The following is a 72,089-nucleotide window of genomic DNA, read 5'->3' on the forward strand; positions in this document are numbered from 1 at the left end:
CTTGTCCATTTCTTCTTTCAGGTCCTGTATACTTTTCCTCGTTTCATCATGATGTGTAGCTGAGTTTTCTTGTATCTCATTCAGTTTCCTTAGAATTATCACTCGAAATTCCTTGTCAGTCATTTCAAGGGCTTCTTGTTCTATAGGATCTAGAGCTTGAGAGTTATTACCCGTTGGTGGTTTACTTTCTTGATTTTTTGTATTTCTTGTATCTTTTCTTTGATGTTTATTCATTGCGGCAGGGGGTTTTACAGTCCACAGGTTTGACACTATTGTCTGACTAAGATGTTGCTGTGGTTGCCAATTTGGTATGGCTACCTCAGTGACTGCTCAGTTGGCCACTAGTGCCTTGCGTGTGTGGTTGCCTTGGGTCTTGGGCCTCTCCGGAGAGCCACCTCTCTGGTCAGCTTGGACTCGTCCGGGCTGCTGGTTCACGGGGCGGTACCGCAGGGTGTGTACTCTCTGCTGAGCTTCCACCTCCCTTGCTTAGTTTCGGAGCCTCAGGCCACGGCTCCTAGTCCTCCATCTCCGCGTGGTTGCCAGGTTTGACAGGATCACCAGGGTCCCAAAGTGAGCACTGCCTTAAGAGGATCTCATGCTGCTTGAGCCTCCACCTCCACCACAACCCGAGCAGCCGCAGCCACCATGGTCCTAGCCATTTTCCCCTCAGCTGGCTGTCTCTGCGGAAAACTTCTGCCGACTCTTATGGTCTCAGTTCTGATCACATCTTTGGGTCTTTGTTTTTCCTATGAAGGTCCCCATGTGTACGTAAAAAATACGAAATAAAATTTAAATGCTTCTTTTCTGTTAATCTATTTTAGGACAGTTTAATTCTCAGTCCCAGTCACAGAACCTAAGAAGATAGAGGTAGTTTTTTCTCTCCTATATCTATTTGAGATTTTAGTTTGCTATTTGCTCATTACCAATAAAATTGACCTTTTATCACACATGGTCTTTTATCTTTGTGAAACATTTTGATTGTTTTCCCTTATTTTCATTCATTTGGCTCTTCAGTTTCACTCTGCAATGATCAGTCTTTTTGTATTTGAATGTGTTGCAAATATTGTTCTCCATCTGTTATTTCCATATTCACTATATATTTAAAAGCCTTAATGTCTGTTAGACTAAAAATCTCTCTACCTTGTTCTGTAGTTCTGTAAAAAATTGTAGCTATAGACATTTTTCTTCCATTTCAGTTTTTAGTGTGAATTTAGTGGAAAACTGTAAATATATTTATGGGTTTTATTTGTCTTTTTTTGGGGCAGCTGGCTAATGCAGGGATCGACCTCTGGGCCTTGGTGTTATCAGCACCATGCTCTGACCAACTGAGCTAAGTCGCCAGCCCTCTAGATATATTTGGAAGAGATGACATTATGGTGACATTGAATCTCCTTTCTAAGAACATGAACTATTTTCCCACTTATTTCATTATACTTTAATGCCAGCAACTTTTGTAATATTTTTATTATAGTTTCTTATGGCACTCATCAGATATATTTTAGAACTTAAATTTCCAACTGTTTGTTGCTAATGATTCAAAATACACGGAGATTTATTTTTATGCTTTTTATTAAAACGTATTGTACATTATGGGGTACAGAGTTATATTTCAAGCTGTGTGATGATCTAATCAGGGTAATTAGCATATTCATCATTGCAAAACCTAATCATTTCTTTGTGATGTGAACATTTGATGTCCTCTCTTCTAGTTGTTCAATAACATGCAGTAAATCATTGTTAATTATAGATTTCTGGGTCGACTGTACACCAGTAGAACTTGTTTTTTTCTATATAGCTGTAATTTTGTGTCCATTAACCAGCCTCTCACTATTCCCCATCTCCCTTTATTTTAATGTTGAGTTTGCATTGTGGAAACTCACTAAAAATCTGATTCCATGATTATCTTCATGTTCTTTGTAGGTCTTACGTACATAATACTTTGAGCTATGAATAGAAACAAGTTTTTTCCTCTATTATAATTCTTACATATTTTCCCCCTCTAGTGGTTCTGAATGGGATCTCTAGGATAATGCTAACTAGGAGTGAGGTAATGAAGATTCTTGTTTTCTTCTAATTTTATTAGGTTTCTTTCTTTCTTTTTTGGTTGCACATTGCATTAATTTTATTGGGCTGCACATTACATCATTTATGTGTTCTTTTGTAAACATCACTTCGCAATATGGCTTTTCATGTAGGTTCCCACCCGTTTGTAAATTGCTAAGATTTTTTTTATGTGGATGCATGCTGAATAGTATAAGCAGCTTTTTCTGTATCTTTTGAGATGTTCTGACATATTTTCCTTTAATATGGTATCATGATAAATTATATTGATTGAATAGTATTTTATTGTAAAATATAACATATGCAGAAAATGCACCAATCAATGGAAACACTCTAATGTGGACATCCTGTAATGACAACCAGGTCACATCTTGGAAGAAACCTTTCCACCAGACACCCCACTTCAAATGATGCACATGGCAGTCCAGTCTCTCCAAATGAGGCCAATATCCTGAATTATAAGGAGATAATTTTGTGGCTCTTCTTCATAGTTTTATTACGCATGTGTCCCTAAGTCAACATATTTTTGCATGCTTATTTTGTGTGCAAAAGGCATCATACTGTGAGTACTGCTGTATATTAGTTTTTTTTTCACAGTTACATTACTTTTGCAGGGAATGGTAGTTCATTCACTTTTCTTGCTCTGTACTGCTCCCTTGTGAGACTATGCCTTTTTCATGTATTGATTCTATGGCCAGTGACCACCTGGGTGGCTTCAGTGCTTCCGAAAACATTGTTGTGAGGTATCGCCTGCATATGGATGTCTTAGCATCATTTTAGAATTACCAAGACTGAACTCCCATTCCTCCCCCCACAAAGCATTTTCCATGTATGTCCTTTTGTTTTACGGTTTACCTTGAAGGGTGGTATCAAATCCCCCATCGGTTTTGATTTCAAGACTGATAATGCCACACACACCAAGAAGATAAGAAAATACTTAGGTAATGGGACTTTCTGGGCAGAACAGGGCAGGTGTAGGCTGGTCCAGGCGGCTTGAGGGAATCAGAGACAATGGGTTGGGCTTGTATAATGGCTACAAGCTGGAGCGAAGGGTTTCACCTTTTCTTCTGCCAGCATCACAGAAAGAGTGGCACTCATGGGCCTCCTTACTTGGTTATTTGGTTAACTTATAATGTGGAGCAGGCAGGGAAGAGGGGTGGGAATCTTTCAGTGGTCAAACATCAAAAACCAAGTTGGCCTCTTTATTACAATTTACCCCCAATGTTTGATTGGTGACTGAAATGTGCCATGTTTCATTTGAATATGAATTTGAATTTGAGCGTGAATTTTATTTAATATTTTGGTGGTTGGCCAGAATGGGGGTCTGAATCCTTGACCTTGAGTGTGAATTTTAAAAGCCACTTGCCCAAACAACATAGTGTAATTAAGACAAGCAGGTCTTGAAAGGGCATTTGGATCCATTCATCCCAGGGCATTGGAAAGAGACAGAAAAGTGTGTCAGCAGTGTTCCATGGCATTTTTTCAAATATTTCAGTAATATTATTGATTATTTTAATCCATTGTCTCATTTGTTATTTGTGAAACCTTGCAGTGCTGTTGACCCACATGCAGTGAGCTGCCCCTTTAAGGGAACATAACTCTCCCTGGCTGGCCAATATGTAGTCCCAAGCCAAGCTGTCATCAGCTGTTGTGGCTGCCAGGGAGCACTGTCCTTCCTGTAATGCATCTAAAGCATTGGCTGTTTGCTGCATGTGGTTAGTGTGTTTTGGGAATTTCTTGATGGTGTCATGATTCGAGTTTGAAGGATGACATCATGTGTGCCCAGGGAAGTGCCTGTGATCCCAGGACTGTGAGCAAAGTGTGTCCAATTGGCAGGAAAGTAGCACACCTGTGTCAAGAGACACTAGAGGAGGTTTGGGGATGGGTGCCCAAGATAAAATATTGGCCACCGGGGCACATAGAATATGGTTGATATTTGAAGGAAGTTCTGGGAAAGGGACATAAGAGTGGTGGTCAGTGGAGCACTGCTACAATCAACCAAACCAACGGGAGTGGCCCTTTTGAAAGAAGCATCTGGTATGAGTCACGCTCTATTTATAAGGCACCAGTAAGGTGGAGGATCAGGACGAAGTAATGGGCCCTAAAGACTAGGGTGGAGTCTAAGTAAGGCTGCTTACTGGAGAAGAGATCCATTTAGAAAACCATATATTGTGTGTAATGTTTGCAAGGTTTGTTTGAGCCATTTGTTCTAGGAGACCTACAGCCCTAGGTTGTAAGACAGGAGAAGGTTGCACTGAATGTGTTATTGAAGAGCCAGGGGTTGTGTAGTTTGAGACATGCATTGAGTGTCTTGGTCACTGACTATAATATCTGAAACCCTGACAGGTAAGGAGTGTCTTGGTGAAGACTTGAACTTGGCTTCAGTAGGACCATTTCTGGTGGGATCTGTAAGTAATATGCTTATTTGTCTACCATGATCAGAATATGGGGGAGAGCTTCCTCAGAGGTGGGCAGGGACCCTATAAAAAAAAGTCTATTTGCCATTGGCAGTAGGGACAGGTCCCCAGGGAGTGTGCTCTCTTGATCATAGTTTGCTATGTGTCCCTGTAATTCAAGCCATTTTATCTGCCTGCATGTTGAACTGAGCCTCTGGAGTTTGACCTTTAGTAGTTACGGAGATATGAGTGGCCTTGATTTGTATTTGGGTAGCTGTGGCGCAAGATATCCCCAGTGTTCTTTACCCCAAAGAGTTGAGCTAGGGAAAGGAGTTGTTGCGTTGTTATAGCTGGGACCAGATGGCTAGGCCATTGTTAATGGTTCAAGAGTTCAGATAAGGCGGATAGTTGGCTGGGGCATCCTCTAGTGCTAGGGAGTTCAGGCAATTGTGTTGACTCTAGTTAGGGGGTGGAGAAACGTTCCCTGACCACTCACTTGATCCCAAGGGTCTCACCAGGTGGCTACTGGTCAGCAGAGGAGGGACCTCCTCCGGCGCCATTACGTCTGGCCAAACAGTGGACAGAGGAAGCTGCTTCCTCCCATAGCTGGCATATGCCAGAGGGCCCAGGTTTGCCTTTATGCTGTAGGTACCATTTTCAGATCAGGAAGGAGACTTCTGCAGATGTGCGAGGCCAGAGGATGGTACTGACATGACCCAAGGCATGACAACTGTCCCATCAGGGACACAGGGCAGTGCCTAGAGAACTGTCCAATCAGGACAGCTTGGGTGGGGCCAATTGAACAGTCCAATCAGGGCAATGGAGGCGGGCGAGCCCTGTCCAATCAGGGCTGCAGGGGCGGAGCATTGCTGGCCTCCCCCTTCTCTCCCCGCTCCAGACCTCCAGGTCCCCGAAGCTCGCACCTGCACCTGCTGAGGCTTGTGGGGTGCCCTGGAGAGCCGGAGCTGCCAGGAAGTGGTGAGTGCACAGGGTCGACAGCCCAGTCTGGGGAGGGGGCGGTTGAAGGGGCCGAAGCCAGCTGGAACCAGATGCGCATGGGGGTCAGCATCTCAGAGCTGCCCCAGGTGTTCCAGGAAGGCCACAGCTGCCATGTCCCCAGAGTCTAGGGACCATCAGCCTCGGGTCATTGCCTCCCACAGGACAGCCTGCGGGTTGGACGTGGGCACTCCCAGGGGAGCCGCTGGGGACCCCCTCCTGTGGCCCGTGTCCCTGACTAAACCCCTGGCGAGGTGGAGAATTTCTTCCCCCAACTAGTTTTCATTCCCCGGATGGACATTAGTTTGTATTCAGGGAAAGGGACAGAAATGATTCCTGTCTTCTGGGTTCTCACAGGCAGGTGAGGGTGGAAAACTGACCTAAAGGACAAGGAAATTCCTTGTCAGTTATTATTTTCCTTTGGTGGTGTAGGAGAATGAAACCAGACCCGTACCTCCGACCATATACCAAAATCAACTCAAAATGGATTAAAGAATTAAATATACACCCCGAAACAATAAAACTCCTTAAAGAAAACATAGGAGAAACATTCCAGGAGATAGGAGTGGGTACAGACTTCATGAATATGACACCAAAAGCACAGGCAATCAAAGGAAAAATAAACAAATTAGATTATGTCAAACTAATAAGCTTCTGCACAGCAAAAGAAACAATCGACAGAGTGAAAAGACAACCAACAGAGTGGGAGAAAATATTTGCAAAATATACATCTGACAAAGGATTAATATCCAGAATATACAAGGAACTCAAACAACTTTACAGCAATAAAACAAATAACCCAATTAAAAAATGGGCAACGTGCTGAATAGGCATTTCTCAAAGGAAGATATGCGATTGGCCAACAGACATGTGAAAAAATGCCCAACATCACTCAGCATTTGGTAAATGCAAATCAAAACCACACTGAGATACCATCTCACTCCAGTTAGGATGGCTAAAATCCAAAAGACTGTGAATGATAAATTCTGGTGAGGTTGCAGAGAAAAAGGAACTCTCATACATTGTTGGTGGGACTGCAAAATGGTGCAGCCTTTATGGAAAATGGTATGGAGGTTCCTCTAACAATTGCAGATAGATCTACCATATGACCCAGCTATCCCACTGCTGGGAATATACGCAGAAGAATGGAAATCATCATGTTGAAGGGATACCTGTACTCCAATGTTTATTGCAGCACTCTTTACAATAGCTAAGAGTTGGAACCAGCCCAAATGTCCATCGTCAGATGAGTGGATAAGGAAACTGTGGTATATCTACACAATGGAATACTACTCTGCTATAAGAAAGAATGACATACTACTGTTCGCAACGACATGGATGGACTTAGAAAAAGTTATATTAAGCAAAACAAGTCAGGCAGAGAAAGAGAAATACCACAAGTTCTCACTTATTTGTGGGAGTTAAAAATCAATCAATCAATAAATATACAAACAAATAAAGGGTGGGGGGAAGAAGACACAACAATCACAATTCCTTGAACTTGTTAAATCAAGTGAACAGATATGATGTAGTGTGGGGGGAGGGGAGAGAGGGAGGGGAGAAAGAGGAATGGGTAAAGGGACACAAAAATAAACTATAATGTGTATTGAGAAGTTAAAACAAAAAAAAAAAGAAAAAAAAAAAGAAAAAGAAAAATTTGTTAAGAGGATAAAAAGAAAAGGACAAGGAAAACTCACCCTGGTGGTGCAACAACCTGCGAAGCAAAATGCTCTTTGGGCCAACAGCAGGGACACAGATGATGTCCTTCAGGAGGGTCTCCAGGGAGGCCACAGTGAACAGGTGGTGGGGGTGGATGACCCGCATGGTAGGATGGCCCCCCTTGACCCATGAGTCAGAGATGTCTTTGTTCCAGTTCAGTGCTGCCCCTCCCTGAATTTATCACCTTCAAATATTTATTTGGTTACTTGAATCTCGGATTATTTTCAGTAAGTGTAACATACAATTAATGAATAGAGTTTGACAGATAATGTGAACTATTTCCAAAGAGGCAAGAAAGAGGGGAATTTCAGACAAAAATAAAGTTTTAATCTTATATTTCATTTGTAAAAAATTCTTCTGTGTTTTTCCTTTTTTGCGTGTATAGTTAAGCTTCTAACATCTGTGGTTTTCTTGTCCTGATGACAAGTGGCATTCCACGACTTAGCCTTGAGAATGCTCCCAGGGAAACGAATCTTGGAGAAATAGAGAAAATCTCCCTCCCGTTATGACCCCAGAAAATGAATACATTTCCATAAGAAAAAATGTTTGTTATATAAATTGGTGAATTACAAAAATTCGCTAAAATTTCAGTTATTATCCTCTTGCAGGATGGGAAATTTGTGACAGTGATTAATTTTGTTCTGTTTTTCATTATCTGGACTTCAGAGATGAATGCTAAATCCTACAACATGAAGCTCACAGCACCTAGAAGTGCTGAAATCTGGTGAATTGTTTAAAAATATTTTGTTATCATGGAAATCATTGAGTGATATCTGTATTTTATGAAAGGAATAGATACAATGGTACTTCAAAAAGTTCATGGCAAACTAGAATTAGAAGGCAATGTGAATCTTTCCATCAACTTTTTGAAGTACCCTCCTACTTGTAGGCTTTCTTCTTGAGCTATAAAAAGTACTCAAAGTTTCTCTCCCCTCTTTTGTACATAAACACTGGGTTTCAGTGATTTGCTGGATTCCTCAAGCACCCGGTTGATCTCATTTAAATTATTCATAGGGGTCCCACAGGAGTGAATATCCTGGGTTGGGGAGCTGTGGTCTGGGGCCAGTAGCTCCAAGTTAAGACCAATCTCGAGCTTCCCCCACCGCAGGTGTCCCAGCCTGCTCATACCATCTGCAGAAGGAGCAGATTATATGGAGAGAAGCTACAGAGTGCTTAAAAACTGGGTGTCTGCATACAGATCCGGGGGGGGGGGGGAGGTGGTGATGCCCCTACTGAGGTTGTAATTGCTCTTTTCTTGGGGCTGTTTGGTTTTGGCATCCAGAGTTGATGGGGTTTGAGTGTAATTTGTGCAAACTAAGAAGGTCAGACTTAGAGAAAGACTCCTTCATGTTCTGTCCCTTGGAAAAAGAATTTATGAATTTGAGAGTTTTTGGGATCAGAAAGTTAAACTGGCTATGGCTGAGGGTTCCCACATTTGTGGGAATGGAAGTCCTGGAGGATGGAGCATTTCTACATTGTGAGAAGGAGGGTGTGTGGAGCTCCCAAGTTCATTCCTGTGGGGCTCAGATCCCTTCACCCTTGAACACTGGGCACTGGCCCCTCCTAGGGGCTATGTTTATGCAGTGAGTGTCTGGATCTCAAGCTTGGGAATGTGTTTCAGCTTCCAAATGTGTGTTTTCCTTGCAAACTGTGGGTGGAGCCAGTTGCTTCATCTGAGCTGATGGAAATGTTCTGTTTTCATCCCTTTTGATTCCTTTATCAAATATTGCCACCAACTCCAGTTTCCCTAAATGTTTGGTAATTTTATTTCCTTGTCTGAGTGTGTAAGATTTTTATTTTCTCGCATGAAAATCTAAGTGGATCAAGAGATAAAATGTAAGACAGGAGAATTCTGGAAGCATACAGAATTTTTCTTCTTTTTGGTGAGAGAACCTCTAGATATGAGATGGGCGTATTTAAATTCTCAGGCTCATTTTTCACTTTTTACGTGATTTTTTACATCAATGATTGTCCCTAGAGAATTTTGCAATTTATTTTTTATTTTTTATTTTTATTTTTATTTTTTTTGTTTTTTGTTTTTTTTATTATTTTTTATTTTTTTTTTATTTTTTTTATTTTTTTTTAAATTTTATTTTGTCGATATACATTGTAGCTGATTATTGCTCCCCATCACCAAAACCTCCCTCCCTTCTCCCTCCCCCCCTCCCCCCCAACCATGTCCTTTCTGTTTGTTTGTTGTATCAACTTCAAATAATTGCGGTTGTTATATCTTCTTCCCCCCCCCCGGTTTGTGTGTGTATGTGTGTATGTGTGTGTGAATTTATATATTAATTTTTAGCTCCCTCCAATAAGTGAGAACATGTGGTATTTCTCTTTCTGTGCCTGACTTGTTTCACTTAATATAATTCTCTCGAGGTCCATCCATGTTGTTGCAAATGGCAGTATTTCATTCGTTTTTATAGCTGAGTAGTATTCCATTGTGTAGATGTACCACATTTTCCGTATCCACTCATCTGATGATGGGCATTTGGGCTGGTTCCAACTCTTGGCTATTGTAAAGAGTGCTGCGATGAACATTGGGGAACAGGTATACCTTCGACTTGATGATTTCCATTCCTCTGGGTATATTCCCAACAGTGGGATGGCTGGGTCGTATGGTAGATCTATTTGCAATTGTTTAAGGAACCTCCATACCATTTTCCATAGAGGCTGCACCATTTTGCAGTCCCACCAACAATGTATGAGAGTTCCTTTTTCTCCGCAGCCTCGCCAGCATTTATCGTTCATAGTCTTTTGGATTTTAGCCATCCTAACTGGGGTTAGATGGTATCTCAATGTGGTTTTTATTTGCATTTCCCAGATGCTGAGTGATGTTGAGCATTTTTTCATATGTCTGTTGGCCATTTGTATATCTTCCTTAGAGAAATGCCTACTTAGCTCTTTTGCCCATTTTTTAATTGGGTTGCTTGTTTTCTTCTTGTAAAGTTGTTTGAGTTCCTTATATATTCTGGATATTAATCCTTTGTCAGATGTATATTTTGCAAATATTTTCTCCCACTCTGTTGGTTGTCTTTTAACTCTTTTAATTGTTTCTTTTGCTGTGCAGAAGCTTTTTAGTTTGATATAATCCCATTTGTTTATTTTTCCTTTGGTTGCCCGTGCTTTTGGGGTCATATTCATGAAGTCTGTGCCCAGTCCTATTTCCTGAAGTGTTTCCCCTATGTTTTCTTTAAGAAGTTTTATTGTCTCAGGGTGTATATTTAAATCCTTAATCCATTTTGAGTTGATTTTAGTATACGGTGAGAGGTATGGATCTAGTTTCATTCTCCTGCATATCGATATCCAGTTATCGCAGCACCACTTGCTGAAGAGGCAGTCCCTTCCCCAGTGAATAGGCTTGGTGCCTTTGTCAAAGATCAGATGGCAGTAAGGGTGTGGGTTGATTTCTGGATTCTCTATTCTATTCCATTGGTCAGTGTGTCTGTTTTTATGCCAGTACCATACTGTTTTGGTTATTATAGCTTTGTAGTATAGCTTAAAGTCAGGTAGTGTTATGCCTCCAGCTTTATTTTTTTTGCTGAGCATTGCTTTGGCTATCCGTGGTCTTTTATTGTTCCATATAAATGTCTGAATAGTTTTTTCCATTTCTGAGAAAAATGTCTTTGGAATTTTGATGGGGATTGCATTGAATTTGTATATCACTTTGGGTAGTATGGACATTTTCACTATGTTGATTCTTCCAATCCAAGAGTATGGAATATCTTTCCATCTTCTTGTATCCTCTCTAATTTCTCTCAGCAGTGGTCTGTAGTTCTCATTATAGAGATTTTTCACCTCCTTGGTTAACTCAATTCCTAAGTATTTTATTTTTTTGGTGGCTATTGTAAATGGGCAGGCTTTCTTGATTTCTCCTTCTGCATGTTCACTATTGGAGAAAAGAAATGCTACTGATTTTTGTGTGTTGATTTTGTATCCTGCTACTGTGCTGAAATCATTTATCAATTCCAACAGTTTTTTTTTTTTTTTTTTTTTTAGGATTTAACATAATTTTATTATACTTTAGTTTTTTGAGTCGTGGTACCATTCTGAAAAAGTACTGAGTCCGTCTACTTCCTGCCTCAAACTAGAACACATGAAGTACCCAGACACAACAAAGGAATTAGCTGTATCTGAATTGACCTGTTAACTTCCCAGTGGTGTCTAATTTAACTTACAAATTTTTAACAAAGCTTTTTCTTTTTTTTTTTTTTTTTTTAAAATTTTATTTTGTCGATATACATTGTAGCTGATTAATGCTCCCCATCACCAAAACCTCCCTCCCTTCTCCCTCCCCCCCTCCCCCCCAACCATGTCCTTTCTGTTTGTTTGTTGTATCAACTTCAAATAATTGTGGTTGTTATATCTTCTTCCCCCCCCCCCGGTTTGTGTGTGTATGTGTGTATGTGTGTGTGTGAATTTATATATTAATTTTTAGCTCCCACCAATAAGTGAGAACATGTGGTATTTCTCTTTCTGTGCCTGACTTGTTTCACTTAATATAATTCTCTCGAGGTCCATCCATGTTGTTGCAAATGGCAGTATTTCATTCGTTTTTATAGCTGAGTAGTATTCCATTGTGTAGATGTACCACATTTTCCGTATCCACTCATCTGATGATGGGCATTTGGGCTGGTTCCAACTCTTGGCTATTGTAAAGAGTGCTGCGATGAACATTGGGGAACAGGTATACCTTCGACTTGATGATTTCCATTCCTCTGGGTATATTCCCAACAGTGGGATGGCTGGGTCGTATGGTAGATCTATTTGCAATTGTTTAAGGAACCTCCATACCATTTTCCATAGAGGCTGCACCATTTTGCAGTCCCACCAACAATGTATGAGAGTTCCTTTTTCTCCGCAGCCTCGCCAGCATTTATTGTTCATAGTCTTTTGGATTTTAGCCATCCTAACTGGGGTTAGATGGTATCTCAATGTGGTTTTGATTTGCATTTCCCGGATGCTGAGTGATGTTGAGCATTTTTTCATATGTCTGTTGGCCATTTGGATATCTTCCTTAGAGAAATGCCTACTTAGCTCTTTTGCCCATTTTTTAATTGGGTTGCTTGTTTTCTTCTTGTAAAGTTGTTTGAGTTCCTTATATATTCTGGATATTAATCCTTTGTCAGATGTATATTTTGCAAATATTTTCTCCCACTCTGTTGGTTGTCTTTTAACTCTTTTAATTGTTTCTTTTGCTGTGCAGAAGCTTTTTAGTTTGATATAATCCCATTTGTTTATTTTTCCTTTGGTTGCCCGTGCTTTTGGGGTCGTATTCATGAAGTCTGTGCCCAGTCCTATTTCCTGAAGTGTTTCCCCTATGTTTTCTTTAAGAAGTTTTATTGTCTCAGGGTGTATATTTAAATCCTTAATCCATTTTGAGTTGATTTTAGTATACGGTGAGAGGTATGGATCTAGTTTCATTCTCCTGCATGTCGATATCCAGTTATCCCAGCACCACTTGCTGAAGAGGCAGTCCCTTCCCCAGTGAATAGGCTTGGTGCCTTTGTCAAAGATCAGATGGCAGTAAGTGTGAGGGTTGATTTCTGGATTCTCTATTCTATTCCATTGGTCAGTGTGTCTGTTTTTATGCCAGTACCATACTGTTTTGGTTATTATAGCTTTGTAGTATAGCTTAAAGTCAGGTAGTGTTATGCCTCCAGCTTTATTTTTTTTGCTGAGCATTGCTTTGGCTATTCGTGGTCTTTTATTGTTCCATATAAATGTCTGAATAGTTTTTTCCATTTCTGAGAAAAATGTCTTTGGAATTTTGATGGGGATTGCATTGAATTTGTATATCACTTTGGGTAGTATGGACATTTTCACTATGTTGATTCTTCCAATCCAAGAGCATGGAATATCTTTCCATCTTCTTGTATCCTCTCTAATTTCTCTCAGCAGTGGTTTGTAGTTCTCATTATAGAGATTTTTCACCTCCTTGGTTAACTCAATTCCTAAGTATTTTATTTTTTTGGTGGCTATTGTAAATGGGCAGGCTTTCTTGATTTCTCCTTCTGCATGTTCACTATTGGAGAAAAGAAATGCTACTGATTTTTGTGTGTTGATTTTGTATCCTGCTACTGTGCTGAAATCATTTATCAATTCCAACAGTTTTTTTGTAGAGGTTTTAGGCTGTTCAATATATAGGATCATGTCATCTGCAAACAGGGACAGTTTGACTTCATCTTTTCCAATCTGGATGCCCTTTATTTCCTTCTCTTCTCTGATTGCTCTGGCTAGTACTTCCAACACTATGTTGAATAGGAGTGGTGAGAGTGGGCATCCTTGTCTAGTGCCTGTTCTTAAAGGAAAAGCTTTCAGCTTTTCCCCATTCAGGATGATATTGGCAGTGGGTTTGGCATATATGGCTTTAATTATGTTGAGATACTTTCCCTCTATACCTAACTTATAGAGGGTCTTTGTCATGAATGAGTGCTGAACTTTATCAAATGCTTTTTCAGCATCTATAGAGATGATCATATGGTCCTTGTGTTTGAGTTTATTAATATGGTGTATCACATTTATTGATTTGCATATGTTTTTTTTTTAAAATTTTATTTTGTCGATATACATTGTAGCTGATTATTGCTCCCCATCACCAAAACCTCCCTCCCTTCTCCCTCCCCCCCCAACAATGTCCTTTCTGTTTGCTTGTTGTATCAACTTCAAATAATCGTGGTTGTTATATCTTCTCCCCCCCCCCCCGGTTTGTGTGTGTGTGTGTGTGTATGTGTGTGTGTGAATTTATATATTAATTTTTAGCTCCCTCCAATAAGTGAGAACATGTGGTATTTCTCTTTCTGTGCCTGACTTGTTTCACTTAATATAATTCTCTCCAGGTCCATCCATGTTGTTGCAAATGGCAGTATTTCATTCGTTTTTATAGCTGAGTAGTATTCCATTGTGTAGATGTACCACATTTTCCGTATCCACTCATCTGATGATGGGCATTTGGGCTGGTTCCAACTATTGGCTATTGTAAAGAGTGCTGCGATGAACATTGGGGAACAGGTATACCTTCGACTTGATGATTTCCATTCCTCTGGGTATATTCCCAACAGTGGGATGGCTAGGTCGTATGGTAGATCTATTTGCAATTGTTTGAGGAACCTCCATACCATTTTCCATAGAGGCTGCACCATTTTGCAGTCCCACCAACAATGTATGAGAGTTCCTTTTTCTCCGCAGCCTCGCCAGCATTTATCGTTCATAGTCTTTTGGATTTTAGCCATCCTAACTGGGGTTAGATGGTATCTCAATGTGGTTTTGATTTGCATTTCCCGGATGCTGAGTGATGTTGAGCATTTTTTCATATGTCTGTTGGCCATTTGTATATCTTCCTTAGAGAAATGCCTACTTAGCTCTTTTGCCCATTTTTTAATTGGGTTGCTTGTTTTCTTCTTGTAAAGTTGTTTGAGTTCCTTATATATTCTGGATATTAATCCTTTGTCAGGTGTATATTTTGCAAATATTTTCTCCCACTCTGTTGGTTGTCTTTTAACTCTTTTAATTGTTTCTTTTGCTGTGCAGAAGCTTTTTAGTTTGATATAATCCCATTTGTTTATTTTTCCTTTGGTTGCCCGTGCTTTTGGGGTCGTATTCATGAAGTATGTGCCCAGTCCTATTTCCTGAAGTGTTTCTCCTATGTTTTCTTTAAGAAGTTTTATTGTTTCAGGGTGTATATTTAAATCCTTAATCCATTTTGAGTTGATTTTAGTATACGGTGAGAGGTATGGATCTAGTTTCATTCTCCTGCATATCGATATCCAGTTATCCCAGCACCACTTGCTGAAGAGGCAGTCCCTTCCCCAGTGAATAGGCTTGGTGCCTTTGTCAAAGATCAGATGGCAGTAAGGGTGTGGGTTGATTTCTGGATTCTCTATTCTATTCCATTGGTCAGTGTGTCTGTTTTTATGCCAGTACCATACTGTTTTGGTTATTATAGCTTTGTAGTATAGCTTAAAGTCAGGTAGTGTTATGCCTCCAGCTTTATTTTTTTTGCTGAGCATTGCTTTGGCTATTCGTGGTCTTTTATTGTTCCATATAAATGTCTGAATAGTTTTTTCCATTTCTGAGAAAAATGTCTTTGGAATTTTGATGGGGATTGCATTGAATTTGTGTATCACTTTGGGTAGTATGGACATTTTCACTATGTTGATTCTTCCAATCCAAGAGCATGGAATATCTTTCCATCTTCTTGTATCCTCTCTAATTTCTCTCAGCAGTGGTTTGTAGTTCTCATTATAGAGATTTTTCACCTCCTTGGTTAACTCAATTCCTAAGTATTTTATTTTTTTGGTGGCTATTGTAAATGGGCAGGCTTTCTTGATTTCTCCTTCTGCATGTTCACTATTGGAGAAAAGAAATGCTACTGATTTTTGTGTGTTGATTTTGTACCCTGCTACTGTGCTGAAATCATTTATCAATTCCAACAGTTTTTTTGTAGAGGTTTTAGGCTGTTCGATATATAGGATCATGTCATCTGCAAACAGGGACAGTTTGACTTCATCTTTTCCAATCTGGATGCCCTTTATTTCCTTCTCTTCTCTGATTGCTCTGGCTAGTACTTCCAACACTATGTTGAATAGGAGTGGTGAGAGTGGGCATCCTTGTCTAGTGCCTGTTCTTAAAGGAAAAGCTTTCAGCTTTTCCCCATTCAGGATGATATTGGCAGTGGGTTTGTCATATATGGCTTTAATTATGTTGAGATACTTTCCCTCTATACCTAACTTATAGAGGGTCTTCATCAAGAATGAGTGCTGAACTTTATCAAATGCTTTTTCAGCATCTATAGAGATGATCATATGGTCCTTGTGTTTGAGTTTATTAATATGGTTTATCACATTTATTGATTTGCGTATGTTGAACCAACCTTGCATCCCTGGGATGAATCCCACTTGATCGTGATGAATAATTTTTCGTATGTGTTGCTGTATTCTGTTTGCTAGTATTTTAGTGAGGATTTTTGCATCTATATTCATCAAGGATATCGGCCTGTAGTTTTCTTTTTTGGTTATATCTTTACCTGGTTTTGGTATCAGGATGATGTTTGCTTCATAGAATGAGTTTGGGAGATTTGCGTCCGTTTCAATCTTTTGGAATAGTTTGTAAAGAATCGGTGTCAATTCCTCTTTGAATGTTTGATAAAATTCTGCTGTGAATCCATCTGGTCCTGGGCTTTTCTTTGTTGGGAGCCTTCTGATAACAGCTTCAATCTCCTTTATTGTTATTGGTCTGTTCAAATTTTCTACGTCTTCACGGTTCAGTTTTGGGAGCTTGTGTGTGTCCAGAAATTTATCCATTTCCTCCAGATTTTCAAATTTGTTGGCGTATAGTTGTTTGTAGTAGTCTCGAATGATTCCTTGTATTTCAGATGAATCAGTTGTAATATCGCCTTTTTCATTTCTAATTTTTGTTATTTGAGTCTTCTCTCTTCTTTTTTTTGTTAGCCATGCTAATGGTTTGTCAATTTTATTTATCTTTTCAAAAAACCAACTTTTTGATTCGTTGATCTTTTGAATTGTTTTTTGGTTTTCAATTTCATTCAGTTCTGCTCTGATCTTAATGATTTCTTTCCGTCTGCTAACTTTAGGTTTGGATTGTTCTTGTTTTTCTAGTTCTTTAAGGTGAAGTGTTAGGTTGTTCACTTGCCATCTTTCCATTTTTCTGAAGTGAGCATTTAATGCAATAAATTTTCCCCTCAATACTGCTTTGGCAGTATCCCACAGGTTTTGGTATGATGTATCATTGTTTTCATTAGTTTCAATAAACTTTTTGATTTCCTGCTTGATTTCTTCTTGGACCCATATGTCATTAAGTAGAATGCTGTTTAATTTCCATGTGTTTGTATAGTTTCCAGAGTTTTGTTTGTTATTAATTTCTAGTTTTAATCCATTGTGGTCTGAGAAGATACATGGGATAATTCCAATTTTTTTGAATTTATTGAGACTTGATTTGTGACCTAATATGTGATCTATCCTGGAGAATGATCCATGTGCTGCTGAGAAGAATGAATATTCTGAGGTTGTTGGGTGGAATGTTCTGTAGATATCTGCCAATTCCAATTGGTCTAGAGTCTTGTTTAGATCTTGTGTTTCTCTACTGATTCTTTGCCTAGATGATCTGTCTAATATTGACAGTGGAGTGTTCAGGTCCCCTGCTATTATGGTATTAGTGTCTATTTCCTTCTTTAGGTCTAATAGAGTTTGTTTTATAAATCTGGCTGCTCCAACATTGGGTGCGTACATATTTATGATTGTTATGTCTTCTTGATGGATCAGTCCTTTTATCATTAAGTAGTGTCCCTCATTGTCTCTTTTTATGGTTTTTAGTTTAAAGTCTATTTTGTCAGATATAAGAATAGCCACTCCAGCTCGTTTTTCTTTTCTGTTTGCATGGTAAATCTTTTTCCATCCTTTCACTCTTAGTCTGTGTGAATCTTTATGGGTGAGGTGGGTCTCTTGTAGGCAGCATATAGTTGGGTCCTGCTTTTTGATCCAGTCAGCCAGTCTGTGTCTTTTAATTGGGGAATTTAAGCCTTTAACATTAAGAGTTGTTATTGAAAGGTGTTGATTTATTCCTAGCATTTTATTGGTTGTTTGGTTGTCTTAGGTGTCTTTTGTTCCTTGCTTTCTGATTTACTGTTTGGTTTCTTTGTTTGTTGGTTCCTTAGGTTGTAGATAGTGTTTTTGTTAGCTTGTTTTCTCTTCATGAATGCCATTTTTATTGTACTAGCGGGTTTAGATTTTTCTTAGGTTTTTATGGCAGTGGTAGTTATTTTTCAGGAACCAAACCCAGTACTCCCTTGAGGATTTCTTGTAAGGGTGGTCTTGTGGTAGTGAACTCCCGCAGTTTTTGTTTGTCTGAGAAATATACTATTTGCCCCTCATTTCGGAAGGATAGCCTTGCAGGGTAGAGTATTCTTGGCTGGCAATCTTTGTCTTTTAGTATTTTGAAAATATCATCCCATTCCTTTCTAGCTTTTAGGGTTTGTGATGAGAAGTCTGATGTTAACCTGATTGGGGCTCCCTTATAGGTGATTTGACGCTTCTCTCTTGCAGCTTTTAAGATTCTCTCTTTGTCTCTGAGTTTTGCCAATTTGACTATGACATGTCTTGGAGAAGGCCTTTTTGGGTTGAATACGTTTGGAGATCGTTGAGCTTCCTGGATCTGAAGATTTGTGATTTTTCCTATACCTGGGAAGTTTTCTGCCACTATTTTGTTGAATATGTTTTCAATGGAATCTCCATTTTCCTCCCCTTCTGGAATACCCATGACTCGGATATTTGAGCGCTTGAGGTTGTCTGATATCTCTCTCAGATTTTCTTCCATGTCCTTGATTCTTTTTTCTTTCTTTTTGTCTGCTTGTGTTATTTCAAACAGCCCATCTTCAAGTTCAGAGGTTCTCTCTTCAACTTCGACAAGCCTGCTGGTTAAACTCTCCGTTGTGTTTTTTATTTCGCTGAATAACTTCTTCAGTTCAGCAAGTTCCGCTACATTTTTTTTCAGGACATTGATTTCCTTGTATATTTCCTCTTTCAGATCCTGTATACTTTTCCTCATTTCATCATGATGTCTAGCTGAGTTTTCTTGTATCTCATTCAGTTTCCTTAGAATTATCACTCGAAATTCCTTGTCAGTTATTTCAAGGGCTTCTTGTTCTATAGGATCTAGAGTATGAGATTTATTAACTTTTGGTGGTGTACTTTCTTGATTTTTTGTATTTCTGGTGTCTTTTTTTTGGTGTTTATTCATTGTGGCAGGGGGTTTCACAGTCCACCGGTTTAAGACTAATGACTAACTAGGATGTTGCTGTGGTTGCCAATTTGGTATGGCTCCCGCCGTGACTGCTCAGTTGGCCTCTAGTGTCTTGTGTGTGTGGTTGCCTCGGGTCTTGGGCTTCTCCGGGGATCCACCTTTCTAGTCAGCTTGTACTCTGCTGGGCTGGTGGATCACGTACCACAGGGTGTGTGATCTCTGTTGAGCTTTCACTTTCTGTACAGGACTTCTCCCCGTTCCGTGTGCTCTGGCCCAGGCTGTTAGATCGTGCAGTGGCGACCCCACCGGGTGTGTGGTTTCTGTCGAGTCTCCGCCTCCCTGGCCGCACGTCTCCCCCCTCTGTGCACACTGTGCTGGGCTGGGGCGTATCTTCTGCACCCCTCGTCTATCAGCTGGGCCTTCAAGACCCTGCTCAGCACCGCCTCGCCCAGGAAGTCTACCAGGTTTCTGCTAGGCACAGACGACCGGTCTCTCTGGGTGCCTTTGTAGCACTGTGTAGATCTTTCTTGGGTCTTGTTCACCTTTGTATCCCCCCGGTATAAACCGCGTCTAGTGCCCGCCTGCAGCCTGCTCTCCGGCAGGTTCAAGTGGACCTGGGAACTCTCCTACCACACTATTCCCAACCAGAAATTCGTTAGGCTTTTTTCCAAACTGGTGGTCGCAGAGATGGTATCTGCCTCCCAGTAACAGGAAGTTTACCGGGCCGGAGTCCAGGGTGTGGTGGAGTGACAGTCGGCCCGCCCGTACTTCCTAGCCCTCCCAAAACTGGTCGGGACGCCCCACACCCCCAGCCCTGCCAGAGAACCGCGGAGGGAGTGGGAGAGGAGGTCGGCCCGCAGGGTCCGGAAAGCCCCGCGCCAGGCCAAACAAATGGGCTCAGTGATGGCCGCGCAGGGCGGAGCTGCCTGCACCTGGGAAAATGGAGGCAGCACCGTGGCAGTGAGTGGCCTGGTGGTGCAGGCGGGAGCCGCGTGGGCATCCACCCCCCGAACAGAGCTGTGCCAGGGATCACTCACAGTGCTGTGCCAGGTCGGGCGCTCGCTCTGTCTCTGGTTTGTTGCCTTCCGTGTTCTCAGCGCTGCCGCCTCGGGCTGTTCAGTCGCGGCGCCGCTCGGGCGCTCCCAGGAATCTTCTTTAATGACGGCCTGAAACCTCGAATCCTGAATAGGGCAGCTGGCCGCCTTCAGTGCGGCCCCAGCCTCCGGGATCCTGGCTGCATCCACAGCAGCCCTGGCGCCGTGTTCCCTGTTTCAAGACTCACTTTTGCAGCTAAGAATCAGTTCTTTTTCTGCTCCACACTTCAAAGCTGTTGCCTGTAAATGAGGCAGCCTCTCCTGCCGGGGGCAAAGTGGCGTTGAGCCCCCATGACCGGCCAGCAGCAGCAGTCCTCCCTTAAGAGATGGCCAGAGGAAGGTCCACAAGTTTCCCGGCTGCCTGAGGCCCAGTGGCCACCTTTTCCACCTCAGCTACTCCGCGCCAGCCGCCGCAGCCGCCGCCATCTTGAAACTTCCCGAATTTTGCAATTTAAAAGGCTGTCCTATTCCTAAGACATTTCCAATTTCTATTGTAGTGCATTTAACAGGTTAGTCCCAAACCCCTAACGTCACTGTGTGAGGAGCTGGCATGATCCTAATAATGGCTGACAGCTATGGAAAACTCACTATGTCCTTATTGTGAGTGGTAGATTAACTTATTGTCCATTACCTACTCCCTTCCCTTCAATCTCCAGTCCCCAGGCTAGTGAGTGACGAGTAAGTGCCTGTTGTATAATACTGAGATTTTGTGGTCGTTACGCAGCAATAGCTAACCAATACAGTAATTGGAATCTGAAGTAGAATGCTCCCATAACAAAAACCTGAAATATGTGGCATTGGCTTAGAGACTGGGTGGCAGGTGGTGAGGAAAGTGTTATAGGAAGCTGGTAAGATGGCACTCATGTTATGCAATGGGAAAACATTTGGTAAAACTGTCACTTGCAATAACCTGGGAGGCAGAAAATGTGCCTGAAGCATTTGTCAAGTTGGATAAAGAGATTTTGAGGCAGGATGTTAAAAGTATGAACTGGCTACTGATAATTGAATTTGAAAGAGATAAGCTCAAGAAGGAATTGGCCAGTTTGCAAGCAGAATTTCAAGGGATTATAGAGAGCCCGGAAACTGCAGGGTGGAAAAACAAAACAATTTCTCACCAAACCAAAGGTGTGGCCACTACAACAGAGCCTTGGGGATAAAATTTAGAGCTTTGTCTGTCAGATTTGGTGGGTTGTTTCACAGAACTAGCTGACAGATGATACTCTACCCGTTTGCATGCATTATCTAATTTAATCTTGATAATAATCCCAGAGGTAGGTGCTATTATTTCCATTTACAAATGAGGCTTTGAGAAGTTTGGAAAAATGCCCAGGGTCACACAGTGTATGAGCAGAGCAAGGGTTGGAACTTGATGGTGGATCTGACTCCAAAACCCATACTCTAACCAGAAAGCTGTCCTGCCTCTCATCCCATAATTGTCTCTGTCCACTTTACCGTGAGTGTATGCGAGTGCCATAGGCAGAATAACGTACTCCCAAAGATATCCACATCCTAATCCTGGGAAATGGCAAGGGGGAATTAGAGTTGCAGATGGAATTAAGGTTGCTACTGAGCTGACCTTCAGATGGGAAGAGTATCCAGGTGGGCCCAATGTCATCACATGGGTCCTTTTAAATAGAAAAGGAAGGAAAAAGAGTTAGAGTCAGCGGGACATTTGAATTGCTATGCTCTAGCTTTGAAGATGGAGGAAGGGGTCTGGTTTTAAGGAATACAGTCAGCTTTTAGAAGCTGGAAAAGGCAAGGAAACAAATTCTCCCCCAGAGCTTCCAGAAGGAACACCCTCCTGCCGACTCCTTGATTTCAGCTCAGTAGACCCATTTTGGAGTTATGACCTCCAGAACCATGTGATAATACATTTGTGTTGTTTTAAGCTACAAAGTTTGTGGTAATTTTTTATAATAACAACAGGAAACCAATACAATGCATAGCCCTAGATGTGTGCTTTATATGCATGTACGTACGTGGTTTTCTAGGTGTGTATATGTGTATATCTTCTTAAAAGTCTAAATGTCTTTGAGTGAGGGAAGCTCCTTTGGTACCACAAAGGTGTGAAGAAGCTAACAGATTCCTGGGAAGGCTGCAAACTTTCCATCTGTTCCTTTATTAGTTGATCACAACCCAACACAACTCCGTAATTTCAACAAGCATGATGTGCCAGAGGATCTACAGATAAGTGTCTATGTGAGTAGGTGGGTGGGTGCAGGAATCTATGTTCAAGTTCTCACATGTGGGAAGATACATGTCATATCTGCACATGCATGCATGTAGACAGATGTGCTTATGTTCATGTATGTGTATGAATATGCATATGCATGGGTGCATGTGGGTGTGCATGTACAAAGCACATGAGAAAACATGTACACCTCTATATGCTGTGCATGTATGTGCATACGTGTGCACCCTGAATTCACTCGAGGATTTCAGGCCTGAGATCAGAACGCTTCTTCCTGACTGGCACCTTCCTGAGCCAGGCCCTGGGCAAAGAGGTAGCACAGGAGCCCTGACAAGAATCATTGATTTGCTCTTTCCTCCTTGGGGCTGGAGTACAATGAAGCTTATTTTCCATTTCTACACAATGAGAAGAAATGTATCGATTTTTCCTCACTTTTGATTGTTCACATTAGAGGTTTGTTTCTAAAATAATGGACGCCAGGATCATTCATTTTATTGCACAAACATATTTTATGGGTCGCTTTTTCCTTTGAGACATCGTCCTGGGTGGATCTGAAACGAGTCCGTTTTGTAGATCAGTGTTTTGTGTGGAGCACATCCCTGAAAGAGCAAGTTCAGCTGCCCTGGTGGACCCCTTTCAAGTGCTCATTTGCCCACCCATTAATTTGCCCCCACAATTGTATTGAGCACCAGTGATGTGCAGACAGAACCGAGGGGGTGGGTGTGGACCGTGGTCGAGGGGCCCAGCAGGTCCTTGCTCGCTGAGCCTGTCAGTCTGGACTGATGTGTTAGCCTCAGACGAAGCCTCTGCCCATGCTCCTTAGGAAGCTGTAAAAAAATTCAAGAGCTGAGGGAAGAGGAGGAGGAGGAGGGAGAGGAAGGGACAAAGAGTCAAAGCCCCGTCCAGCAAGGTCCCTCCTCCTAGCTTTGCTCACGACACACCGACATCTCAAAGGGTGCTGCCCTGCCTTCCACTTGCCATCATTGTCATCCTTAAAATAACAACTCAAACCTCTCTCAGGCTTCCCTAAGGCCCCAAACTGGGAGGATGGCTCCTTTCTCTGGCTACCTCCCTCCAGGTGAGGTCTGATTCTCTTTCCTCACATTCTGACTTGGATTTCAATTCAACACGAGTTCCATGTGGTGTTGTCTCTTTGAGGTCAGAAGCCACCCCTGACTCACCATCTCCACTTCCCCAAGAGGGGTTTCTAAAGCTACCACTTGTGCGCTCAGATCACCCTCATTCCCTGGATTTACAGGAGAGAGAGAGAGAGAGAGAGAGAGAGAGAGAGAGAGAGAGAGAGAGAGAGAGAGAGAGAGAGAGAGAGAGATGTAAAATAGTGACCGCCACTCCCAGCTGACACTAACTTCTCTGGACACCTAGCACTGACCCACCCCCACTCCAGATTGAGAAGGTCTCCCTGAGACCTTTGTAGTTGGATTCAAGGCTAATTTTCCTTTTCCAAGCTGGTGCTAAGAGCAGCGGGTTCTTTTCCTTGTGTGAGCAGCCTTTCCATGGAGTGCTCAGGTTTCCAAGCTTCTGTGCCAACTCCTGCCACCCCCACATCCCCAGTGAGGGGGAGAGAGGAAGATCCAGGCCAAAAGGGCTATAGCTTCCCACCCTCCCCACACAGGACAGGCTTCTTTCTGGCAGCCTGTGGTCCCCTGAGCAACTGGGTCTGCCTTGCCTGCTCAATGGAGGGCCGGCCATTCTTCCAGGAGGCCGCAGCCGGTGCAATAGCAGTGGCCGGTATTGGGGGGACCTCACTCCTGACTCGATGTGGAAAATTTATCCATCTTGGTTTGGCATCTCACTTGGATGTCTGAAATCTATGCTGTGATGTCCAAAATGGTAGCCATTAGCCATGGTGACTACTGAATTTAAATTAATTAAAATGAAACAAAATAAAAAAAAATTCAGTTCCTTAGTTGCACTAGCCACATTTTAAGTGCTCAGTAGTCATAGGTAGCTAGTTTCTACCATATGGGGCAGTGCAGATATAGAACATTTACATCACTGAAGAAAATTCTATTAGACAGTGTTGATCTATAGCCAGAGGTTCCAACTGAAACTTGCATTTTAGCATCGCTACATAGATTTATACACACATGCATACATTAATCACTTCTTTTTTAAAAAATCATTTAATTTGTTTATATATTTTTCAATTGGGGCATACTTTATACATAGTAAAATGCACAAACCTTAAGTGTACAAGTCAATGAATTTTTAATATGCGTATTCCAGTGTGACTACCACTCAGATCAATGTAAGGGACATTTTCATCACTCCAGGAAGTTCCCTTGTATCCCTTTCCAGTCAATATTTTGTCCCCCCTTTTCCTCCTCCCCCCGGTAACCACTGCTCTGAAATCTATCACCATATATTATTCCTGCCCGTCTTTGAACCCAAATGGGATCATACAGTATGTATCTTTTGTATCTGGTTCTTTCTCTCAGCATAATGCTGTTGCGATCCATTCCCGCTGTGCATGTGTTGTGCAGGTTGTGTTTGTATTATTTTATTGCTGAGTCGTGTTCCATTGTATAAATATACCACACTTTGTTTATCCATTCTCCTGTTGATGGGCATTTGGGTTGTTTCCAGTTCTCGCTTATGATGAATAAAGATGCTGTGAACATTTGTTTTCAAGTTTTTTGTGGTACGTCTCTCTCTCTCTTTAAGATGATCTTTAGGGACTGACCGCTCCAGAAAGAGTGATCGCTTCTCCTTTCTCTGGGCTCCCTTGATCCCCAGGCTTCCCTCTGGCCTCTCCCTGACCACACTGCCTTGTCCCTGTGTGTTTATCATCTTTCTCCACCACTGGACGAAGGCAGCAACCATGGGGTATCTTCTGAAAAACTAAGGTTGAACTTGTTATGGAGCAAGGGTCCCCAGACTACTTTGAGTGTTCAGTTTGGTCTTGCTCTGTTGTGAAGGAGACAAAGGTTCTGCCCCATGGAGGTCACAGTTTGGGGGAAGCCCTTCACTGACATGAAGACCACTGACCCCAAATTACAGGCTAGTCAGGAATTCAGTCATGTGGGTGGGGTGAAGGGTGGCTGGGGGTCAAGAAGGCCCACAAGGTTCTAGAGCAATGCCCAGCTTGCCACTGTGCAAAGGCCCTGGGTGTTTCTTGGACACTGTGAAATGAGCCATTCCAAGGAGATGTGGAACCTCTGGGATGGGGCTGGTCACTCCCCTTATGGGTATTCTCATAGCCTAAAAGAGGGGGTGTCCACTCGATCTGTTTTTAGGTTTCCCACATCCTGGGATATAGGCATGACTTTTCATCTGAGGAAGGTCCCACACCACCGGCTCTGCTCCCAGCCTATATCTCAGACCCTGCTGCTGCTCCTTCTCCTTCCCTGTACCAGTCACGATTCCAACAGAGGAACAGAGAACAGCAGGATGCATAGACTTATGTGTATGTGCATGTATTTTTGTGTGTGTATATGGAATTGGGTTATGCATTTGGGGAGTAGGGGGTGCTGGCTAGACAGCCCATAAGGGAGGGCAGGCTGGAATTCCCAGGCAGCACTGCAGCTTGTGTCCACAGGTAGAATTTAAGCATCAGCTCTGATCTTAAGGCCTTTCACCTGATTGAATCAGGCCCACCCAGAGTATCGAGGATAATCTGCTTTACTTAAATTCAAGTGATTATAAATGTTAATAATATCTACAAAATGACCCCATAGCAACACCTAGATTAGTATTTGATTGAATAACTGGGGATATGGCCTAGCCAAGTGGGCACATAAAACTACTATATTTGTTACACTTTTCTGTGGAACGGAGATGCAAAAGGATTACTCAAAGCAACATCAATGCATTGAGAAGCCCAGAAGGTCTGTATCCCACAGAAAATGGGAACAGCCCCCATTCAAAGTTAGCTTCTGTTTTTTTTTTTTTCTTTTTTTAATTTTATTTTGTTGATATACATTGTAGCTGATTATTGCTCCCCAGTTAGCTAACTGTTTTTTATTGTAAAGACAAGGAAGTTTCACAAGAAAATTCAGTTGATTAAATCATTACAAAGGACACAAGGACATGGGCAGTTTTACAAAAGTTATCTAAAATCTAGCTTAAGCAATGGAAACAGGTGACATCAGTAAAATTAACAATGTGATGTTCCAAAGTACAATTAGTGAAAAGCTAAGTTGGTCAAACTGGCTCATAATCTAAAGTAGAACCTCTCCTTAAGCAAAAGTTACATTCTTATGATGAAATCTAAGTACAATAGTAGTCTCTAATGATTCCTTGTATTTCAGAGGTATCAGTTGTAATATCACCTTTTTCATTTCTAATTTTTGTTATTTGGGTCTTCTCCTTTTTTTGGTTAGCCGTGCTAAAGGTTTGTCAATTTTATTTATCTTTTCAAAAAACCAACTTTTCAATTCATTGATCTTTTGTATCATTTTTTTTGGGTTTCAATTTCATTAAGTTCTGCTCTGATCTTAATGATTTCTTTCTGTCTGCTACCTTTGGGTTTGGATTGTTCTTGTTTTTCTAGTTCTTTAAGCTGAAGTATTAGGTTGTTCACTTGCCATCTTTCCATTCTTCTGAAGTAAGCACTTAATGTGATAAATTTCTCCCTTAATACTGCTTTTGCAGTATCCTACAGGTTTTGGTATGATGTATCATTTTTTTCATTAGTTTCAAGAATTTTTTTGATTTCCTGTTTGATTTCTTCTTGGACCCATATGTCATTAAGTAGAATGCTGTTTAATTTCCATGTGTTTGTATAGTTTCCAGAATTTTGTTTGTTATTGATACCCTGTGTCCCCACCCAATTGTCCCTCAACCACCCTTCCCTTTCCCCTCTCCCCCCACTCTGCTTTGCAGCCCTAGGAATGTTTCCTCCCTCTGTAAGACCACCACACTACTGTGGTCTTTCTTTCCTTCCTTCCTTTCTCTCTTAGTTCTCACATATGAGTGAGCACATGTGTTATTTATCCCTCTGTGCTTTGCTTATTTCACTCAACATAAATTTCTCAAGTTTCATCCATGTTGTTGCAAATGGGAGTATTTCATTCTTTTTTATGGCAGAGTAGTATTCCATGGCTTATATATACCATACTTTCCTTATCCAATCATCCATTGATGGACATTTAGGTTTGTTCCATACCTTGGCTATTGTAAATAGAGCTGTGATAATCATGGGAGTGCAGGTATCTCTTTGACATCATGATTTCCATTCCTCTGGGTTTATACCCAGAAGAGGGATTGCTGGATCATATGGAAGATCTGTCTGTAGTTGTTTGAGAAACCTCCATACTGTTTTCCATAGTGGTTGTACTAATTTACAGTTCCACCAACAGTGCAGTAGTGTTCCCTTCTCTCCACACCTTCGCCAGCATTTGTTATTCACCATCTTTTTGATTTTAGCTAGTCTAACTGGGGTGAAGTGGTATCCCAACATAGTTTTAATTTGCATTTCCCTGATGACTAGTAATGTTAAGCATTTTTTCATGTATCTGTTGGCCATTTGTATGTCTTCCTTTGAGAAATGTCTATTTAGCTCCTTTGCCCATTTTTTAATTGGGTAATTAGTCTTTTTTTTTTAACTGTATGATTGATTAAGTTCTATGTTTATTCTGGATATTAATCCCTTGTCGGGTGCATAGTTAGCAAAAATTTTCTCCCACTCTGTAGGTTGTTGTTTTGCTCTGTTGATTGTTTCCTTTGCTGTGCAGAAGCTTTTTAGTTTGATATAGTCCCATTTGTTTATTTTTTCTTTTGCTGCTTGTGCTTTCAGGCTCATGTTCATAAAGCTTGTGCCCAGACCTAATTGTTGAAGTGTTTCACCTGTGTTTTCCCTTAGTAACTTTAGTTTCAAGTCTTATACTTAAGTCTTTAATCCATTTTGATTTGATTTTAATGTATGGTTAGTGATGCATATCTAGTTTCATTCTTCTGCATATGGATATCCGAGCACCACTTGTTGAAGAGGCAGTCTTTTCCCCAATGTAGATTTTTGTTGCCTTTGTCCAATATCAGATGGCTGTAAGTCTGAGGGGTGAGATCTGGGTTCTCAATTCTATTCCACTAGTCTGAATGTCTATTTTTATACCAGTACCATGCTGTTTTGGTTACAATAGCTTTGTAGTAAAATTTGAAGTCAGGTAGCATTATGCCTCTGGCTTTATATTTTTGCTCAGGATTGCTTTGGCTATTCGGGGTCTTTTATTTTTCCATATGAAAGGTAAGGTTGTTTTTTCCATTTCTGTGAAGAATGTCATTGGTATTTTGATGGGGATTGCATTGAATCTGTAGATCGCTTTGGGTAGTATAGACATTTTTCAAAATGTTAATTCTTCCAATCCAGGAGTGTGGAATATCTTTCCATCTTTTTGTGTCTTCTTTAATCTCTTTCAGAATGGTTTGTAGTTCTCATTGTAGAGGTCTTTCACCTCCTTGGTTAAATTGGTCCCTAGATATCTTATTTTTTTTGTGGCAATTATAAATGGGCTTACTTTATTTATTTCTGTTTCTGTTAATTCATTATTTGAGTATATAAATGGTACTGATTTGGGGGCATTTATTTTGTATCCTGCAACATTACTGAAGTTATTAACTAGCTCTAGGAGTTTTTTGATAGAGTCCTTAGGTTTTTCTATATGTATTATCATGTCACCTGCAAATAGAGAAAGTTTGACTTCATCTTTTCCAATCTGGATTCCCTTTATTTCTTTCTCTTGCCTGATTGCTCTGGCTAGTACCTCTAGTACTATGTTAAATAGAAGTGGTGAGAGTGGGCATCCTTGTCTTGTTCCTGTTCTTAAGGGAAAGGCCTTCAATTTTTCCCCATTCAGAATGATACTGGTGGTGAGCTTGTCATAAATGGTTTTTATTGTGTTGAGATATTTTCCTTCTATACGTAATTTGTTGAGAGTCTTTATCAAGAAGTGATGTTGAATTTGATCAAATGCTTTTTCAGCATCTATTGAGATAATCATATGGTCTTTGGCCTTGAGTTTGTTAATGTGGTGTGTCACATTTACTGACTTGTGTATGTTGGACCATCCTTGCATCCCTGAGTTGAATCCCACTTGATCATGGTGTATAATTTTTTAAATATGTTGCTATATACTGATTGCTAATATTTTGTTGAGGATTTCAGCATCTAGGTTCATCAAGGATACTGGCGTATAATTTTCTTTTTTTGTTATGTCTTTATCTGGTTTTGGTATCAGAGTTATGTTGGCCTCATAGAATGGGGTTACTCAGTTCTTACTACAGTAACATGCTGCATGATGATGTTTTGGTCAATGATGAACTGCATGTATGACAGCAGTCCCATAAGATTATAATACTGTGTTATTATTATACCCTTTCTATGTTTAGATATACAAATACCATGGCTTTACAATTGTGTACAGTATTCATACAGTGATGTGCTATACAGGTTTGTATCCTAGAAGCGATAGGCTATATCCCATCTAGGTGTGTGTAAGTACACTCTATGATGTTTGCACAAGGATGAAATCATGTGATGGTGCATTTCTCAGACATGTTAAGTGATGCAGGACTGTGTTTCCTTGATAATTCTTGCTTTCCATGGCGGAGTTGAGTTAATCTGGGGCCAAAGAATGGAGAATGAGTCCTTGGCTCCTCACATGGGGTTAGGCCTGACACCCTAGGCTTTGTCGCCCCACATCATTGCAGCCTGAAATCTTTGCCTGAGCTGCTTCTCTTACGGGGCGGCCTTCCTACTGTCTTTCCACCAGTCTGTGCTCACTGCTTCCCTTTATTTCCAACCTCAGCTTCAACTCTCCTAGGAAGGCTCTGTGGGCAACCCTGTCCAGAGTTCCCTAAACTCCCTCAGGACTGACATATAGGGGTTATATTTGGTCATCACAGATTTGTTCCCATCTTTCCTTTATCTCCAAATTGTCCTACACACCACTTCCAGACTTCTTCCTAAAACAGCTCAGACCTTATCATTATTAGATGCAAAGGTTCCAGTGGTTCCCTGTTGGCTGCAAGGATCACTGGTTGATTATTCTTCCTTCCTTGATACACTTTTCCCTCTTGATTTTCAGGATACATTCTCTCCTAGGTATCCTCTGATCTCACCAACTGCTCTTTCTCAGTCTCCTTTGATGGCTCATCTTTATCTCCCAACTTTGAAATATCGGGGTGCCCTAGGGAACAGTCCCTGGACTTCTTTTATTCACTAGCTGTGCTTTTGCCCTTGGTGATCTCATAGTGTCTCATGTCCTAGAAGAGCATCTACTTGCTGAGGACTTTCAAATTTATACTTCTAACTCAGTCCTCTTCTTTAGTTCTAGACTTATTTACTCACCTTTGGGGGTGAAAAAACAAGTTGAGAGAATGCAGTCTGTTGTATTATTATTTGCAAAGGCAAATGTAGCAGATTGTGTTTTCCAAGGATGGCTGCAACAATATCTCTCACCCCTCATGATCTTCTTATGATGTGTCCTTGATGCTCCTGCAATGTGGGAGCTATGTTCTTTCCCTTTGAAGCTGGGAAGACCTTTGTGACACTCTTGACCAGCAGAGTGTGGCTAAAATGATCCTCTGTGATTTCCAAGGCTTGATCATAAATATACCACACACTCTGTCCTGCTCTCTTAGATGCTTGCTCTTGGAATCCAGCCACCATACTGCAAGGAAGCCAAAACAAGGCCACGTGGAAATACCGCATGGAGAGGCCACATGTACGTATTCTAGCCAACAGCCCAGTGAGGTCCAGCTGACAACCAGCTTCAACCACTGGACATGTGAGTAAAGATGGCTCCAGATGATTCCAGCCCCTAGTCATTGAGTTATCCCCAGCCGATAGGTCTTCTCAGCCGAGGCCCCAGAAATTGAGAAAAGAGAGAGATTGTCTGCACTGTGCCCTGTCTAAACTCTTGACCTACAGAGTCCATGAGCAGAAGAAAAAGGTTGCTTTAATGCCACTAAGTTTTAGGGATTTGTTATGTAGCAGTAATAGCTGGAGTCCTAGATCTGCCTTGGGTCCCTGACTACCAAGTTGCAGACCTGGTGAGGCCTTTCCCCCACTCTGCAGCTCTTCTTGGGTTTACTTCAGACAAAATTTCCCTTATTGTGTATTCTATTCTATTCTATTTATTTATTTTTCAGCATAATTAGTATATTCAACATTATACAATGTAATCATTTTTTGTAGCCCTTTACCAATTTCTCACTAATCCTACCACTCCCTTCCCACATCTAGTAGTCTCAGTTGTGTTCTCTCCTTTTGAGAGTTCAGTGAATTGTTGTGATTATTATATCTTTCTTTTTTCTTTCTTTTTTTTAGCTCCCAATTATGAGTGAGGACATGCAGCATTTCTCTTTCTGTGCCTGACCTACCATAATTTTCCTAAGTTCATTCATGTTGCTGTGAATGGCAGAATTTCATTCTTTTTTATGGCAGAGTAATATTCCATCGTGTATTATATAACACATATCATCTCACCCCACTTAGACTGGCTATCATCAAAGAGATAGTAGGGCTGTCTGGTTAGCTCAGCTGGTTAGAGTACAGTCTTGGAACACCAAGGTAAATGGTTTAGTTCCCTATACTGGCCAGCTGCCAATAAAAAAAAAAAAAAAAGAGATACCGAGAATAACAAATGCTGGCTAGGATGTGGAGAAAGGGGAAAACTTCTACACTGTTCGTGGGACTGTAAACTAGTGCAGCCATTATGAAAAACAGTATGGAGTTTCCTCAACTACAGATATAACTGCTGCATGATCCAGAAATTCCACCGTTGTATATATACCCAAAGATATGGAAATCATCACGTTGAAGGGATACCTGTACTCTCATGTTTATCGCAGCTCTATTTACAATAGCCAAGAGCTGGAACCAACCTAAATGTCCATTGACAGATGACTGTATAAGGAAAATGTGGCATATTTACTCAGTGGAATACTACTCTGCCTTATTGTGTGTTCTTATACTGACCTACCTCTCTCACCCCAATTACCTTACTTAGGCCAACCAGAGGAGCCAGGCTGACCCCATGGTCCCATGACCCCACACTGAGCCTAGATGCAAATATTCTGTGCTATTTTGTGTCCATGTGCCTTTGCATGTGTAGCCCTCTTTGTCTGGCCAGTTTTTCTCTTCTCCTCACCTCTTAATCTCCCACCCTGCAGAATTCCTATGCACCCTTCAATGGCTAATCTAAAAGTTCTTGTAAAGAAGACTCCAGAAGGCTCCAGACTCAAATGCCCATGAGGTGAAGTCAGAGCTGGGGTTTGGTGGGTGTTGGAGACCCCGTGTTCATCTATGGTGGCAGGTATTACCTGGCCCCAGATAATTTTTCCCCCTTGGATTGTGAACTCAGTGTGGCTAGACCTTCTGAGTTTTCAAGTCTGAGATTTTATGTATAGTCTTCTGATTTTACAATCTTTAAGCAGGCTAGTCAAGCTAGTTGCCTCTGGCCTGAAGCCACCAGTTTGCCATCCCTGCCCTAACTGATTAGCCACCTCTCACCAGGGCACCATTCACACAGCATTTCTAGAGAGCTTTCCAGACTATATAGAAATGATTTTACAATAATGGCCATGTAGCTGGCCTAGGCCAAGGCTGACCTTTGTGCTCGCCATCTCTGTGACTCGAGTGCTTAGCTCAGGGCTGGATGAAAAGTGGGCTGAGGAGGCTATTGGTTCTGTCAGTACCATGGTCTCCACAGCTCTGCTGTCTGACATGAAAGTTCAGACACTGCTCTCCACTGTCTTTCCCACAGTGTCAGCCCAAACTGGCTCTGAGCCCTGCCTCCTCTCTGTGATGCTGCCCCTCTACTTTCTTCTCCAGGCTGCACTCCTCTGAAGCAGCTCCCCACACTCAGAAAGCTCCCCCTTTTCCGCCAATCCTTCCACACTCCTGTTTGGAGCCTGAGATTGTCAAAAGCCCTTCTGGCTCCCATGTGTAAATCTACTCTGAGATGGGTGCCTCTCCAAGCCTGTTGTCTCAGCTGAAGCAGGACACTTCCAGCTGATTATCGCATTACTGCCACGCTGATGTGCAGCATGGATCTGCAAGTTAGATTGCACAACACTGAGAAAATTAGCGCTTCAGAAGAAGTTGTCTGCAGCATTATGGATGCTCCATCATCAACAGAATTCTCTCCAGAGGAGCTAGCGATGCTCACAAAATACATTGAGCTGCTGTTCACTTCCACACATCCAGATAAAAAGTGGCACGTCTTGATGCAAGGCACATCATTTGGTGATGGCAAAACACTATCTTTTCTTTATGAATAATAGAAAACATTTGGCTGGCTCATAATCTTTTAAAAACTGTAGTCATAGTAACATGTGTCTTGCCCATTAATACGAGATTTTTTTTCCCCTTTCTTGAAGACAACAGCCTATTTCACAACATGTTCTTATCCCCCCAACAGAGCAATATTAGATTTGCAACTCAACAAAAGTCAGATATAGGAAAAAACATTGTCTTTGCTACTGGTGAAATTATTGGATATTACCCCTGTGGGGTAACACAGAGCTAATTTTTTTTTTTTGCCAAAAATTGTAGTTTAGAACATAGGAACATAAGAGAAAAGATTCTGATGAAAAGAATCATCAGTGATTGTACACAACTTGGGGGGTGGTCTGCCTACACACACCATTTCCCAAAGGAAAGAACTCAGGTTTCAGGAGAAGTAACCAAAATGGGAGAGAGATTCCAGGTGTCCAAGCCCACGTTGTCCTTACCTCTGACATGAAAGTGGCCCTGCTGCGTGCTTGTGGTGGGAGGAAAGGGGTGTTAAATAAACATGGGGCATATTTCCTCTTTTTGTAACTGACAACCTTCAGTAGGTGTGTGGAGAATTTGCCATCACTAATGTGAAGTTATGGATGCTCGATATCAGAATAGTTGAAGGAAGTGGGGTCGATTAGCTTAGGGAGGGCACAGGTAGCTTTCAGGAGATGTGATGGACATTTTCAGATCTCTGATAGGTTACATGGGGGTGGAGGGATTCGTCTTGTTTTGTGTGGCCCTGAGGGACAGACCTGGTAGCCATGAAAAGGAAGACCCCACAGAGAGGCATATTTCAGGTCAGTCTGAGGAAGAATTTCTCCTTGTCGTTACTACCCAGATAAGTAGCTATGGCACCTTTGCTTGGGTTCTCCGGCACATGACTCTGAGATGGATATCTAAATGCATGAAGTTTATTGGGGAGTGCCTTCGTGATCAATATCTGGTAAAGAAAGCATGACCAGGCAGAGGGAGGAGTTGGGCTGTGATGAAGCTGCAGTAGAGCCTCAGCTGACCCCACAGGGAGCCCTGGGGTGGGGATGGCCCTCCAGTACCATCCTGAATTGAGGCAAGGGAGTCGGATCTTTGGAATCTCACACTGACCTGTCACTGGATGCAGCTGTCTCCTGTGGAGAGGGATGACCTTGGACAAGGCTGCTGTCTTCATCTAAGTGCAACCCCAGAAGGGCAACTCAGCTGAGTTATCAGCTGCGAAGGTTCTTGGGAGCTGGGGGACTGAGTGCCTTGGTCCTGGAGGGAGATCTGGAGGGTGCACTGCAGCATCCACTGCTGCTTGATGGAGATGCTCTGACCCCTCCATTGTGTGATTTCTCAAGATCCTTCTAGTGTCCACATTCTAGTGTTCACATTCTATAATAAAATAGTATATGGTGAATAGAAGATCCCATTCATTGACCATTTCCCCCTGCGGCCTCCAGCATGGGGTCCTGGATGGAGTCAGAGGCATGGTTTGCTCGGCTTCTAGCTTGGCTCTTGGGCAGCACCTGACTGATACTCCTTGGCTCCAGAAAAAAGAATTCATCAATTCAAATGTCATTCAAATAATATGAATTGAGTACCTTCCTTTAGGAGCTAGAAACACAGACGAGGAAGAAGAAAAACAAGTCCCACTCCTGATGGGGCTCATATTCTAGTGGGAGAGATAGAAAACAATAAACAAATAAAATAATCCTGGTAAGGAGATGTAGAATGATCACACACACACATGTGTGTGTATGTGTGTGTGTGCAATCTGTGTGTTAAAATTCAGGGAGATCCTCTTTTAGGAGTGCCATTGCAGCAGATCTGAGTGATGTGAAGGAGCCGTGTCTTGACAATCTTGAAATAGAGTCCCAGGCAAGAGGAATAGCAGGTGCAAAGGTCCTGAGGTGGGAACAACCTTGGTGTTCTCAAGACTTATTTAACTAAGTATGGAAAAATGAACCTGAGTTTTCAGGAAGAACTTGCTTCAGCAAGACAGGCAGTTGCATTTGGGGATGTAAAAGGCATTTTCAATGTTGGTAACTGAAAACCATGCATGGTTGTCAGGAGAGAAGACCCCAGTTCTGGAGGAGAGCGCAGGCATGAGACTGCCTTTGGCAGTGGAGCCCCAGCTGACGTGGTTTGTTTCCTCACCTGAAAAACATGGGTGATTTCAGTGCCCGCTTTGTAGGGTTGTTGTGAGGATCAAAGTCTGTGATGCAGGGAAGTGCTCACCTTAGTGCCCAGCTCATGGTCAGTGCTTGATAAATGCTGGCTCTTATTTGTATTATTTAACTCAGACAGCTGGGGCTTCAACCTGAGACTTAAATTCTATCAAGTCCTTTATTTATGCCATCTTGCTCTCTCTCTCTCTCTCCCAGTCTTAGTCTCTGTATCTCTCAATCTCTACCTCTCTTTGTCCGTCTCTTGGTCTAACTCCATGACTCGTGCTCTTTTTCTGCTTGTCTGTCTCTGTCCTTCACTCACTTTGTTCTCTCTCTCGCTGTCTTTTGCTCTATCTTTCTTTTATTCTTTCTGTCTCCTTCTCTGTTTCTCCTTCCTTTCTCCCAGTCAGACTGAGGCCCTGCTGTGCTTCTATAGGCCCATGAGCTCTCCATGGTGCTGATGAGGAAAGTCGGTCCCTCCTTAGGGAACAGAGATGGACGGCAGTGGACTCTCCGTGTGCTAGTTCAGGTAGAGGAACTTCCTACAATAGGACCAGCTTCCCTAGAGCATGTAGGACTCCCTTGGTCATGAGAGCAGTTGCCTCTCTGTCTGCTCCCTTCCCACAAGTACACTTGCTACTGCCTTGTACATGCCCATACAGCCTCCTTGGGGCTGGAGCAGCAGGTCCTTCCTGTTCTCTGGACTGCAGTGAAGCATATTGGAAGCGGATTTATTTCTCCTGCTCTAGTGGTGCATAGCAGCTCCCTGGTAAGGGGGCTGGGGGCTGGCCCTTCCGGAAACACAGGCACTCTCCATGGAAACCTTCTCAAGGAGAATAGTGGCAAAAAGCTTGTGCCACTTTATCCTTCAAAGAAGCTTTAAAAAATATCACCTAAAGTGGATTAAATGACAAGGTTCTCGAGATTTCATCCCTCCTGATCTCTTTCAGCAAGTGATAGGTGGGGGGAGGGCTCAGGGATTGGGGAGGGGGGAGGAGGGAGGTGCTCTGAGAAGGTGGAATGTGATCCCAGAGCTTAAAGCAGCCATGTGTACATTTCAGTCCTGGCCCCATCACTCACTCTGTGTGATCTTGGGCAAAGGATTGATGAGTTTCCTCATCTGAAAGAAACCAGGGTCAAAAATATCTGCTCTGGCTTCCTCATAGAGTTGTTGTGAGGATCAAACAAAACAGAATGAGAGGATTTGGAAGCCAAGTGCAGTCCACATCCCAATAGCTCACATTTTTTGGGTCCTCTTTTTTATTTTTATTTTTTTCGTGGCTGGGCAGTATGAGGATACGAACCCTTTAACCTTGGTGTAGTAAAACTGTGCTCTAACCAATTGATCCACCTGGCCAGACTTGAGTGCTTTCTCTGTGCTAAGCACTTTACATGCATTATCTTATGTAATCCTTAATATCTTAATGAGGGAGGTACTATTATTGTTCCATTTAAGGTATGAGGAAACTGAGGCCCCTGAGGAGTTATATGTCCTGCCCAAGGTCACTCAGCTAGTGAGAAAGAGAGACAGAGCTAGGAAGTAGACTCAGGCCTTTTTGACTCCGAAGTTCTTATCTCTTTCCTTGTGCCCCACCTCCATCTCTGTCCTGGAGAATAAGCTGGGGCTGATGTCCCAGCAGCCCAGTGGTCCTGATGGATTAAATGAGACCCAGGCACATGGCAGGGCTTGAGTTGGCAGATCTATGTCCGAGAAGCTCCCCTTGCATGTACCAAAGGACACTTAGAGGAAGAGGATTTTGGAGTTTCTTATCTCAGGGAAGGGACCATCTGCTCTGTGCTCTTTCAGATCAATAACCTTCAGAATTTGTGGCTTTCTCCAACACTTTTGGGCAGCGGAAGTTAAGGAGAACAGGTGTTTGCTGCCTTATTTGTCCAGAGAGAGCAGATTTGTGCCTGTAAAAGAAGTTTCTCAGAGTCTAGGAGGTAAGAGCCCAACTTGAGGATTTTGCAAACAGCTGAAGCTCCTTTCTACCTTCTTCTATCTACAACCTCCACTTCACAATGGAAGAGGGAGATGTTGCATATTTTCTGAGAAGCTGCCAGGGGACCCAATCTTCAATCCCCCTTCTGCTTGCCAACGAGTATCAGCAGTAGCAGCAATACATTGGCCAGAAAAATGTCTAGTTGTGGCCCTCCTCTGCAAGGCCATGGGAGGCTACCTGTCATTTTACATGGGGACCTGGAGAGTTTTCCCAGAACAATCCATCTACACAGAAAAGTAGCTGCAACATTTAAATGGCAGCTTCATTTTCTAGAAATGTTGGAATTCTGCCTAACCATGTATCCTGTTGTATTTATAAGAAGACAGGAAGAGGCTTTGAACTTCCATTGACTTGCTCTGACAGGTTCCCAGGCTCAGGACCTGAGTCTTGGTTCCTGAGTCTTTCTGCAAGCTTTGGGCTTGGTTTCTGCACCTAGTTCTGGTGAGTAGCTTAGTCCATGCACCCACTGCCTGGAAGGAAAGGCTTGCCTGCTCTCTCCTATTTCCCATTTGATTGGCCTTGGTCTTGGTGGGGTGGGGGACAATCTTTTTTCTTCCCTTTTACATTTTTAAATAAAACTTTATCTTGGAATAATTTTAGATTTACACAAAAGTTGCAAAGATAATACAGAGAGTTCCTATGTCCTCCTTACTCAGCTTCCTCTGATGTTAACATGTTAATGTAACCATGGCACTTTTGTCAAAACTAAGAAATTAATGCTGGTATAATACTATTAACTAAACTACAGACTTTATTCAGATTTCACCAGTTTTTCTATTAATGCTCCTTTTCTGTTCCAGAATCCATTCTGGGGTACCACATTATATTTAGGAAGCATCTGTTTTTGTCACCGTGACCCAGAGTCCAGCCTAAGACTTAGCATAGAGTAGGAGTGTGTGAATGAATGAATGAATAAATGAATGAGTGAGCAAGTGCTAACAGAGGACAGGCCCTCCATCCTGACTAGTTGCTATTAAGATTCATGGCTGTGTCCCCTACACATGCTGGGAGACCCTAGTGGTTCTTTGAGGTCCAATCCTGACGCCCTATCAAATCTGTTGCTGGAACAGCCCCTCGGTGCCCATCTTAGATCAATCCTGACCCTATCACTTGGGCTGCTCTGCCAGGTAGGGAATGATGATCCCAGCCCCAATTCTGCATCCTGCAATCCCATGTCTGTAGGGAGAATGTGTACATTTGTGTGGATGTGTGGATGCGTCTGATCTAGAAGCAGCTGGGAAGATGGTACATCCTTGCACTATTGAGAAACGGTCACAGATCCCTGGAGCATGCTACTGGAGCATCCTCTCTGGCCTCATGAAATTCCTTTATTTCTGTATCAGTCAGCATTCAAACGTAGAAGCAGAAACACACTGAGTTTCATAGAATAAGGGATATGTTATAGGAACCAGACTTTATGTAATGGTGGGAGCTGGTTAAAACCTCTGTGCAAGGTTGCTGCTTCTGTGTCTGCTGTTGGGCCTGAAGTCACTACGTTCAGCAAAGTAGACTGCTGGGAAGGAATGCTGGACATGAACTTGGTGACAGCAAAGACAAGCTGGAAACTACAAAAACATTTGCAAACTGCAGTGTGCCAGAGCTGGCTTGTACCAAGCTGATCATTAAATTTTAGGAACTTTATGATTCAGTGGTTACACACTACCATTATTAAAAATTAACTTATGTAAACTTACAGTTAAATAAATTACTTTAAAAACAAAGGTAATAAATACTCAAAACTCATTAGTCCCCAAACATTTTGCTATGTCTTATTATTACCTATGCTCTCGAGGTTATTCATGTCTACTATGTCCGTATGGTGGAAATACTACATACTGGTGTGCTGTTGGGCCTCTCTTGCCAACTCCATGTTCCGTGATGTCACGTTGGTAGCTTTAGAATGGCCCCAGTGAGAGTATTTACGTCACAGGAATTGGTAAACGCTACAAATCAGGTCTTGATTTATTATTTTGTTGATTGTCCAGACTTAAGAAGGTGATGGAGAAGACATTAACAAAGCAAATTAAGTTTTAAAACTTCATCATATTTGTTAAAGGCACATTATAAATAAAGGAATTATTTCTTTTAGTATTCAAAACTTGTTCATCTTAGCAAAGAAGTAGCTTACATCACTATGAACAAGTGAAGTAATAACTTATATCTCTGCTGTTTTACTTTTGTCTTACTTGTTAACATAAACAAAAATGTCAACCAACATTCATGTTGAAACTGTATGTGGAGAACTGGTTGGTCAACATTTACCAACACATTGTTGACTGGATCCCATAAGGACAAATTGGAATCTGTAACCTCAATGCCTCTCATCTTGTTGACACAGGTGACTTGGAGGAGAAGCTGGCATCCTTTATTGCAGAGCTAAATATATACCTGGCCTGAGACTTGGAAGACTCAGAGACCCAGCAGGAGCAGGAGGAGGTAAAGCCCAGGTGTTTCCCCACACCAGCAGGGTGAGCTAGCAGGTGAGAGATATTGTGTGTGAGCATGACACTGCTTGGCGTCTTGCACTGACCTTCAGAGAGCAATGACTGGTGCTTCATTTCTGCCTCCCCAAATCCTGTGCAAATTCCTCTTGGAGCCACCATAAACCTGGAAGCAGGTGGGCAAAGGAATTCTGAGAACCGTAGTTCCAGCTGAGCTAAGTTGACATAGCCCCACCTCTTTCCTGTTTCCAAAACATGATGGGAGGCTGGGGTATGGACTTCACTGGGTGAGACAGCTGTCCTCAGGCCTGGCAGGCTCCAGGGCTGGCTGTTGTCAGTGTGCAGGTGGTGCATGCACACATCCGATAGCCAGGATTAGGACTTTGGGATGGGCCTTCTGTGCCAATGCTCTGCCTTTATCATCAATCCAGAACTTGGGATGGGCCATTCTGTCACTGGGCTTCTGTGGGAACGAACAGAATGACCCATGTTAAGCATAGCTAAATAGTGTTTTTGGGGGCCCCCTATATCTAACACCACAGGAGGTATGACAAAGTGTTTGGGCTGAAGTGGTGAAGGAATCGGGAAAGAGAAATCCATGAAAAACTTCCTTCGGGGGGAGGCTCATGGAGGTGTAGTTTACTTTCACCAATTGGATGTGAGCACCAATTAGATATGAGCCCCTCTGGCTGCCCCTCATCAATGAGATGTGAGCATCTGACTCCTCCTGATGGCCTGGCTTCTGGGTTGCCTGCCAACCCTGCTGAGGCTTCTGTGGGCCCCACCTGCTTTGCCAAGCCAGTTGGTGTAGGATCCAGGGCAATCAAGGACCAAGTCTTCATTTGCTTGGCTGTGAACTCACTCAGATGGACCAATGTCTGCTTCCCACTGCTGGGTTGTTCCTCCGTGAGACCCTTGTGTCACGCACCAAGTGATGATAAGGGAAACACAGGTCCCTGCCACTTGCCTCATGGTAGGTACTTCTTCACCCACATGGCCACATGAGTTGGTCAAAGCTGGGCTGCTGGAGGCATGGGCAGAGTGGCTTCTCTTGGATCATATGCTCCGGCACCTGCCACCTGCTCCACAACCCACATCTCTAGACGACCCGGCTTCCAGTCTGCTGCAATCCTCTTGTTTTAATCCTTACTCTGGGGTTCCAACAATAATTTCCTTTCCAGGCTGGGCTCTGGGCTTGGCATCTGGTGCTTGCTCTGTGCACAATCCTTCAGCTGAGCACTCTGGGCTGGGCTCCCAGTGCTCTCAGTCCTGCTTGGCTTCCCCACTGGGTCATGGTCATTAGAATACAAAGACCTTCCTGACAGTCCCAGTGCTGCTGTCTGGCTAAGCTGACCTTCTCACTAGGACAAGTGGGGACTTGTTTCTTATGCAAGGATGGGGGAAGTAGGGGTTGAATCCCCTTTAAGAAGGTGAAGAACAGGCTCTTTTATATACAGCTGCTTTGGACTGCAATCCTGTCTGCTTTGTTTCCTTCCTTCTTTCCTCCTGTCATCTCTCCTTTTCTCCATGGTGCACTGATGGTAAGACTGGAGTGCTATGAGATGGTATTATGGTCAGAGGATACAGAGGCTTCATTCTGTCCTGACTGTTCCCAAGATCATCTGAAGGCTCATTCTCTCACATGTCTGGCAGGTGCTGCTGGCTGTTGGTGGGGGACTCAGTTCTTCTCCATGTGGTCTCTCTATGTGTGCTATTCCTCTCAGCACGATGGCTGGCTCCTCCAGAGTGAGAGTCCCGAAAACAGCACGAGCTAGGTCGATGCTCTATCCTTGCTGTGGCCCAGCCTCAGAAGTCACCAAACATCACTTCTGCTGAACTCTATTGGTTGGGGCAATACCAATCTGACCAGTTTCAAGGGGAGGGAGCTTAGATCCCAGTTCTCAGTGGGAGGGATGTTGGAGTCACATGCATGAGGGGCCTGTGGCATGAGAGATATTGTTGCATCATGTAGGAAAATACCATCTGTTGCAGAAGCGAAGTAACCCCTTTTAAATTGTTGAGGGTTTGAACCCCCAAAGCTCAATGCATAATTCAAGTAACTTGGTTGCATCTTGTGGACAGCTTTTTTCTTCTACACGACTTAAGCTTGAATAGCCTCAGACCCAGGCCAGAAGGTTCACACTGTCTGTTTCAGATGCTCAAACCCAAATGTTAGCTATTACTGCTGCAATGCAAGGAAAAGCCAATACCTGTGGGAGTGGAGCTAGAGAGGAGAAAGACAGCATTTCCTCTCAGTCTCAGGGCATAATTGTCCCAGACTGTCCTCCCACTGGCCTTGCAGACCGGGGCAGTGGCTCTGAGCCAAAGTGCTTGTATTTGTTGGGGTTCTCCAGAGAAACAGAACCAATATATACATAAAAAGAGACTTATTATAAGAAATTGGCTCATGCAATTATGGATGCCGACAAGCCCCAAGATCTGCAGGATGAGGTGGCAAGGTGGAGACTCAGAGAGATGATGGTGTGGTTCCAGCCGAAGTCCAAAGGCCTCAGAACCAGGAGAGCCAATGGTGTGGTTTCAGTCCAAAGGCCTACAGGCTTGAGACCCAAGAAGAGCTGATGTTTCAGTTTGAGTCATAAGCCAGGAAGAAGCTCCATTGCGAAGACAGGCAGGAGGAATTCTCTCTTACTCAGGGGAAGGTCAGCTTTTTTGTTCTCTGCAGGCCCCACTGGTTGGGTGAGGCCCACGCACAGCAGGCAGAACAGTCGGCTTTACTCAGTCAGGAGGAAGAGCGTGGAGGCTGGGAAGTAGGAAGAAATAGCGGCCTCCAGGCTCCCCCATGCAGACAGGTTATCCCACCCCACCGTATTGCTCCAGAAAGAGCAGTGGCTCCCACCACACGTCCAGCCCCTTTGCACGGCATATTAAGGCCCTCACATTGACTCCCAGCACCTGTCTAGCCACTGGCAGGTGTCCCCCTGCCTGTCCTGTGCTCCCTGCTCCACTCTGCTCTCTAAGCTCCCACATGCTCACGTGCTCCCCCAGCCGGCACCGTCACCTCTGCCCCTTTTCTGTCCACCAAAGTCCTCTCATTTTCCCGGGTCCCGTTCCAGTGTTGCCTCCTCCATAAACCCTCCTGTTCACAGCAAAACAATCACCCTTTTTACGTTGCCCTCCCACATCATGTGGCTTTCGTCTTTATTTAATACCGTTGATGACGTGTTTGTTGATTGCTGTTTATAGGGAACACAGCATGTGCCAGGCGCTGTGCCAAGCACTTTATGGGCATCATCTCCATTTAATCCTTCCACGAGCCCTAGAAGCAGGTATTCTCATTGCCTTTTCATAGATGAGAAAATGGAAGCTCTGGAAGGTTCTATGTAACGTTCCCAAGCTGGTAAGTGGCAGCGCTGGAATTTGGACAGTGGCTGATCTTAGCCCCTGAGATATATGGTCTGCCTATGTGGCACAAGTGGGGGCTCCATCTATGCCAGTCCCTGGGCCAAGATGGGAGAGGAAGTAGGAGAGCTGGGGATACTGTGAGTCTGTGTGTGGGGGGCTGATTTTCAGAAGGTGGCAGGATGGTGGCTTTGTGGGCTGAGGCTCCTGGAGAGGGCTGGGTCTGTCTGGGCATATCAACCAGAAGGCAGCTCAGCTGAACAGCAAGCAGAGCCCCATGACCCAGCTGCAGAAAGAAACCAGCCACTGCATTTGTTGTGAAATGGCTCCCAGGCACTACTGCGTCTGCCACCTCCTCAGACTCAGATAGGAAGGCCGTCAACCATGCTTGTCGCGTCTGAGTGAGTGACAGCAATGACATGTGTGTGGGAGGCACCAAAGCAGGGGATCCCTTAATAGATCATGTGCCTCTCAGCCCCGAGGCTTGACATCCGCTCTTTGGGGAGACAGTGTCAATGCACGAGAACTCATCAACCGCTGCAGGGCCAGGACTAGAGCAATGCAAGTGAGCCACTGCAAGATTTAAGGGGGCACCAAAAAACTCAGTTTTAATGCAATATTAAAAAACCGAAATTAGTGCAAAGTATCCATGATGAAATAACATCAACATTTTAAATCAAGACAGGATCAGTAGGACAAAAAGGCTTTTCCTGACTTCCGAGAGGCACAGCTGTGTGGTCTAATGAGTGGGTCCTTGGGCCTCCCACAGCGCTGTGCTTCCGGGGAACTGTGAAATACTCCTGTGTGTTATCCCTGATCCAGGGGAACCAAGCTACACTCATTCACTCATTCATCCATTCACTCATTCACTGAGCATCTAATGAAGATAAGCATATCATTTGAAAATAATAACAAATTTATACTTACAGCTTCCTTTCCAGTTTTTATTCTCCAGCACATTAACTAGACTTCCAGTACAATTTGAATAATTCTGCCAATGGCAGGCACCCTTGTCTTCTTCCTGATTTTATTGTGAAGGAACATAAATTTCATCATTAAGTGTGATGTGTACTGGAAGTTTTTGGTATGTGTGCTTTAGTAGGTTGTGGAAATTATATTCTATTTATATTTCGCTAAGATTTTTCTTTCCTCTTTTAAAAAAGTCACGAATGTGTTAAATGTTGTTGAAATGCTTTTTGTGCATCTTTTAGTATAAAATAATTTTTTCTTTTTCATCTGCTAATGTATTGAATTATATTGACAGATTTCCTAATGTTGAGCTGCCTTGGTGCTACTGGGATTAGTTCTATTTGGTGATATTATATTTTATACATTGCTGAGATGGACTTGCCACTGTTTTATTTAGGATTTTGGTATCTATATTGATGAACAGATTGAAAGCATGATTTTAGGTTTTTATACCGTCTTTGTCCAGTTTTGGTAGCAGGATCATGCCAGCCTTATGAAATGAGAAGGACAGTCTTCCCCTCAACCCCCCAATTCTAAAACTTGCTTCTATAACTGCCTGGGCTTGGTGTCTTTGGGTAGAAGAAGATCGTCGACTACCCATTATATTTTCTTAACATTAGTAGTTTGTTCAAATTTTCTATTTATTTTTCAGTTAGTTTTCATAGTTTATGTCTTCATAGAAAGTTGTCCATATCTCATTGACTTGAAGTTGTGCATAGTTTTATTTCATGATTTCACATCTTTATTGTATCCTTTTTCCCTGTTTGAGGTTTGTCTATCTTGTTAATCTTTTAAAGTTTTTGTTAATCATCTCTAATAATTTCTCCACTTCAATAATTTCTGTTGTCATCTTCATTGACATTGTCATGTCACCCATGTTATTTAGGAGCATGTTTTTTCTTTTCCAAATGCATTTTAAACTATTTGCACTGTTGAATTGTAATGTAAGTGCATTGGTTAGAAAACATAGTCTGTGTGACATGAATTCTCTCAAGTTTGTTGATGCTGTCTTTGTGTACATATGCATAGTCAATTTTTATTATACACCTTGTGTGCCTGAAAAGAATGAATATTCCATGCTTATTGGGAGAAGGGTTCCAGATTTACCTGTTAAATCAAGCCTTTTAATTGCGTGGTTCAAATAATCTATATCCCTACTGCATGATCTGTTTGGTTCTGGGGAGATGCACTACACTCTTCCTCTGTGATGGGGTACTTGTCAATGTTTCCTTGTAACTCTGCCAGTCTTTGCTTTATATATTTAAGACAAGATACTTAGATGAACAGAAGTTTATGATTATTATTTCTCTTCAGTGGAGTGTGTTCCTTTTATCATTTTGTATAGTAATGCATCTTCATTTCTCTTATAGCTTTTGCCTCAAAATTTATCTCATGGTAGCATTGCTATCCCAGTTTTCCTTTAATATCTGATTAGAATGGGTTCTTTTTTGCCCCTTTATTTTAAACTTTTCTCTGTCACATGTAAGTAACATACAGTTAGATTAAGAAAAAATTCTATCTGATATTGTTAACAGGTAAGTTTCATCTATTCACATTTTTTGGTGATCACTAACATATTATGTCTACCATCTTATTTTGTGTTTTTCTTTATTTCTGTTTTACTACTACTTAAGATGTTGTTAGACTGACAGTTTTCATTTCTCCCTATTCCTGCTGACTTGAAAACTATAATTGTATTACTGTTTTTCTTAGCAATGAACTTTATATTTTTGACATTTCTCTTTTACTATTAATTTTTCTAATAAAGTCAAAGGTTACTCATTATTTCTATTTTCCTGCAGATAAGACCTTAGCATACTTTACCCACAGAACTCCTGTATCTTTCTTCTTCTTGTCACGTAGACTTTTGGTGTAGACTTTTTTATTATTTAGCAATTATATAGTAATAAAATATCATTATTTAGTACGTAACTAAATCTGTCAACATATTTTACCAATTTCCAGGTTTACCTTTGTTTCTTGCATGACACTTTTTCTGGTTTACTTTTATTCTTGCTGAAGTACATTCTTCTCTAATTCTTTCAGCTAGTTTCTCTGGGTGGTAAACAGTCTTTTATGTCTGAAAATGTATTGATTACACATCAGTCTTGAGTGATAGTTTAGCTGGGGATATAATTCTAGGCTTTCAGTTATTTTTGCTTAGCCCTTTGAAGATATGACTCAGTTGCCTTCTGTCCTTGTTGTGATGAGAAGCTTGCAGTTCTTATGTTGTTTTATTTTAAAGATAATCTGGATACTTTTTTCTATCTGATAGTTTTTTAAAAAAAATAATTTTCTCTTTACCCTTGATGCTGTCTAGTTTTGCTATGGTATATAATTAGATGTAGTTTTAAAAAGTTTATTCTATTTAGCCCTCAGTGTACACATCCAATTCAAGGACCCATATTTTTCCTCAATTCTGGAAAATCCTCAGCCCTTATCTCTTTGAAAATTGCTTCATCACAATTTCTTCTATTCTCTTTTTCTGGGACTCCTATTAGGCACATGTTTGAGACAGAGGGTTTTGTTTTTTTTTAAATAGCTCTTTCATATTTTTACTTTTTCATTTCTCTGCATTGTGTTCTGAGTAATTATATCTTCAGCAATGTACTTATTTTCTCTTTGACTTTCTCTTCCAGCATTTATCTCTCCTATTGAAAAACATTTTAAATTAAATGCGTTTCTAACTGGTTCCTTTTTGTTAATGCTCATCTGAACTTGTTTCATTTTTGCTTGCTTTTATTTCGCATTTTTTTATTGTTATTATTCATATTTTTTCTTCCTATATCCATTATGGATCCTAAGTAATCAAAAAAATTATTTTCTGGTTGCTCTGTTATTCTACTTTGGTCTAGGATACATTAACCTCCTGAGTTTTGTTGGCTTTCTCAGTGTTAGATTTCCTCACATATTTTGAAACATAGTTTTGTAGAATTATGTAGGATTATTATGGGAATCTTCTAAATCCCCCCAACACCACATTCATCTTTCATAGTCATTTCCAACCCAGTCACTGAGGCCCCATCCAGGGACCTGGTCTCATTTTGGTAAGTGAGGCTCTGGTTCTTTGAAGAGACAGAGGAAGATGCAGGTCTAGAGCCTGGCTGGTTTTCCTGGGTTCTGGCTGGAAGGCTGCACCTCCCTTCTCCCACCCTCCTAATCATGTAGCTTCACACAAACCATACCCTGGGCTAGGTACATTGCAGTTGGTGTTTAACTCCTTCCCCTGGCAGGAATACCCAACACAGGCCAAGTGTGTCTGGATCAGTACCTCACATGTGGCATTTTTAGTCTCTTGTACCCCATAGGATAGAGCTCCAGCCACCTCTGCCTGCCTCTTGGCTCCAATCCAGCAGACCTGCAACTCAGCCAGCTTTTACTCTTTGTTTTTTCCCACCATTTCTAGTATGGAAAAATATTTATATTGCTTTTGAGTATGACTATGTCTTCTTGGTTCTCACTATTTATATTTTATCTATGAGTGCCATGTGTTGGGATCAGAGAGAGAGCTCAAAGCATGAATTTATAGTACAGTATCTTGCCTACAATGCTACTTTAGTGTTGAAATCATTTTAGTTTTTAAAAAAATATTATTACTTGCAACCTAAAACTTCCTAACTTATAGAAGTACCTATATCATAAACTTGTTATGAGAATTAAGTGGGATTTTCCAATGTGAACCTTCTGCACAGTGTCTGACATAAAGAGAAGCTCAGTAAAAGTAATTGTTTTTGCTGTCTACCTTTTCCTCACATGTTTCTTCTTAATTTGGGTTAAGCCCAGCAGAACCATGAGAATCTCAGCTGGGCTGCATCTGCACTTGGTCACATGCCCCCTCCTCTGTCTGACACACTGGTTCCTCTTGCAATCTTTTATCCTTAATGAGATTTTTCATGTTTGCTTTTTCAGAATTTATTTTCTCCCCAATTTTTAAATGATAGTTGGAAAGACCACTCAACTAAGAGTCCAAATCATTGGTTTAAGCCTCATCCATGCTATTAATGGCAGGATCTTGGGAAAAATAACTGAAATCTGAGCCCCAGTTTCCTCTTCAGCCAAATGGGGGTGTTGATGGTTCTGACCACTTTACTTTGTGAGATTTCAGTGTGAAAATGGATGTTAAGTTCTTTGCAAACTGTGAAATGCTATGCAAGTTTGAGAAAAAAATAATTATGTTAAAATTTATTAAACATTGCGTTATATTATGCAACCTTCACAACAACTCTACACAGAGCCATTTTTATTCTCATTTTAAAGACTCGAGGCTTAGAGTAGCAACCTGATGAAGTAGTTCATTTACTGAAAAATGCAAGTGGGATTTGGCTCCTAACCACTAAGGTTGTTTCCTTCTTTTCTTTCCTTCCCACCTCTCTCTTTACTCATGACCATTGTGAGTTAAATCCTCTTTTAAAGCATCTGGTCTTGGAATCACCTTTCTGTTTTCCATACATTGTCTGTTGTCTCCCTGCTTAACACTTGTAAGGCCACACCTCTTCTGCTACCATTTTGGATTTCAAGAAGATGCAGACCTTTCTTCCTACCTTCCTGCCATCAACCATCATTTCTTTTCAGATCACATATAATCAAGGAGAAGGTGTTGCCCTGATTGTTTTCTCTCTCTCTTTATTGGGAGGAGAAATGTGTGTCTTAGTCCAGGTTCCCTAGAAAGCAAGAGACTATGGGCAAAAGCCTTCATCCAATGCTTTACTGAGTGGTGCAATTCCAGGGAATCCAGCAAGAGGGAGGGAAGGCAGTGAGGGAGGGAGAAAAGAGGAAGAGCAAATACAAGAGGGTGTGTTAAGCTTTGTACCAAATGCTCCTTGTGAGGCATCACCAGAGAGGACTACGAAGCTACTGCCTTTCAGAACAGTGTGCAGGGAGGGAGGAACAGCAAGATAGGGGTTTGCTGGATCCCTCCTATATCACTGATGAATGTCAGCCCCATGAATGTTAACCCCCAAGCCCCATGAGGTGCTAACTCTAGACAGGACCTGGGGAAGCCGGAACCTCCAAAGATCCAGACTGGCTATTGTGCTGGCATGGCAATCTCTCCTCATTTGCTGGTGCTATGAACAGGGGCTGAATTTGTGGTGGCAGCAGGAGCAGTTGGGACTTTCCACAGGAGTGGGATGAGATGTCACTGGGGCTGCCCTGGCTGGGAAGTGAGGCAAGTAGTGGAGGCCTGGATTGGGCAGGTAGGACCAAGGGGATTTTCTAGCACCTCCTTCCAATTGAACTTCATCCCAGTGAACCACAGGTGAAAGCCTGTATACATTGATGTCATTACGTACTAAAGGTTATCACCGTTCTTTTACCTTGGCCACAGGTGCTTATTGCCCAAGTCATGTGGGCAACCCAACTCCAAAATCCCGGCTTGAGCTTCTGCTTTCTAGGGCCACTCTTGATAACCAATTGTCTAGATTCCATATACAACAGAGCCCGAGGCAAAAGCTTTCTTGCTGATGCTTTATTGGAAGAGTGCGGGGGAGGCATGTGAAATTCCTAGGAATCAAGTCTGAGGGAAAGAGAAAGTGAGGCAGAAAAGGAGGAAAAGCAAATACAAGGAGATGTGTTACTGAGCCAACTGCAGCTTTGCAATCAACATAGGTGGGTACCCAGTACCACGGGAGGTTTCCAGAGAAGGTACGTGAAGCTGGCCAGGCAGCGGTGGGGGACCCAGAGCTCTGGTCAAGCTGGTGAGTGGGAATATGTCCTCTCCACGGTGTTAACCCAGCACATGGGAACTTGTTGGGCTGTAGAGGTGGTGATGGCCACCGAGCTTTTTGACTGTGGTCAACAGAATAATGGCCCCCAAAGAAGTTCACATCCACAGATCTATGAATATGTTAGCTCACATGGCAAAGGGGAATTAAGGTTGCAAATGGAATTAATGTTGCTAATCAGTGGACTTTAAGGCAGGGGGATCATTTTTGGATTATCCCTGGTGGGGACTTATGTAATCAATGTAATTACAAATGGAAAGCAGAGGTAGAAGAAGAGATTGCAGTGATGCAATGTGAGAAAGAGCTGACCTGCCATTGCTGGCTTTGAAGATAGGAAGGGGCCATGAGCCCAGGAATAGGGGCAGCCTCTAGGAGCTGGAAAAGGTAAGGAAAGTGGTTGGCCCCTGCAGCCTCCAGAAAGGAACGCAGCCTGCCAACTTTGATTTTAGCCCAGCAATGTCTGTTAGATTTTAAGCCACTAAATTTGTGGTAATTTATTGCAACAGCAATAGAAAATGAATACAATGAACATGACAACAGATGACTGTCACTGAAGTCTGCAAGGCTGAACAGATTGAGGGGGGGGGATATGATCAGAGTCTGATTCCAAACCTCTAAAAAACCTATCCTATTTGGCCTTCTGCAGGGTGAGGGTCTCCATCATTATGAGAGCTCCCTTCGGTGTCAATGTCCACAGCTCTGCCAGGACAGCTTCCCTCTCACCAGGCTCCTGCAACACCCTGCTGTCTCTGTGCTTTTGTTCACCTCCAAATTCCTCCACGCTCAAGTGTGTTGATTCCCCATCGAGTTAAAAGCATCAGGAACCCACTCTGCACCTTTTTTCATTGCCTTTTTTGAAATATTTATTGAGTTGTTGCTTTGGGAAAGGATGATGCTTGGCACTGGGAATATAGGGATGAACAAAACAGGTGCAGAGTTTATTCTCATAAAGGGGACAGGACATTAAATCTTACAAGTACACCAGTACATACAAATCTACAAATTATGGTAGTGTAATTATGAAAATGTTCGAGAAACTGTCACAAATTACCAGGAGGACATAGATGGGAACAGGGACTCAGGGCGGGCCTCTCTGAGAGGAGACATTTAAGCTCATACCTAATGCTGAGCAGGCATGAGCCACACAGGTCCTGGTAGTCAGAGGAGGCAGGTGCTTTTCCTGGAACCTGATGTATTTCATTTAAACCGGGCAAACTCTTTGTCATTCTGCTTTGGGTAGGAGATTATTCCTGCTCCAGACTAAGCAATATCTACAAGGTGCCCCCTGCCATCTTGTGTTAGAATTTCAAGGGAAATTTATCCTTGTGTTCTGCTCCTTTGCACAGTTGTTGAATGAAGGAGAGCACTTGCTCGGGGATCGGAGAACGCAGGGCACCTCCCCTCCCCTGCCCCCAGCACCTCTCACGTGACTCTGCTGAACTTTGGGTTTTACTCGATCTGAGGAGAAAACCCCACCTGGAGTTAACTGCGGAATAAGGGGAGAACTGCCCTGGGACAGGAGGCAGAGAGGCCTGGGGCTGGGTTTCAGCTCTGCAGTGACTGGCCTTACAATCACCTTGGGCAAGTGGCCTTCCTCTTGGAATAAGCTTCCCAACCTGTGAAATGGAGGTTATCGGAGCTGTTGTGTGGATTCAGGACTGCTGTTAGATTCAAGGACTGCTGTTCTATTCAAGGCATTTAAATAATATTCAAATAATTGTAATAACTTATTATGATATAATGCTATTCAAATAATTATCAATACTACGTTAGTTCTATTTTTATGATGCACTGGACACCCCCCCCATTATGACAGGGAGGTGTGTGCATGTGTGTGTATGTGCGTGTGCATGCGTGTGAGAGCTGAAACAAGAACGACACTAATCAGGGCTGGTGTCATGCCCTCTGAAAGGGTGCCATTCACAGCCAGAATGAAGAATCAAGGGCTTCTTAGCACAGCAATGTGCTGGAATCGTTTTTCTCAAAGGACAAGGTCAAAGTTATATTAACAGGAGGAATAACCTTTTCTCATGGGAAAAAGTATTGCTTTCTATGATGCAGTGTGTTTGTGCCTTATGTGAACCTGTGAGAAAATCAGCCAGGGGATGGGGAGGGGGCCTGAATGAGGAGGATTCGAGGCCCCCCTTTCTACTCACTCCTGGGATCAGAGTCCACACCCTCCACTTTGGTTTGTTATCTTGTCTTTAAATAAATGTTTTATTTAAAAATAGGTTTAGCTTTACAGAAAAGTTGCCAGAATATTACAGAGAGTTCCTGTACACCCTACACCTGTTTCCCATGTATACCCCCTCATCTTTGTGACTTAGCATGGGTGGAGCAGGAGGGACACTGTGCCAGCTTCCAGCAGAAAGATGGAAAGTAGAAAGATCTGAGGGAGAGGGATGCGGTCACCCAAGGAGGGGGACAGAAGCTGGAACGAAGCAAGGACGGAGGAGAAGGGGTAGAAAAGACCCCACCCTTGAGTGTGAAAGGCAGTGACAGAGGCTGAATTCCCCCAAATTTCAGCATCCCCCTCTCCCAACATACAGGTAATTAAAAATCCATTTGGAGCAGAATGGGAGAGACTTTGTACCATGTAGAGTATATTTATTATTTCCAGAGCAGGTGGCATAGGAAACACCTATTGCCAAATAAGAGATGTTATGAGGCAGGTGAGGTCAAAGTGCAAGAAGAAAAAAAACCCACTTTTAATGCTAAGATCTCAGAGGAAGTGAGTCCATGTCATATTTGTAATAACTCACTTTTTATGGCCCTGATTTGAGGGGGAGATCTGCCATAGGGCATGCAAATCCTCAGAGGGGGCAATCTTGGCCTTTTGGAGCAGTTTCTTCCTAAGTGCTCAGGACAAATATGCAGACGTGATGTTTTTATTTAAGATTATACATATTTTAGATGTATTCTGTGAACTCGATTTTAGGATTCCTCTCCGAAACCACACCCTGGAGAGAGGGTGTGAGGGATTCCAAGGGGGGCATTTGCTGGGGCTGGGGGATTGGACAGGTGTATTGGTGGCTTTGGAGGGGCACTTCCTGCCCAAGTCCCTGCGGCAGATGACCTGGATGTGGACGTGGAGTGGAGGAGCGAGGTGATGGTTGCTGTCTGGTCTCTTGAATGATCCTGGCAGGAGCTCCTCCTGTTTCTCCCGCGATTGCTATGGAAACCCAGACTGAGTTGTTTTCTCTGTGTCGGGCCTTTCCCGGGTGTTTTTCCTCCTGGCCTCAAAGCTTACAAATCATTCTTTCCTGTGTGCAGATCAGGTGATTCTCCAAGGCCCTGTCTGGGCAGGGTGACTGACAAGTCAATTTGGGCAGACAATTGCTCAGGCTGATTTTTCCATTCAACTTCTCTTCTCCTTTCCCTCACGTCTTTGGAGTGGCAGGAGAGATGGGCCACTGTGCACACCAAGGAGCCACCAGAGTGGGGTTGCAAGGAGAGGGAGTGGTGGAGCATGCTGGGATTGGGGCTAAAAGGTACCTTGACATCTTTCACTGGCCACGGCCAAGGTCATCTACTTGCAGTTGGGCAGTGCTTCAGGGAATAGATAAGAAACTTGGCTGAGTTTGGAAACAAACAGTCACGTCCCCATCCATCGTGGGCAGCTGTGGGAGCCAGGCTGCTGCTCATGGTGCCTTTACCCCTGCGCAGTCTTTTTCTTCCTGGATGGCAACCTTGTGAGAGCCTCCTCTCCTCTCTGTGGGGGCCATAGGACCCAGCAGTAGGCTTGGCTAGAGCCCAGGTGCCAGGATCGGGCCTGGATTGAGGGGAGATGCCCACACTTCCAGCCTCTCCGTCCTGGGCCCAGCATCAGGTCTGATGCTCATCAGACCCTGATGCTGGGGCTGGGTTATGGTAACCAGGCCTTGGCCTCCGTTCGGAGCTGCAACCCCTCCACTGCCTCCCCCCAACAGCCATGTGTTCCCATTCCTAACAACTGGGTCCATTCCCAGCTCTACTTCTGTCAGTCTATATAGGGCCCTGTTTCCCTCCTTGTCCTTGTCTTCTCAGGGGCAGTGGCCTATCCTTGGACCCCAGCCCCATGTCAGCACCTATAGGCACAGGACAGGAGGTGAAGTCATGTGCACTGAGAGCCATTTTTGCTCCTGGCCCTTTAAACCTCACAACAAACCAGTGATGTGGATTCTAATTATTCTCATTTTTCAGCAGAGGAAACTGAAGCTCACAAAGTCTAGGGGCTTACCCAAGATAACACGAATACTGGAGACAAGATTCCATCCCACACCCACAGGGCTCCAAAGGCCATGCTGGGTCTTGGTGCACTCACCAACCAGCCTGACATCCCCAGGGGCCTGGTCCCCAGGGGGTGAATTTCCTGCAAAATACCCTGGAAGTCTCCCATTTGTTTTGTCTCACTGAGATCTGGACAGTCAGTGCACAGCACATCAGCCATGTGGTTCCACTTCAGGCCAGTTCTGTGACTAAGGTTTAGATATTCCCTGTGGAAGCTTAACCTTGAGTCTGTTTCTCTGCCCACTTATAGTTCTGTGTATTACCTAATGTGACAGTAAGGCTCAGAGACAACAGCACTTAGAAAAGAAAAAGCTAACTTGTAAAGAAGTTCAAGGGAGACAGACTTCAGAAGGACTCTGGTGTATCAAATAAAACACACGAGGAGTTTAAAGAAAAAAGCACAGGGCAAACCTACCAAAGTTACAGAGTCTATTGTGGGCCCATTTATGGTGGGAAATAGCAACCTTCTCACGTACAACATCCACACAGGTTGCCACAGATTTTCAGGTATCAGCATTGCCAAAGTCAGGGATAGAGTTTGTTAGGAAGTTAGCTAACTAAGGGAACGGCTCAAGATTTCATTTGTTTTAGGGGCCAGAACTAGATAGGGTGATCCTCTTTAGTTTTGGTTTCTTTTTTCCTAGTTGGGAGACATGGTATACGCACTTATTCATAATGGTGACAGGCATAGGGTCAGTTTTGTGTCCACACTAACGAATCCCTCCTCTGCTGAAACTCTCCAGATTGCAGATTCTGTTGTTTGCAACTGACTGGAAGAGCCCAAAGGATCCCTGGGTCTACCTCCCACACTGTTCAGTTGAGGAAGCAGCGGCCCAAGGCCCCTGGCCCTTCCTGCTCCTCCTGGTCCAAGCGTCCTCTGTCTTATTCAGTCCTGACCACAAGCCTGGGGCTGAGCTGGTGGTGTTCTTGCCTGGAAGTAGGTCTTGCCAGCTTCTCCTGGGGGTGGGGAGGTGGGGGGTGGGACTCTGCTAGAGTCCTTGGTCTCTTGGTCCTAGGTCACCACGACCTTCATTCTGCCATGGGTGATATGCTGAATGTCCTCGGGTTCAGCCCCAGCCCAGGCCCTAGGGCCCCTCCAGACCTAGGCAGGAGGGCTAGAGGCAATTCTAGGGTCACCCTGAGGACTCCAGTTTGCTAGCCTGGTCCTGCCCTTATGCTCTAATATTACAAACAACGATAATGACTATAGTCCAAGCATTGTGCTAATGACTTTGTATGTAATGTCACATTTATTTCTCTAACAACTCTAAGAGGTAGGTTTTACTTCCATTTTGTGGATGAATAAACTGAGGAACAGAGCAGCTGAGTGACTTGCCTGAGGTCCTAGCACAGTGAGTGCATAGGGAGCCAGGAGCTGAGATTCATGTCCTCTGAGTCCACAATTTGCCCTTCTAACCACGTGCATGCTGCCCCACTCAGTGGGCTCACTTCACTTCCCTGGGCTGCAGCTCTGTCCCTCCCTGGCTGGTGTGGTCCCACCTTGAGCTCCTAGTTGGGTGTGAGACAGGGAGGGGTGGCACCTGTGATCCTGTCACCTGTTGATGTCAACTGTCATGTTGCCTGACAGTCTCAACTTCCCAGCATCCCCTGACTCTTGGTTCCCTGGAGTCAGGACGCAGGCTGTCTGTGCCCACTCTCCTCTTGATAAGCAATGCTGCCTGTTCCCATCCTTGCCCCTCCCTGGGCTGAATGAACTCTCAGCCCCTTCTCAGCTCTGATGCTCTGATTCTAAGGTTCTAAGTAGCACATTCTCCTGGCCTAACTGAGACAGGTGACTCAGAAAGCTGGCAGGAGTGGGATCTTTGCACGTTAGCACATGCAAAAATGATACCTTCCCAGAAAGGAAAACATCTCTTGTTTTCTTCCAGTAAATCAAGGCTGGGAGGTATATTTGTTTAATGGGCTCTGTCCACAGCTAATCCAATTTGGTAAGTGACTTGGGGATGGGAAAAATGCTGACCTGACACTTTGGAGGGTGGACTGAGAGTGAGGGGCTCAGGCAGCAACACACGCAGGACTGTGAGCAGGATCTACTTGTGGGCCAGGGTTTCCTGCCCCTTCCTGGTGCGACATGCGCTCACACACACGTGCACACACACATGTGTGCGTGCTGTCTTTCTCTTCTGGCTCTTGACTTGAATTTCTGTCCATGTGTCCTTCTGCCTCCCTGCCTGTCTGTCTGCCTGTTAGAATCACAGCTCTCCAGGATCTAGAGAGTAGACCCACCCACATGGTAGACGAGTAGTAGACAGGTGGGATGGGCGAGCATTTGGATTGAAGGACAAGGAGTGTGGTGGACAGAATAACGGCCCCCAAAGATGTCCACATCCTAATCCTTGGAACCTGTGAACACATTACCTTACATCGCAAAGGAGACTTTTTAGTTGTGATTCAGTTAAGGATATCCGGGTGAGATAATCCTAGATTATCTAGGTGGGTCCATTGTAATCACAATGGTCCCTATAAGAGGGAAGCAGGAGGGTCAGAGTCAGGAGATGTAATGATAGAGTCAGAGACTTGAGTGACGTGCTTTGAAGATGGAGGAAGGGGCCACGAGCCAGGGAACATGAGCAGCCTTTATAAGGTGGAAAAGACCAGGGAACGGGTTCTCCCCTACAACCATCAGAAGTAATGCAGCTCTGCCGACATTGTGACGTTAGCCTGGAAGATCTGTTTTGGATTTCTGACCTTCAGAACTGTAAGATGATATATTGCGTCATTTTAAGCCACTGTCACAGCAGCAATAGGGAACTCATACAAGGAGTCAGGAAGGCCAGGCATGGGGGCAGGTGGCTGCCTTGGCTCTCTGGGCACCCCAAGAGACTCTGCAGCAGGCAGAACATGGAGACAGATCTGGGAGTGGCAAAAGGTCTCAGCAGTAGGCTGGGATCAGAACAAGGCCAGGGTCCCTGGAGGACAGAACTCAACACTGGGGATCCAGACACGTTCAACCTATACTGGGGTTTTAAAAACATTTGGACCAATATTTAAAAATCATTAGATTTCACATATAAATCTGAAGTTCTGATTTATCTTAAAATATGGGGTGATCTGGCAATACTGGTCCTGTACCCCTGCCTACTTCAGAGCCTCCCAGCCAATTCCGACTGGAGGTGGGACATTCCCAGGGAAGGCAGCCCTACTGCTGTGGAAGTTGGGGCACCATCACCCCAAAAGGGACAAACAGGCTCTCAAGACTGGGATCTGGGGGTCCCCACAATGGAAGTCTGAGCCACACATATGCAGCCTGACAGGCGCCGAGTGCAGTGGGACTCTTAGCCACATGGATCCGGACACCTAAACTCCTATTAATGTAGTCAGAGAAGGCATTGCTTTCTTGGCAGCCACATGTGGCTGACATCTCGCATGACCTCGCAGTCAGATGCAGACACTTGGCCCTCCCCACAGGAGCAGCTGCAAGCCCGACTCCCATGCCTAGATGTCCAACCTGCACGTGCTGGCCCTGTCAGTGTGGGCTGTCACTTGAGCGGCCAGCCTCTCTGTGATCTGGGCCCTCCACTGTGTCCTGCACTGGCCCCTATACATGGACCTAACCCTCACATACAAGGGTGGGAGGACCCCATTTAGTGGGCTGAGAGCTATGCCACCCCCACCCCAATTTGACATTCCCTCCCAGGCTCACCTTCCCTGGTTTTCTGACACATGCTGGCTTCCTCCCTCTGCACATCGGGTTTTTGATGTGTCTTACTGGTTCTCCCTCCTCAGACTCACTCCAATGGATGTGATTTTGGTTCTGATCTCTGGACCTATGCTCCTTGGCTGGGGCTAAAAGCTATCCCCTTGCTCTGCTATGTGGGGTCTGTGACTGGCTGGGACCTGTCCTCACCCCCTGTAGCACCCTCCTCAGGCACCAAGGACCGTCTCTTACTTCCCTCACATCTCTTGAGTTTGTCCATTTCTTTCCACCCCTAGCAGCACTTCTCCAGTCCAAACCACCCCTATCTCTCATGTACCACACCAGAGCCTCCTGCCTGTGCCCCTGCTCTTTCAACCCATTCTATAATAGCAACCGGAGAATTCTCTTTAGAGGGCAAACCTGACCACAGTAATTCTGTTCTGAATCCTTCATGGATCACCACTGATTTCAGGACAAAGCCTGGGCCCCAGGCACTTCTTAGTCTGGTCCCTGTTCTCTCTTCCAGCCTCATGGCTCAGCAGCAGCCGCCCCCCAGTCCATGTTCTAGGCATCCTGGTCTATTTGCAGGGCCCTGAAATTCTCTCTGAAATTTGGACCTTTGTACATATATTTCCCTTGGCTGGAACCCGCTCCTACCCCACCCCCTTCACCTGGATAACTGTCTTTTCCCATGTCACTTTGGATGGCCCCGCCCCCTAGGATCCCCAGCCCTGTGGTCCTATGAGGCCCAGGCTCTAGGCGTGGTACTTGTCACCCTCATGGTCATTGCTTACTGTGCTGTCTGTCTTGAACACCAAGCTGCGAGCTCCACCATGGCAGGGACCAATAATATCCCCTGTTCCCTCCCAGTATAAACCTGGGACACAGCAGGTACTTGATGACTATATATTGAATGATTGAAAGATAATGAGGATAAAGCCAAGAGTAGGGAAAGCCCATGCAGGTAAAAAGAGACCTTCCTCCAGGTTGATCCAGAGTCATCTTTAATTGACACTCTCTGGGCCCACCCCATGAGAGGTGAATTAGCCAGGTGACGTGAGGAGTAGATTGCAGGAATCCTTCCAACTCTGACAACACCTAGTCCCCACTTGTACACCTTGTCCATGGACAGAGCATGGGAGATGTTGCCAACTGCCTCACTGATTCAAGTAGGAATCTTGCCCACCAGAACAGGAAATGAGCTTGATTTGTTGTAACTCATTTCAGGCAGAACTGGGTTTGTCTGATTCCAGAGCTCAGCTTTCCTAACCATTGTGCCATCCTACCTGAAAGTCTACTGGGAATCGAAACACCCATGGGATGTGATAAAGAGCGGTGGGAGGAAAGGCAAAGATCTGTGCCCTAGTCTTCATTCTTCCATGAGTGGCTGTGTGACCTGGGGCAAATCTTTTACCCTCTCTGGTTTTCTGTTTTCTGTTTCTTAACCCATGGGGCTGTTGTAAGGAGTCACCTCATTACTTTGGGGCTCATAAGGGGCGGGGACAGGCTTCTCCACGTGGAATTCCCCATGGCTGAGCACATGGCTGGGCTCATCAGTAGCCCTGAAAATGTGATCACATTTTCAAATTGAAATTTAAAGCTCTTTGCAGACCAGTTTCTAAAATCCTTCGAGAGTCAGGCGCCTGCACCAGGCTGTCAAACCCATTCTATCCTCACTAACTGGACAATTGCCTCATGTCACTGATGTGTATTATTATGTCCTCTGCTGTAATGCATGTCTTTTTAAAACAAAATTAGGATCTGTCAAGCACCATTACACAATGAACCCAGCAAAGGGGCAGCCGGCGAAAGCACGTCAAGCCTCTGGCTGGCCAGCAGCACAGCTGTGGAAAGCATTTGTCTGGGGCTGGTCACCGACGCACACTCCACATGGAGGCTTCCCTGCTCTGGGCTGTCTCCTTTCCTCCCCGGTCCCTGGCCACTGCCCTGGAGAGTGGAGTGGGAAGGAGCTGTGCACTTTCTGGCCTGAGGACCGAATCCACCTCTGAAAGTCCTCAGAGTCCCGTGCCAGTGAGAAAGACCAAAGAAGAGGCGGGACTCCAAAGCCTCGGAAGAGGAAGGAGATGGCTCGGTCCCCTACTGGGAACAGCTCCATCCACTGTCCTGCTGTCTTGTGCCCGGTGATGTTATGGCATTGTCCCTCCACCCTTAAGAGGGAGGCTCCCCTTCTATAGATGAGGAGTCTGAGGCTAGGATAGAGCCCAGCCTGGAACTAGGCGAGTCTCACCCCAGAGCCTGTGTTCTCTGCCTGCGCCTCGCTGTCCACCCTTCTCCCCAGCTCGTGCGAGATGTGCGTGGGGAGGGCCGGTGCGGGACGGGGCACGTGGGCTCTCAGCCGTGTCGGGTGGAGCCCTGCCTGTGACTCCCACGGGGCTGGCCAGCCACTCAGATGCTTTCTTTATTTCTCATTGTTTTGGCTGGTTGCTGGCAGGAGCCACCTTCTACTTGGCCAGCATGGATGTGACATATGCAGTCCTGTGGTGGTGGCAAAAGGGTGGCAGTTTAGATGCTCAGTCCTCAGTGGGCCTGCTAAGCAGCTGGGGGGCCTGTCACCTGCCCGCAATGTCTCCCAGGGCTGGCCCTGCCCTGCACTCTGCCCTCCTCCTCTTCCTTCCTCTTTCTGTCCTCCCTTACCCCCTTCTTTCCTCTCTTCTTCTTTTCCTCCCCCTCCCCTCCCCTCCCCTCCCCTTCCCCTTTTCTCCCTCCTCCCCTCCCCTCTCTTCCTCCTCCCCCCTCCCCTCCCCTCCCCTCCCTTCCCCTCCCCTCCCCTTCCCCTCCCCTCCCCCTCCCCTCCCCCTCCCCTCCCCCCTCCACTTCCCTCCTCCCCCTCCCCTCCTCCTCCCCCTCCTTCCCTCTCCCTCCCTCTTTCCTCCTCTCCTTCTCTTCAGACTGTGCTCACAGCTTCTCACCAGCCAGCTCATGGAACCAGGAGAAACCAGAGCCAGACTCAGACGTGGGGAAATAAATGCTGACTTTTGACAATCCTGTCTGCCTCAGAAAGAGAGGTTTTATGTAGTTTTTGGCATTTACAAATCCTTTGTGAAAAGGTCACCCTGTTCTTGGAATCTTTTATTAATGCTGGAGACTGGCCCCGGAAATGTCATGTCTTTTTACCATGATATTTACTCAAAAAAGTATGACTAAGCATCTGAAATTCTATCAGCAGCTCAACCTGGGCCAGGCAGGGGAATCTGCAGTGGACAAATGGATGCCGGTCTCCCTGGAGCTAGTGGGCCTCGCCTTCCCCCCTGAGCCCTGAGCGGAGGAAAGGAGGGATGGGTGGAGGCAAGACGCCTGGGCACCCAGTCACTGTGCACTTCTCCTGGGTGTCCCAGATCCTTGGCAGCTCCAGAGCACAGACTGGTGCATCTGAGCTGGAAGTGATCTTGGTGTGTATGAGATTCAACCCTCTCATTTTAAAGACTGAGGTTCAGAGAGGGGAAGACACCTGCAAGGTCATCCAGCAAGTCAAGGTCAAATCTGAGACTAAAGACCACGTGTCTTGACTCCTAAGTCGGTGGTCAGTCTCTCTCTCCCATACTAAGCTGCTGTATGGCTCTTACTCTCCCACTGTGCTGGGAAGAGGACAGGACAAGAGTCTCTTCCTGGATCCAAGTTTCTAGTTCCTGCATCCAGAGTCCATAGCAGTGCCATCAGTACAGGGTGGAGAGAGCCCCGGGTGTGGACACCCTATACCTCACCCGCCACCCCTTCCATCTGCCTGGAATCCCCTTCACACCTTCCTGCTCTGGGTTACACAGTGCAGCAGAGGCCTTTCCTCTAGCTCTGGTGCCCTTCCAGATGGACCTGCTGGAGTTTGGACAGGAAGAGGTTAAAGCTGCCCCTATTGTCTTAGCTGGCTCAGGCTGCCACAATAAAACACCAGAGGGGGAGGCTTAAACAGTAGGTATTTGTCTTCTCAAAGTTCTGGAGGCTGGGAGTCCGAGAACAGGGTGCCAGCACCGGCTGGCAAGGCCTCCCTTCTCACCACATCCTCATGACCTCTCCTTGCTGCTAGTGGGGGCGGGGTGGGGGAACGAGGAACACTCTGGTGTCTCTTTTTATAAGGAACTGATCCCATGAGGACAGCCCCACCTCCGTGACCTTGGCTAGCTCTAATCACCTCCCGGAGGCCCTGCCTCTGACACCATCACACCGGGGTTGAGGCTTCAACATAGGAATTTGGGGGGCGCACATTCAGACCATAGCACCTACCATTTTCACGGGGATTGTTTGGAGAGGAGGAAACAATAGATGTGAAATTAATGTGTAAACCATAGGTTGTGCACCCAAATAAATTTTTATTATTGTTTTACCTTTTGGAGGAAACCAAGGGAGAAAGGAGAACAGGACTTGGCCTGCTCAGCTCATCAGGTGAGCGTGTTTGCATCTTTCACAGGAGACGGAGCCTCAGGCAAGGAGACCCTGGGCAAGGGGAATGGAAGAGACATTTGCTGCTGCTCCTCAGCATCTATACCCGCTTCATCCTCCCATCTGTCCCTCCTCCACCCTCATTTCAATTGTGCGATGGACTGTGAGATCAGGGGCTGAGCCAACCACTGCACCCATTCCCCGAGCACAGTGATTGCTTCAGGAGTGGAAGCTTGGTGCCTGGATGGACGTCTAATCGGTGTTTCAAGGACTTTTGCCGGAACTCACTCTTTTCTGATGGATTTGAACCTGGAAGATGTAACCTCAAGAGCAGCCTCTATAGCCACTTATGGCCATGAGGGGGCTTCTGGCTATACCCACTCAGACAGATGGGTGACGAGGCACATTCCTATGCAGTCTCAGTCTTCATGAGGGCAGGGGTTTGGTTTGTTTGCCAAGGACACTGCCTGGAACATAGAAGTATTAATAAATACTTGTTAAATAATATATTTTTGATCTCCTGTATCAGCCATGCTCGCAGCTAGATCTATTTCTAAAGTCTAGTTATAGTCCTTCTTTTATTGAAGCCGGCTTGAGTAAGATTGCTTGATCACTGGCAGCCCGAAGAGTCTTAAGTCAAATAGGGCACGCAGTTAAAGGCAAGCACCCGGAGAGGTCAGGTGAGGTAGGCTGCCCCAGCACTGTGCAAAGCCCAGGGCAAGGGTCTTGGAAAGGTATGTGACCTTGCTTGTCTCATAGTTCTGCTGCAGACTGATCCGGCCTGTACTGTCCAGACCCAGCCTGTGATTCAGGGTCTGGTGTCTGTGCTTAGGGCTCCTGGTCACACTCTGGGCACAATGAGTCCTCTCTGCCCTTTGAAAAAAGGAAGCATTAGGCCCCACTGCCCCCGAACTGTTGGTAGCCCTGCTCTGGTGGCCACAAAAGAGTCATCAAAGCAGGAAATCAAACCCTGCCATGGCTTTGGCCTTGGACTCTGTCACCGACAGAACCCCTTGGCCATGAGGGTGCTGGTGAGAGTGTGGTTGTTCAGCTCAGCCTCTCTCCACTGCTGGACACAGCCCAGGACACAGGTCAGGCTGTTTTAAGGGGGAGGTTTCCCTTCTTACAACTTTGCACTTGGGCTACTCTCCCATCCCATGGCTGCTGCAAATAGCAAAATGATAATAATGGAAAAAAATCATTTCTACTTTTGAAATTGAGTGTGTAGGTGACCACAAAGTGGGTATTATTATTCCTGTAAGACAAAGGAGGAAACGGAGATCCAGAGATATACAGAAGCATCCCAGGGGCTCAGACAGGAGTGCTGGGACACAGGTGCGTCTGAATCTGGCACTTCAGCTCCTAACTACTGTGTTACTGCTGCCTGTCAGAGACAGAGCGGCTCGCGATGGAGGGCCTTGGGAATGTCAGAGCCACTAGTCACAAGGTGGCAGCGGGAGGCCTTACTCAGTCTGCCTGAGTCCAAGCCAGAGCTTAGAGGGGTGGTCTTCCTGGGAAGTCCCTTCGCTAGTGGTCACCGGGGAGCCTGCTGGGAACAAAGCCTCTGGTGGTTTCCTTGCAAAGCCACAGGATTGGCTGACTGTGAAGCAGGGCCCAGACACTCAGCTCTCCGGGCTGCAGTGGGGAAAGCAGGGCCTGGCATCGATGCTCCTCATATGGGCAACGCACATGGCTGGGATCTCCCACTGCTGCCAACGAGGGGCTAGCTCCACCTCGTCAGCTTGTGGCTGGCTATGTGGGGAGGGAGGCCCTTGTGGCATGGACAGCCGGTGCAGGAGAGCAGTTCTGAGAAGCGATTCCGTGTGCTGTGTCTTCCAGGGGGGCTTGTGTGCTGGCTGGAGCTACCTCCTGCCTGAGGCCCTGGAACCTGGGCTGCGGGTGCCACAGTTTGGGAAAGATGAGCAGAAGTTAGGGGCTATGGATCATGGTATTCCTTGTGCTTGGATTATTTCAGGAAAATTCAGAGAAATAGAACCAGCACCCTCCTGGAGTCCTTGTCTCTACTTTCCTGACCTCTCCCTGGGGACAGGGGGTGCAGCGAGGCCCCACCCCTGCAGATGCTAATGGGGGCTGGAATGAAGCTTGGCCTCCACCTGAGAGGCAGTGAGGTTGGGCCCATGCAGGTGAGAGGTCTCGGCAGCCCTGCTGCTGGCCCTTCACATTCCTGCTCCTCATCCTGTGAGTGACCCACGGACGGCACGAACTGCACCCCTCCTGCAGTGGGGAAGAAATGGGGGATCAGGGCCATCCTGGGTGACTCAGAGGCACTTTCTGTTAAGTATTGGCCCCTTGGTGTGAAAATAGACCCAGGAAGGCAGCAGATGCTGCTCTGGTGTAGTAAGGCAGGCCATTATTTCACAAAGAGCAGGATCGGTCATATTAATAGGAAGGACTCACATTTCTGTTGTAAACTGGGAATGGCATGTACCTTCAGGAGGAAATCAATTCTTTGGTTGAAAGGTGAGTTTGTCCTCAAATCATCAGGAGAAAACTGGCAGTGGCTGCAGTTGGTGGGACAGCCTGAGTGGAGTTGAAGCCCATTCCACTCCCAGCCCAGAGGTCCCAGTTGTCCTGGGACAGGCAAAGAAGTCTCCTGATATCTGGGTGAAGATGGAGGGAACAGGTGCAGGACAGAAGACAAGATTCCCATATTGTTCAGACAGAGGTAGATGGTCTCTCATTCCTTTTTCTCCACCCTGTGGCAGGCGGGGACAAGATGCGTAGATCGGCGCTCCCCACACTTCAGCAAGCATCAAAATCACCTGGAAGGCTGTGAAACTGGATGGTTAGGCCCCATGCCCGGAGTTTCTGATTCAGTAGGTCTGGGACCGGGCCTAAGATTAGCATCTCTAAGAAGTTCCTGGTGTCACTGATGCTGCTGCTCCGAGGCCCACACTTTGAGATCCACTGGCCTAGATGTGGTCTGCTGCTATTGGGCACCTTTTAGATGCTTACCTGAGTTCTTCAGCCAAAGAGCTGCTTTCACTCCCTCAGGTTGTGTGTGTGGTCTGAGAAGACGGATGGAGAGTATTGTTAGGGATGGGGTGGGGTAGAGTCCCCCAGATCACAGGGCCAGGCATTGTCCTTCTTTTCCTTGAGATCCATTCTCCAGCCTGGGAGACCATAAGGCTGACTCCCCTGATACACCTACTCCCCCAGGTGGCAAAGGAAACCCCTTTCTAGAATGGAAAGAAGGGGGCCAGCTACAACAGTTACCTGAGAATGCCTTGTATGAGGGCTGAGGTCTGCAGGGGTGGGTCCGAGTGGGGAGCAGCCCAGCGACCCAAACTTCTTGTTCCCAGCATTGGTGTCATGCTCTGCCTTACCTGCTCTGTGACTTTGGGGAGCATCTAACCTATCGAGTTCTGGTCTTCTCATCTGTAGAATGGGAACAATGAAAGTGCCTGCCCTGCCATTCACGGAGATTGTTTTGGGAGGATGGGGCAATGGATGCGAAATCAATATGTGAACTGTGAATTGTGTACGCATAGAAGTCCTTACTACCGTTCTAACTTTGAAAGGAAAGCAGGGGAGAAAGGAGAAGCGGAGCAGTCATGAAGAGAGTCAATGTTTCCAGTGGTTGGGGTGTTGGTTTCCTCTCTTTTTCTGCTTATGTTCAGAGAATTCAGATGAAAGAAATGAATTATATGAGGCAAAAGTCCATATTTTAGCTGCCACAAAAACTTCAGCTGCCATAACATCTTCAGCCAGGCCTCCCACTAACATGAAAGCTGGGGTTAGTTCATTATCTGGTTTTAGGAAATGGTCAGTCATGTTTTGGAAATGTTGACATTTGCAGGTTTGGGACTGAGATAATGCTGCCCCTATTCTGAGGCTGAACATTAGTCAAGAGGTTCTAGTGAATGTCAACATTCCTTAGAGTTGGGCTTGGTCAGCCTTGCCCAAACACAAAGGCATTTAGTTGGCATAATATTAACTGTGTCTTATTGCATATCTACTATATAACGGGAGGTTTATGGGCTTATTATTCCAACTCTGAAGGTAGGCATTATTGTTCCCACTTTAGAGATGAGGAAACTGAGGCTCATAGATATTAACTTACTTGCTGGGGTCACAATTTAGTAAGTGGCAGAGTCCTTGCCTTTGACTGTACCCCTTTGCTTTTCATGAGAGATACAGCAATACATTGTAAACTGTGCAGTGCTGAACAACTGTAAGGGACTGTTATTACAATATCCCTCCATCGATTTTTAGTGCTCAGAGTAATTTTCTTGAGCTTTTTATTTTCCTGGTTGAACAACTATCCAGCCACTTGTGCATATTGACAGTAGCAGCATTGCCTATGTGGCTTCTGCAGCATCCTGTAGCCTTGATGACAGATCCTCAGTCCCAAGGGACCACAGCACCTTAGGGCCAAAGGAAAGGGGGTTTTGTGAGCCTTCTCAATTTATTTTTGCAATAGCCTATTGCTTGAGAAAATCCCAAGCTTCTCCTCCACCACCCCACCCCCACCTCCAAGCCACTTTGTTGCACTGGTGAAATTTCTTACAATAACATTAACATATCATTGGAGCTCATTACCTATGGTGTAATAGTTCCCTATTGAACTGTGTCAGACTAATTATGTCAGTTCCTTTTCATTCCCGTTTAGTGCTTCTCCAGAGAGTCGCAGTGCAGCACTGGTAATAATGATTAAACTGCTGTCTAATGCTCCACTGGATGGCCAAAGCAAACACGGGAAAATTCCTTGCTAAATATGGGACTCGCAGCAGCCCTTGTACTTGATGCAATTTGGTGTTTTAAAAGCCATTACCTGGCGGTCATTTCCACATGATGATGGAGGGCTGGTAGTGTTTCTTGGGGGTAGGGGATGAAAAAGCAAATCAGGGAAGGAAATGGCTTTGCAAGGCAAGAAGTAGCAGAGAGGCAACCCTGGTGCTCTCCCTTGGCCGGAGAGCCTGCAAGTTCTGCTGGGGATCATCTGGAGCCACGCTTTGCAACTCAGCTGGCAAAGGTGGGTGTGCAGAAAGAGGCCAGGGTAATGAATCAGACAAGCCAATACCAAATGCTTAAAGCTCTGTGGCCAGTGTCAGACGAAAGAGCCCAGGGAAGATGAATGAAAATGAAGTCATTTTCACCTTCCCCTAGTCTCATACAGAGCTCCTTGCCTGAGCTTTAATCGAACATGCTTTTGTCTTTTTGCATAAAGGGAAGGAAGGAAACCTGTGCTTCAACAAGAGCTCAGACAAGTTGATGCTCTTCATCACCTAAAGCAATGCTAACCAGTTCTGAGCACCCATTCTTGATGATTATTAATGACCCTAATAATAATAACAATTAGCATCAGTTGAGTGATTATTTTGTGTCAGGCATTGTTAGGCGTTTTACATCTGCTGGCTCATTTAATTCATAAAATAACTCTATGCAGGAGGTGTTTTATCATTCCCATTTTGCAGAGGAGAAACTGAGGTTCAGGTGACTTTGCTTAAAGCCACTCCCAGAACCCCCATATCTTACTCCAAAGCCTGTGTGCAGAGATATACTCTTTCTTCATTCAGCCATCCAATATAATTAGGGCCTTTCTGTCCTCCAGCCTTAAGCTGTGCCCTTCAGACATTTTGTGATCATTCCAGACAGTCTTGGCCTTCTCAGGGCCAAGAGCTCAATGGTCAATTTTAGCGCAGAGTGGTCTGTTCTATGACTGGGTTGTGAGAACACCATCGTATATTCAGTCATAGGTTTTTATTTGAGTGCCTACCATATGCCAGGCTCTGCTGGGTGCTAGGAGAACTGGGATCAGCAAAACACCCAGAGACCTTGCTTTCATGGCGTCTTTAGTCCATGTCATAGCAGTCCAAACAGACTCAGACAGGAATTGGTACCAAGAAGTAGGGCTAAAAATGTGGAAGTGGCCTTGGAACAGGGTAATGTGTGGAGGCTGGAAAAGTTTTGAGTGCATACTAGAAAAAGCCTACATTGCTGTGAGTGGACTGTTAAGGGCCCAGAAAGAAAACAGGAGAACTCTACAGAAAGCATCAATCTTCTTAGAGAATACCTAAGTAATCCAGGACAGAATGTTGGTGGAAACATGGATGGTAAAGGCCATTCTGATGAGAAATGAGGAACGTGTTATTGGATGATGGAGGATAGGCCATCCCTTTTAAAATGTGGCAGGGAACCTGGTTGAATTGTGTTTGTGTCCTGGTGCTTTGTAAAAGATAGAACTTGTGAGTGATAGAATTGGGTATTTGGCTTAGGAGTGACTTGGCATTTCCTGACTGTTTATAGTAAAATGCAAGAAGAGAGAAATAACTTAAAGGCAGAATTGTTAATCAGAAAGGAAGCCAAACTTAATCATTTAGACAATTCTCAGCCTATCCATATTGTAAAGAACAAGAAGGCCTGTTCAGGAGAGAACTTTAAGGGTGTGGCCAAATGACCATCTGATAAGGAGAATAGTCAGCCATTTAAACAGAACTAGGAAATGTGTTCAAAACAGTGGAAGAATATCCCCTTCTGCCCAAGGCAGTCTAGATATCATCAGAACAATTCCAAAGGAGGGGTCACAGGTGTCTGCTAGACCTTGGCATGCCTTGCCCAGCCCGACTTCATGTAGAGGGCTCCACTGTCCTACATTTTGGTGCTTTGCTTCTCGGCTGCCCCTCCAGAAGGCATAGTCAGCAGACTTTGTCTATGTGGGGAACAGAGTATATGAGCTGGGGGGGTGGGGGGGGGCATGGCTACCTTCACACAGATTTTAAAGAATGGAACTGCCTGGAACCATGAGCATGTGGCCCAGGCAGGGAACTATAGAGAGCCCCAGCTAGGGCAGTTCCTAATGGAACCATGGGAGAGGAGTCTCCTCTGAGACTCCAGAACAACAAAGCCACCAGTATGTGATTGAAGCCCTGGAGAGCCACAGCCATATGACTCCAACATGTTCGAGCTATGGCAAGGGCTGCACCAAGAAAAGCTGTGGGGGCAGAGCTACCTGGAGCCCTGGGGCCCAACCCCTGGCCTACAAGGCTGCAGGGATGGGACCTCCACCCCAGTGGCCCTGGAGGGCAGAGCACTGAGCCAAAGAAGATTACTCTCAAGCCTTAAGGTTTTTGGACTTGCTTGGGACCTGTCACCCTTTCTTTCTTCACTGTTTCTCTCTTTTGTTTTGGGAGTGTCTGTCCTGTGCCTGTCTCATTGCTGTATTTTGGAAGTGTATAACTTTGATTTCACAGGCTCCAAGCTAGAGGGGATTTTGCCTCAGGGTGAGTCATACTTGAGTTTCTCCCATATCTGATTTAGATGATATTCAGATGAGACTTGGGACTTCAGACTTTTGAGTTGATGCTGGAATGAGTTAAGACTTTTGGGGCTACTGGGATAGAAGGAATATATTTTGCATGTAAGAAGGAAATGAATTTTGGGGGGTCAGGGGTATAATGTAATGGATTGAGTGTTTATGTCCCCTCAAAATTCATATGTTGAAATCTTAACCCCCAAGCTGATGGTATTAGGAAGTTGGGACTTTGGGAAGTGATTAGGTCATGAGGGCAGAACCCTCATGAATGGGATTAGTGCCCATACAGAGGAGACCCTAGAGAGCTCATTCACCCCTTCCACCATGTGAGGACACAGTGAAAAGGCAATTGTCTATGAACTAGGAAGGGGGCCCTTGCCAGATACCAAATCTGCTGGCACTTTGATCTTGGACTTCTGACTCCAGAATTGTGAACAATTTCTGTTGTTTATAAGCCACCCTGTCTATGGTAGTTTGTTATAGCAGACTGAATGAACAAAGATAGTCCAGGTGGGAAAATGTGATCTTTATTTGACATTTATTAAGCTCTTCGTATGTACCAAGCTCTATGATAAGTGCTATTAAGTGCTATTAAATAAGCCTGTTTAGCCCTCACAACAGCTTTCTATCATTTATATAGATGAAAAAGTGAAGCCTTGGAGAGTTATGCAATTTGGCTCGAGGGCACTGCTCCTAACTACCATATTCAACTGTAGGCAAACTTGATCTATTCCCAAATCCCCCCAGGGATTGGTACAACGGGGCACATACAAATTTTCTCTTGAGGGCCCCTTATTCCAAGAGGAACAGGCCATTGAGCCTCTCAAGACTGGCCCTCTCATGGGGCTCATCAGCCTGGAGCCAGTTGGGGACATTATACCCATACAGGCTATGTTGCCATATTAGCTGAGGATGGAGGGAAGAGGCAGATGCCCTGGCTTAACCACAGTGGAGGATGACAGAGAAAGATGTAATACCTGCCCAGCATGGCTTTGGCTTGAGAAAGGGTATACACACCATGCCCCATCCCAGTGGGCCATGTGGCATGTCACTGCTGCCCAGAAAATACAGCTGATACTCATGGACTTCAGGGGTGGGAGTTCAATGGATGCTTGAGCAGCCAGCTCTGCCCCAGAGTGTGCACAGAACTCCCTTCTGGGCACTTAGACAAAAGCTGTCTTGTTTGATCTTGACAACATCCAACAAGGTAGGTATTACCATCAGTATTTTACAGATGAGGAAACTGAGGCCGGAAAGTTAGCAACTTGCCAAAAGTCAAATACTCAGTGAGTGGCAGAGAAAGGATTTGAACTTGGGTCTGACTTCAAAGTTCAAACCACCCTGCCCCCTTTCCTTCACCACGTTGGCTCATGAATCAAGGCCTCTACACTTTGTTAGTGTTGTTTCTCTGCCTCATATTTCCTCCTCCAGCCATTTCTACCTTCCCATTCATTTAATCACTCATCCAATGAATATTTATTGAGCATTTATTGTGTGTCAGACACTGTGCTGGGCACTGAGGATTCAGCATGAATGAGGCAGACAGGTTCCTGCCCTCATGGAGCTTATGCTCTAGTGGGAGAAAGACAATTAAAAAAGCAAACAAATGAATGATTTCAGAGAGTTATAAGTGCTGTGAAGAAAATAAAACAGCCTGCCAATGAGTCCACATAATCATTTATTCTGGGTGGACAGTGACACTGAAGAGGTGACATTTTTGCAGAGACCTCAGTGGCAAGAAAGAGCCACCATGTGAAGATACAGGAGCAGAAGGATTTCAAGGCAGGGCCCACAGATAGCTGCAACTCCCATTTTAAGAACTAACATGTATGAAGTACTTTCTTTGTGCCGGGTCCTGTGTTCAGCCCCTGCATCAGCTACTCACTTAATCCCACTTCACTCCTGCGAGGTAGGGGCAATTATGACCTCCACATTACAGATGAAGCACTGACCTTGGAGATAAATAACTTGCCCAAGGTCATCACACAGGCATGGTCCTGAGCCAGGACTGGAACTCCAGCCTGCATGTCTAGAGCCCTCGAACTTGACCCTCACATCTGCTTCATGCTTCTGTTAATCTGGAATTGACTATACCTCCATCGTTTTCATCATGGTGTTATGTCATTCATGCCCCACTCTCTCAGCCCCTTGTTATTAGAATAATGGTTGCAATTGGCTTTGAGGTTAGTGTAAGGGAGGGAGAATGTGCTCAGGAGGCAGAAGCCCTGGTGTGAACCCCAGGTTCTTGGCCTCTAGCTAAGAAACTGTGGGCCAGCCCCTTGGACTCTCTGTGCCTCGGTCTCCTCATCTATAAGGCTTTTTATTGGCTGATTTTGCATCTGTTATGGTCTGAATTGTGTTCCTCAATACATATGTTGAAGCCCTAGCTCCTATGTTA

The sequence above is a fragment of the Cynocephalus volans genome, chromosome 10 (assembly GCF_027409185.1).
Source record: "Cynocephalus volans isolate mCynVol1 chromosome 10, mCynVol1.pri, whole genome shotgun sequence".
Taxonomy (NCBI): domain Eukaryota; kingdom Metazoa; phylum Chordata; class Mammalia; order Dermoptera; family Cynocephalidae; genus Cynocephalus; species Cynocephalus volans.